Source organism: Typha angustifolia, chromosome 15, assembly GCF_048772165.1.
Source record: "Typha angustifolia cultivar Huaian chromosome 15, ASM4877216v1, whole genome shotgun sequence".
In the NCBI taxonomy this organism is placed as follows: Eukaryota; Viridiplantae; Streptophyta; class Magnoliopsida; order Poales; family Typhaceae; genus Typha; species Typha angustifolia.
Genome location: NC_133253.1, coordinates 22,464,394 through 22,525,341, shown reverse-complemented (window position 1 = coordinate 22,525,341; position 60,948 = coordinate 22,464,394). Strand labels below are relative to the sequence as shown.

Genomic DNA, 60,948 nt, shown 5'->3' with positions numbered 1-60,948 from the left:
TTATACAGTCATCTGAAAGCAAGACTAAAGTTTAAAATAAAAAAACCATAAATCTTGTCAGCAACGTGTGCCAGTTATCTAATAAAATCTTTCACCAATGGTCATATCTCCGGATTCAACCATTAGTCTCGTGTTGGTATCTACTAGAATGCCAACATTGACGAGGTACACAGGTATCTATTACGAAGTCTTTTTCACCTAAACTTTAGTTTAATACAAAGATTAGCCAGAACCAAGATAACCGGAGATTTTATATAATTTTAGCTTGAGGTCATTGATTAGGTTAACAATCCTCTCGAGATTTGATATATTTCCCTTCCGTCACTGGATGACAGCATCACATACAGTAAAAACAAAGAGCTCGTTTCGATGAGCAGACAAGGAGAGCAAGACACGAACTCGAGAACTACTAAATCCAAGTAGAAAAGCTAGTATAAGAAGTTCAAAAATGGCAGATCCAGCACTTGGTCTTTCTATTACGAAGCTGGGTCTTGCTACAGGAACAGAACTACTGAATTTAGCTACATGTCTGATATCAAAGAAAGCTTCATTATTGGAAGAGCTCCCAAGTCGTATGGGTCGAGTAAAGGCTGAACTGAAATTAATGCAGGACTTCTTAAAACAGCTAGACACGAGAGGCTCCAACAAAGGTATCCAAGAAGAATGGATACAACAAGTGAGGAAGGAGGCATATTATATTGAAGACATCTTAGATGAATATCTCTACATAGTAGGTGGGCAGGAAGTGAGTGGTTTCTGTGGTTATGTGAAGAATATGGTGAAGAAACCCAAAACTTTGTTCACCATGAGTGACATTGGCGCTAAGCTGAAAGTTGCAGAGGACAATCTTCAGCAACTAAAGGAAAGGAGAGAACGATGGGTCCAGACGCCAATAGGTGCCAGTTCTATCGAGCATGATAACTTGGATCGAGCAAGATTTTCTCATTTCGTGGACGGCGGAGATCTCGTCGGTTTCGAAAAAGAGAGAAAAAAGTTGACTGAATTGTTACTGTCTCTGGAGAAAGATCTATCTATACTCTCTGCGTGGGGTATGGGGGGCCTGGGGAAGACTGCTCTGGTCAGCAATGTGTTTGAGAAACAAAAAGGACATTTTGACTGTCATGCATGGATTTCTTTCTCTCAGTCGATTAAAAATGATGATGAAATCTTAAGAAAAATGATAACCGAGTTATATAAGAACGATCACGGAGCCCCACCTGACATTCCAAGCATGGATACTAGAGGATTAAAAGAGACGATACAGACATTTCTTCAAAAAAAGAGGTATCTGATTGTGTTGGATGATGTATGGAATCCGGCAGATTTTGGCAGCATACGTGAGTTATTCCTTGTTAAAGATTCTCATGAAGGAAGTAAAATAGTCATTATAACTCAAAATGAAGAGGTAGCTTCATTTGCTAGCGAGGAGAAAAGGATGAAGCTGGAGCATCTAGGCGAAAACGAAGCATGGACACTCTTCTGTAGGTGGGCCTTTCGGAGAGAAAAGGGTCATGATTGCCCAGCAGAGGTTACGGAATGGGCGAGGAAAATTGTAACCAAGTGTGAAGGACTGCCGCTGGCTATCGTGTCCATAGGAGACCTTTTGTCCTTGAAACCAAAAACAGAGTCAGAATGGAAGGGAGTTTTTAACCAGATTAATTGGCTGTTGGTTAATGATCCTGCGCTGAGTCATCTGAAGAACACTCTAAACCAGAGCTACAGCAACTTGCCCGACCATCTCAAGAACTGCTTTCTGTATTGCAGCATGTTTCCGGAGGACACCCTCATCTCAGCAGATAGGCTTGTAAGCCTATGGATAGCGGAGGGATTCATACAAGAAAAGGGGAAAAGCACATTGGAGGAAGTTGGGGAGGGCCATCTGTTAGAGCTAACCCGTCGGAGCATGCTGCAGCCTAGGAAGCATGGCCCCAGGGGTACAGTGGAACTCTGCCGGATGCACAACCTTGTACGCGAGTTTATTCTCTCTTTGTCGAGAAAGAAAAATTTTCATGAGGTTTACCGCACATACGGAAGAAGAAGAGGAAGTGGTAGTGGTGTTTCTAATCAACAAGAAAGAGAAACAAGTAAAATTAATGCCACTTCCCGTCGTCTGTCGGTAATCGAGTGCAGCAGCGACCTTTCGAACCTATCAAGCGAACATCTGCCATTCCTTCGGACTTTAATAGCGTTCGACACCAGTACGCCCTCGTCTCGGCAGCTCCCTTCTATTTCATCCAAATTCAAATATCTTGCGGTGCTAGATCTATCCGGCTTGCCGATCGAGACCCTACCTGATGCGGTCGGGAGCTTGTTCAATCTACGCTACCTGAGTCTCAAGTGTTCAAAGGTAAAAGCTCTCCCCAAATCTATCCGTAAGCTCACTAACCTGCAGACGCTGGACCTCTACTCAACTGAGATAAAGGAGTTGCCGCGTTGGATAGTGAAACTCAAGAAGCTGCGGCATCTGTACGCCGGCGAGGTGACCGATCAGACGTTCAGAGCATTCAACTCAATTACTGGCCCGAAAGCACCAGAAGGTCTGCGGAAACTGAAAGAACTGCAAACGCTGGTGGCGGTGGAGCCCTGCGGAGGGTTGGTGGGACGATTAGGAAGTTTGACCCAAATAAGAGACCTCGGATGCTACGGCTTGAGGGGCGAGCGCTGTGAACAACTGTGCGCCGCCGTGAGTTGCATGCGCCTCCTCTGGCGCTTGGTCTTGTCCGCAAGAGACGACGAAACGGAGGTCCTCCGATCGGACAGCTGGGAGGCCCCACCAAACCCACCCACGGAAAAGAAACTCGTCAGTCTAAATCTGAGAGGACGGCTGTCGCAAGGATCGTTGGACTCCTCGTTCTTACGAGCTCAAGAGGGCAACCTCAAGGAGTTGGCTCTAACGAGTTGCCATTTGGAGGTCGACCCAATCCCATCCCTCGCTCGGTTCTCGAGCCTGACAAGGCTCAGCCTTCGGAAGGCGTACGACGGGGAGCAGCTGGTGTTCACTGCTGGGTCGTTTCCCAACCTGCAGGATCTTTCGATCTCCGACATGCCGCGTGTCAAACAGGTGGAGATACAGGAAAGATCCATGGCGAGGTTGAAGACCCTCGAGCTCCGAGACATGAAGGAGCTTAGAGATGTCCCACGTGGCATTGAGCACCTCAAGTCCCTCCCAGATCTTCAAGTCCATGGATCTTCCCCGGAGTTGAAACAGCGAGCCGAAGAAATGAATAAGAGGCGCATGGCTCTCCAGATGATCACTATCCGTGTCGATTAAATGACAAACAAATATAAATAAAATAAATAAATAAATAAATAATAAAATAAATAAATCAACTAATGTATGCTTTCTTTCTGGAAAATAATCACTGGCCGTGGCTTGTACTTTATAGACATTGTTGGATTTGTATCTAATTAATTAAAAAAAGTAAATGTATTGATATACACCCTCGGGAACCTCATCTGATGCCTTATGTTTGGATTTTTACTTGGGTATTAAAACATTTCACCCTCGGGAACCTCATCTGATGGTTTATGTTTGGATTTTTACCTGGGTTTTAAACATTTGTGCCAACCATTTTTTATTTGGATCAAGACCCCTTGTTTGTTTTAAATTTTTATTTAATTTTATTTTTTATTTAATGAGAGAAAGCACGGAGGGTAAGACAATTCATTAAGTTTCAATAATTATAATGATAAAGATTTGAAACACAAAAAGTAAGAAAAATAGAGTGATCGACTTTTGAACGCAACTCGTTTGCTTTAAATTTTTATTTAATGAGAGAAAAGTCGTTGACTCAGATAATTCATTGAATTTTAATGATTATAATAATAAGATTTAAAACAAGATAGAGGGACAACTCCACACTTGATTTATAATAGATAATATTATAATATAATTCAGAGAATTTAGTTCAAGGGTACAAATATAAATAAAGTGAAAACCATTCAAGTGATTTTTAAGAGCAAAAAGCTTCAAGCTTAGTATTATTAACCTAATAATCGTTGTTTCTATCAATCCAATAGTCTAAGACACTGTTGGGTTTATTTAGCCAAGTTGGTTTGGGCTAGCCCCATGAGGTGACTCACTTGGTCAATAATTAGTTGAGTGAGACTTTTGTTAAGGGGTACTTTTTGCTCATACCACTTAGTGAAAAAGAAGACAAGAGAAAAAGAGGTTTTTCTCTACATACAACAAGGGTTTGCAACTAGAAGATTTCTTGGTTGGGATCAAAGGCACAAGGATTTTCTTCTTCACATCTACAAGGGTTTTTTTACTTCAAGAAGGTTTGGGTTTCTCTATTGGAGGTGTTATCTAAACTTGTTAACTTGAAGCTAGGGTTATTGGTTTCTTGTGGATGACATTCTTGTGACTTTAAGAGACTTGTTGTGGTGATCTTCTTTGTACCAATTCTCTTGATAGTGGGTTCAAATTCATGCTCTGTGAGTTTTCCCTTTGAGAAGGGTTTTACACATAAACATGGTGTTCTAGTTTTCTTTGGTGCTTGGTGTTGTTAATTGCATATGTTTCTTAATTGACATCAATTTTAGCTTTCATTGTTATAGATCTCTTGGGTGGGAAAGAGAGCTCCTTTCCAACAGACAATCTTTAGAATCCATAAAAGTAAGAGAATTAAAGATCACCCATCTATAACACAAATCGAAGAAAGAGAAAAAAAACCAATAATACCCTAATTCTGCTACAGGGCAGCAACGCACCCCGTATATTCTCAGCAATTGGTATTAGTAGTATGACAATCTTTGATTATGTCAAGCGATTTAGTACAACTAAATTAGTGGTCTGGTGTACATGCGAGCTCGATACAGTATGATAGTTGGTGGGTTTGAATTTGAGCAGATGATCCTTCTAAAGCACAGGGAATATTTCTTGCTTTGAGGGACATCAAATAGAAGATCAAGTTGCTGTCTCACTTTAAATCACAGGTTTCACACTCTACGTGTTACTTGACTGCCAAATGCGAACTTACTCCCTTATAATATAAGTATTGGGACCCTGAAATGCTAGTGGTAGTTATAAGTATTCTGGTCTCCTCCTAGGCAAGTCAAAAAGATCATTATTAAGATTAAAATTGCTTTTAGCTTAATTAATCACGAGAGATGCACTAACTAATGACCATCAAGAGAACCTTTGGTGTGAAAAAGTATGTAGCCGATTTAATTACGACTCTGTTGGTGCAACGTTACTTCACATCTTGGGCCATCAAATTTACGGGTAGTGAATTGTGCTTAGACTAATTAATGGCTTTGGATAACAAATCTATTTATACTCCAAAGTGATTAGGGACTTAGATGCATGCTAAGATAACAACATAACCGAGAAGAGTTAACGAGTTTACTTCAAAATAATTAAGTACCGTCTCTCCAAATCTCCCATTCACTCCGACGACTTGACTTTGGAGTTTGGTCACATAAACAGCTGTTCGTTGTCTTTTATATTGAAAAGAACTCTTCTTTCTTGGACCAAGTCATCGGTCATATTGTATTACATGGCTTGGTTCACACTTATTATAACGAACCTTCTCAAACTATTCCTAGTTTCTTTATAAGGAGGAGACTTCCCCCCCTTGGCTGTTATCAAGTTCGCTCATCACTTCTTCATCAGTTTAGCTCAAAAGTCTGGAGGCTCTCGTTTATCCATCGGAGATCTAAAAGAAATGAACGTGAGTTCCCATTCCTAGAAGTTCTGTTAATTTGCATATATCTTTAATTCTTCACTCCTCTCAGGGGATCGATCTTTAATTTGTCGCTCACTTAGATTGCAATTTTTGGTTTGCAGCTAAAGATTGCCATCAAGGTGCAGATGAACTGCGACAAGTGCCGGTCTAAAGCCATGAAGTTGGTGGCCTCAGCAGATGGTAAAGCTACAAGAACGGAGACGTTTATATATGATCAACAATATTATTTAGCTCTTGATCATGCACCTACTTTAATATACGTACTGATCACGTTAACTTCGTCACTTGGGTACAGGAGTTAATTCAATCGAGCTACAAGGCGAGGATCAGTTGGTAATTGTTGGAGATGGTGCAGATCCAGTTTATTTGACGACCATTTTGAGGAAAAAGTTCCGCCGTGCAGATATAACTAAAGTAGAGGAAGTGAAGAAAAGTGGCGAGAAGGAAAAAGAGAAACCAAAAGTTGAACTACTTCAGTGGTACCCAAATCAGTACTGCACAACTAGTCAGTGGTATCCAAATTACTCTTCATGCTCGCAGGTCGTTGCATATGATGACTCGGGAAGCTATTCAGACACGAGTTCTTGCTCCATCATGTAACTAACTATGCATCAACACACCGATGACACCAACCTATATATTTATTTGATGAGCATGTTGTGTATTTAGTTTATTTGTATGCTGATTGATTTTTGACAGTTAATACATATCAATTGAAGTTAAGCTCGTCCTTATTATCATATTGTTGGTTACTTTGTTATGTTGTGCACGCAACGGGCTCATAAGTCAATTATTTAAGAGAAATATGATTTGACATGAATTTGGAAATTGAATTTGACTCAAAAGTTGAAGCTACTAAGATGAGAATATAAAGAGTCTATATACGGAACTAAATTCGTTGAAGACTCACCTTGGAATTGACCATTGAATGACATCTTCCGAGTTTATTTGCAAATATGTCAAAAAAAAGAAAAAAGAAAGACTTTTTGCAATACATATCATGATATTTAAATGTTTAGTTTTGATTTAGTGGTGGAAAGTTGACGAGTGATAACGATTGTCAAGTCTATATTGACAATTAAGTTTGTCGAGGAAAAGAATTATGATGCAAACGGATTCAAAATTGAACGAAACTTGATAGCTACACATAAATGTGTTTGTGGTTCCCAAAACTAAATAAAATTACAAAAAAAAAAACTTGACTCTTGAGGATTAAGATATTTGGTTTGGGAAATGATCGAATTAATTTTTTTTCTTAAGCATCAAGTACTTTTAGTTTCTAATATCAAGAATGAGTTCCTACTGTGCTAATTTAACTCAATTAATTATATTTTTTAGCAAAATACCACATCTACAACTTAGCAAAAATCCTCTACCAATGAACTCTTAAGGAAAATAGATACCTAATTCTACCATAATTAATTGCCCAGATGCAGCATGAGCCACCCTCATCATCACTTTGCCCACAACCATAAGTTCGCAAAAACCCCCATGGATATATCTACTCTTGTGGGCGAGATCTGCAGGATTAGTTAGGTGGACAAGCGAAGCCTCCATTGTTTACCCAACAGTTAGGGTTCTGTCACATAATAGCTAAGTAACTATGCGTGGCTTGGCATAAAACTGGGAGATTCTTCAAAAGGATGGATATCCACTACGCCCTAAATGGTTAGTTTGGCAATGCGGCTTTTGTTCAACGAGATAGATAAGCTCATCGTCTTGTTCATATTGTTGGTTACTTTGTTATGTTCGTTTGATCTAAATAAAATTAACATCTCACAACCTGCAAATAAAGGGGAAAAATGCATGCATGCATATTTACTATCTACATAGGAGTAATTTGATCATATTGTTCGATCATATTTCTATCGATAAAAGTCTCTCGAATCTATCAAGCTCGATATGTACAAGAGTGCTTTGATTTGATTGATATTAATTATCTGGTGTGAAGGAAGTAGTCCGACATTGGAAAAGCTAACTTAATCGAAATGATACTGAACAAAGTCTACAGTTTGAGATTCTTGTGTCTAAAACTGGATGCTGTTATTGTTATCAAGTCCTAATGCGTTTTAACTGCTGCTCCACTATCATAAAACAAGATAAAAGGCCTAAACATGTCCAAGCTTTTCCTTCCTCATCTTTGATTTTGACCCTAAACAATATCCATTGACTTAATAATGAACAGTTAACTAAACTAACGAACCAGCACAAAGTTTCCGCCAATTAATTAAACCGATTGACTTGATAATAAACAGTTAACAACATTCTAAGTTTATTATTGTTATTATTGTTGTGAAAGTCCATAGACAGGGCGATTATTATATAATGCTATACAAGATCACCTTTAGCTATGGCCTATTGGATATCTCTTTGACGAAAAATTCCACTCTGATGGTACATGTATAAATAGTCGGGATAGCTACTAATCCAATTTGGATCATAATCCGGAAAGAGAAGCAGAAAGGATATCTCTCCATCCATCTACTAATCAGTCATTTGATCATTACTGCGTCAATTCTAAGAGGTATGACCAAATATAAGCACTGCCATTTGTTTTCCCACGTCCTATCATTCTTCAACTACTTCAAATGTTATCTGTAAACTAACTGTTCTCTTCAAAGATTAAACTGAAAGTCTGTCTTTTTGTTGAATTTCTTTTATTAATTTTTAGAAATATTCTGCTTACACTGTGAAGAAAAACAAATCAATTTCAAATAAATATTCAAAATTTATGCTCATTGCATAATAATTAAATAATAAAGGAATACAATACTATCACAATGAAAGATTTACGTAGTTCACCTAAATTCAGACTACATCTATGATTTAGATGTCAATAGAAAAAAGGTTTACAAAGAAGGCCTTTGGGATTATATTCTTAGAGATTACAATTAAATCTCTTAATACTGCTTTTTCCTTATGAGCATCCATCGTTGTACACCCGTTTGCATTTGCATGCCACTGGCTTCAGATCTTTGGGCTTAGACATAAGATCTCAAGTCTCATGCATTCTTCACAAGAGTTTTATTCTCTTCATCATCCATGCCCAGTTGCTTACTTTATCTAATAAATCTTGTTCCTCCAAAAGAAACAATGATCTTTTAACATCCTCTGGACTTGCAAAGAAAAATGAACATTCTTTGAACAGCTTGACTGTTCCAATATAAATTGCTCCGAGAGTGAATTTCTCGATATAAATAAATTTATCCAAAAATAAGTAGAAATAAAGATATTGACGGACATGGACATAGTGAAGAACACTAATTAGTTTTTTTTATTCTTATAGTAAAGTACTTTATGTGACAGCTCAAGTTAAGTTTATTTATGAAAGAGTCTAATAGAACTATTATTTTATGAGGTATGAGTTTTATTATAGACTTCCTTTGAAAATTTATCTAAGTGAGAACTGACATGATTTCGCGATCGGAAGATTTGAGCAAATTCATAATTATCAAGATTATTAAGACAAGCGCATAACTATAATAGCGTTAGACTATAAATAGCGCTGCCCCTCGCAATAACAAAGTAAGCCTCATACTTAGCATTAATATGTAGTATAAAAATATTTGATTTGATAATCTCATATATGTATAATATTTATTCTAATTATTTTTGTTTTTAAATTTCTTTATGAGGATTATTATTAATTTAAAATTTTAATCAATTTAAAATTAGTAATTAGAATTTAAAACTCAAAACATTGCAAGAATTTTATTGAATTTGTAACTGTCATAATGGTTAATTTATAATAGTTATTGAGCTGAAATATATTTATGAGTGATATTAATAGAGTTAGGTTTGATTGTATCATGAGGATATTGGGCTCAAGTTTATTTATCTTTTAATTGATTTATATTTATCTCTTAGATAAGCTCTTAAGACAAGTCTAATTAAATAATGTAAACCTCTGAAGCAAGTACAATTAAGTCATATAAAATTTCTAAAGTAAATCTAATAAAATCATGTAAGTTTGTAAGACAAGTCTTAGTTCGAATTGTGTTAGCTTTTAGGATTAGTTCTAGTATGACTCATTATACCCGATCTCTATATTTTGATGTGTTGAGCTCTTTTGTTGAATCATCAATCATTGAAAAATTATTGAGTTTAGCAATTTATTATCATCGTATTTACTATTTTATTATAGTCGTTAGATTATCTTTATTTTCGTAGGAATAGATCATAATAATAAAACTCTTTCGAGCTTCCAAACCATAGCCATGAGCCACCTACTATATGATCGTTCACTATCATTCTTGTCTGTTCAGTCACTCCTCTGACGGCACCGCAACGTCATATAATTACGATTTTATCCTATTTTAACTTTTTTCACTGTTTTAATTTTATGTTTTTATTTCCGACATCGAAATCATGTGAAACTAAAACCATTAGATCTTTGACTTCGGAGGTTGCTCTTAATAAAATATTATAATTTTTCATGTTCTAATCGATTCTAAATCTAGTGCATAACATATATTATACCGTTTGAACACTTTCAAACACCCTTCTAATGATTTAGGAGATACCCTTTTTGAACTCATTCTAGCTCTTGTAAAGCCGTGTGATATATGAAAATACAAAGTCTTTTAACAGTTATGCATATACAAAATATTATGAATACGTCGAGATAGTTCTGATTCTAATCTCTGAACTGCATATACGCGATCATAGGGAGGAATTAAAATGCATATCTGCTGGACAAGTTGCGTCTGAGCTTGTTCTGCGACCAGTAGGCAAAAAGAAGAACTAACTAAAAGCAGAGTAAATCTACAAAATAACTAACAATGGGAGAGTACGGAGTTGTTCTAGAAATTGCTAAATTGAGCATTTCAATAGGACAGGTATTACTGCAAGGAAAACAAGTACAACTAGCAAAAAGGGCAGCAAAAGAAGCAAAAGAAGGTAAAGACATTGCAAATCAAATGAGTCGCATACAGGGGGAACGTGTAGCAATACAGTGTTTCCTTAACCAGCAAGACATTAGAAAGGGCGACAATCCAGGTCTAGAAGCTTGGCTAGCAAAGGTACAAAAGCTGACACATCGTACTCAGGACTTGGTCGACGAATATATGCAGACTGTATCTCACCAGCAACAAGGGTATAGATTTGGTGATGTTACCAGAAAAATAGTACATCGAGACCCAACTTCGATTGCCTTGATTGGTATTTCTACGCATTTGAAAGTTATAGAGACAGATCTTACACACCTTAAACAAGTGAAAGAGCAATGGATCAACATGACAATTCATACTAGTGAAAGACTACTATATCAGGCTTCTCATGTCCTTGATGGAGAAGAGCTTGTGGGAATTGCGGAAAACATAGAGATACTGGTTAAATTTTTACAATCTGAGGAATCCGCTCTCTCTGTAGCCTCAGTATGGGGTATGGGGGGGCTAGGGAAAACCGCTCTAGTCACCAATGTTTATAAGAGAGAGTCTCAAAATTTTGGGTGCCATGCATGGATTTCTATCTCACAGTCGTACAAATTTGATGACATCTTAAGAGTATTGATAAAGAAACTATATGGGGAAGACAGAGTTCCAGATGGCATTCAAAGCATGAACATCGCAGAACTAAAAGAGATATTGAGAGTATTTTTGGAACACAAAAGATATCTGATTGTTTTGGATGATGTCTGGAATCCGAAAGCATTTCATGATCTATGTCATTGCCTTGTCGATAATCACCAAGGAAGCAGAATTATTATCACAACTAGAATCGATGGTGTAGCATCACTTGCGCATGATCGATGTAAGCTCCAACTCAAGCCTTTAGGTGACGAGGAGGCCTGGGATCTCTTTTGTAAACGGATGTTTCGTGATCACGTATGCCCGTCGGAGATTGAGAAATGTGCTAAGGAAATTGTGACTAAGTGTCAAGGACTGCCACTAGCTATTATGTCAGTAGGAAGACTCCTGTTATCATTAGGACAGCAAACAGAGTCGGAATGGAGCCGAGTCTACCATCGGTTTAATTGGGAGTTTGAACAGAATCCTAGCCTAGAAGATCTGAGAAACGTTTTATATCTAAGCTACAAGGATCTACCGGCATATCTCAAGAGTTGCTTCCTATATTGCAGCATGTTTCCAGAGGACTATTTGTTATCTAAGAAGAGGCTAATCAGGTTATGGATAGCAGAGGGGTTTGTACAAGAAAGGGGATCCAACACATTGGAGGAAGGTGCGGAGGACTATCTCAACGAGCTAATCAAGCGGAGCATGCTACAAGTTGTAGAAATGAATAATAAGAGGAGGTTTCGGATGCATCACCTTATGCGTGAGTTCGCTCTCTTCGTGTCTGCAGAGGCAACATTTCATGCAGTAGTCTACAACAACAGTGCAAAGTTAAAGGTAGACGGCGATGTCCGTCGTCTGGCAGTACACAATTGCAGCGAAGATGTGTTATCAAGCACATATATGCCGTTGCTTCGAACTTTCCTAGCATTGCACTGCAGTACACTCTCCTCCTCGTTTCTCTCATCCAATTTATCTAAATCTAAATATCTTGCAGTGCTAGATCTGGATGGAGCCGCGTTGAAGACCTTACCCGATGTGATTGTGGACTTGTTCAATCTTCGCTACTTAAGTCTCAGGAATTCAAAAGTGGAATCCCTCCCGAAATCTATCGAGAAGCTCTCCAACCTGGAGACGTTGGATCTCTATGGAAGTATGATAAAAGAATTGCCACATGGGATAGTGAAGCTCGAGAAGCTGAGATACCTGAACGTTATGGAGGTGAAAGATGGGTCCGGAACTTCTACACCCCCAGAAGCACCAAAAGGTTTGTGGAATATTAAAGTATTGCAGACTCTCAAGGGCGTGAAAGCTAGCAGGGATCTAGTAAAAGGATTGAAAAATCTGACTCAACTAAGAAGTTTGGCTATCTTCGAGTTAAAAGACTACCACTTTATGCATCTGTCTGCCTCTTTATCGCAAATGCGCCTTCTCTCTCGATTGGTTTTATTTATAAACGGTAGTAAATACGATAATCTGACCCTTGGACGGGAGTTGCTGTTTTGTGATGGATGGCTCCCAAATCTACAAAATCTTAGGAAGTTGCAACTCAAAGGGGCCATTATTCCAAAGGAAGGTTCCTCTCGTTTATCGGAAACGATGAAACATATCTTTCTAGATCTGTACGAGGGGGATCAGCAGCTGGTGTTTCGTGATGGATGGTTTCCCAATCTACAATCTCTTATTATTGAAAACATTAGTTGTGTCAATCGAGTGAAGATGGAGAAGGGAACCATGGTACACCTGCACACCCTTGTTCTAAAAGGTCTAGGAGAGCTAAAAGACGTACCGCAGGGCATTGAGTTCCTCACATCCCTCAAAATTCTAAAGTTCGTTGAGTCGCACTTTGACTTGCAAGCGAGGCTGCAAGAAAGCAAAGCACAGATCAAGCTTCAGCACATTGCCAATATCTATATCAACTGATTATTTATATATATATCTTCTATTAGTTTAAGATTGATTTAAATTAAATTTTAATAGATAGTGATAGAGAATTATATTTAAATTAAAGTTTATATCTAAATAATCAAATTTAAATTATTTAATATTAAATGATATCTCCTATAATTAAGGTATAATTATATTTAAGAGAGAAATTTTAACGGAATAAAAAAAGTTTAGAACGTTTTTTTCGTACCGTAAAATTAATTGTTTATTAATCACTTTGATGAAGATTTAATGGTTAAAATCTTTACGTATATAATAAGAAAATTGAAAAGTTAAATATACGTAATTAATCTTCCTAACTAATATATTTTTTTTGCTAATATGGTTTTGGAAGGGCGATTGTACACGAGAAGACATTTTCTTCGTTCGCCGGATTGACTTTGTCAACACGAGTAATTATATATATATATGACACCGGAGACTGCTTCTCAAGGAATTTTATAATGACCAACTTGCAATTTTCTTAGGAAGTCGATTCTCGTGCTGCATATCTAAATTAAATTAAAGGCGGACTACACTGATTTCCTCCTGTTTGACTATCTATAAAGATTGTAATTAACATTGATTAGTTCACCATCTTAGAAATTAACTAAAATAAGAACCATCGAGGATTGTTGAAACAATTAATGATACAACGCAGAGACGACGTCAGACACCATCACATCACGTCCCTGTGACCGACACCATGGACAGATAAAAATAAAAGCCTTCCTTGACTCTATTTCATTACCGAAACTCTCAGGGAGAAGAAAGGAGAAAGGAAGAAGAAATAAGAAAGAAGAAGAAAAAGAAAAAGAAGAGCAGGAGAAGAGGAAGAGAAGAAAGAGAGAAGGTGAGGGAGGGGTTGCGGACCCGGGCCGGCGGGGAGGACACTGGCCGCTGGTGGCCATCCAGCGGCCAGCCTCTCGCCGACGGCTCGGCTCCGGCGAGCCCGAGCCCGAGGCGAGAAACAGAGAGAGAGAGAGATAGAGATAGAGAGAGAAGAAGGAAAAGGAAGAAGGAGGAGGCTCACCTGCGGTAGCACGGCGACAACGGCGGCGGGTCGGCAGTGGGAGAGAGAGAAAGAGAGAAAGAGAGAGAGAGAGAGTACCGAAAGAGAGAAAGAGGAGAAGGAAAAGATAGAGAGAGAGAGAGAGGCGGTGGGGTCGTCGGCGCTGCGGCTGCGGCGCCGGCGGGCCCACCGGAGCTAGCTGGCCCGGCCTGGTTGGCCGGGCCAGCGGCTGGGAGTGCGTGGCACCCCCAGCCCGTGCCATGCAAAAAAAAAAAGAATTTTTTTAATTTTTAATTTTTTATGGGATTGGGTTGTTACACTGGAAGATCACAAGATTTTCTTCTCTTTCCATTTCTTCTCTTTAATATAATAAAATTTTTTCTCTTTATTTTTTATTTTTTTTCTCTCTAATTTCCCTTAAGAATAATATTTAGAAGAATTCTTTAGGAGAGAAATTAGGTGGTAATACCGAGAAAATCTTAAAATATAAAAAATAAAATAAAATTTTTCATTATCTAAACTTTATATTTCTATTTAAAAAAATTTGGATTGTTACAGAAACTGGCAAGGATTGCTGCAACAATGAGCTGGATCATGGATACTAGTGAAAAATATGGTGCAGAGACGTCAGACCCACCACGTGTTGGGGGCCATGCTTTTTTAGTCTTTCAAAAAAGTCAAAGATACTATGTGGACTTGCAGTATATACTTCGACAAATGTCTATTAATCGAACTACACATCTCCGTAGCCGGGGTGTTCTGAGTTTCATATTTCCGTTCGTCGTTCGTCTACCTATCTGCTCCTTATTATCTTTATCTCTATTCTCGACTACTTCAGCCACAGGGAGGTATATATACCCTCTTGAACTTGCTATGTTATGCATGAAGGAATTATAATTGTTTTTTAAGACCATTGATTACATTTCTGTACGTTGTATATATCTTGGAAGTTTTAATTACTTTTCTTTTATAGATTAATTTTTCTGAGCATCAATTATCTGTTTCTTTCCAGCGTATTTTAGTTTACGTCATTATACTTTCCTCCACTTTTTCCTCAAGATAGCTTTTGATACACTTTAGTTCATCAAGTCCTTGTACACCCGTTTGCATTTGCATGCGGCTGGCTTCGTATCTTTGGGCTTTCGGCATAAGATCTCAAGTCTCGTGCATTCTTCACAAGAGTTTTATTCTCTTCATCATCCATGGCCAGTTGCATGCATTATCTAATCAATCTTGTTCCACCAAAAGAAACAAGGCTCTTTTAACATTCTGGACTTGCAAATTAAAATGAACATTCATTCATTGGACGGCTTGACTGTTCTAATATAAATTGTTCCAAGGTGAATTCCTACAACACAGAGTAAGTAGATTTTTCTGAAAATAAAGTTGGGTAGAAACTAAGGTATCGACGGACATAGTGAATAGTACTAATTATTTTTTTTCTATTCTTATGGTAAGTGCTTTATGTGACGGCCCCATTAAGTTTATATGCAATTATTGTTTTCTTAGAGTGAGTTTTGTTATAGACATCTATTGAAGATTCACTTAAACGAGTGTTGTCGTGATGCTGTGACTATAGAACTCTAGCAAATTTTTAGTAACTCTTATGATAATTAAGACCAATGTATAGTTATAAATAGTGCTACCTCTACAAGAACAATATTTGATTTCATTGATATTAATTATCTAATACGAAGGAAGTAGTCCAACGTGAGACGATAATTGAAATGGATCTTCTTAGGATACTGAGTCAAAGTCTAAAGTCTGAGATTCTTTTATCTAAAACTGCATGTTGTCCATTTTACTAGCAGCTGCACCATCACAAAAGAAGATAAGGGCCTAAACATGTCCATGATTTTTCATCCTCATCTTTGAGTTTGGGCCTAAACAAATCCATTGTAAATTATGGAGAATAAGACTGAAATGTATATAATGATGTTAGAAAAGGGATTAAATATGCGTTCCTTTTGGATAGCTTCACATCCTGTTGTGTTTGCTTGTATTTAGTAAAAGATCCATTTGTTTTTTATTTTAATGTCCAAATGACACCCTAACAATACCATCAACTGAGTTAACTAAACTAACAAACCAACACAAAATTTCCGCCAATTGATTACATCGATTAGGGTGGCAATCGGGTTGGATTAAGCGGGTTGGGGTCGGGTCAATTTTATCTTGACACGAACATGACCCGATTAATAAACGGGTTGCATTTGGTAGAGATGAACACGACTCGAGTAATAAACGAGTAACATGACCCGACTCACCTAACCCGATTAATAAACGGGTTGGGTTAACGTTACACGCTAACACAATCCGTCTAACTTATTTAATATAAATTCTATATAAAATTTAATACTTTACTAACTTATCCTACGTAGATAATGTATTATACAAATAAATAACATATTTCTAACTTAAAACTTATACAATATCAAAATTATAATCATAATAATTCATCATAACAAAAATCTATACAATCGAGTTTGTTTTAACTCTTAAATGGTGTATCATACAAATAAAAATATATATTTTCAACTCAAAACTCATATAATATCAAAAATATAATTTCTGAAAAGATACTCTCAGCTCCTTTCAAAGTTCAATTATTAGACCTGCCTTATCCTTCTCCTAAAGAAATTAATGGAAGCCAACTTACAATTAACACTAGAAAAAAAATAAAATAAAAAGAATGTATAACAAAAGTATTTAGCTCAGATGAAGCGGGATGTATACCCAAGTAATGGCATATGGTTGAGCCTTAAATGCTCAAGAACAGAACTGTATGATTCTTGCTCAAGTCGATGGACTTGGATCTCCATATCATTCTGTACCCTGGGTATGAAATACCACCAACAATAGCTCTTGCATTTTCAGTTATATATCCTCCTCTTGTGCCCCTGTTTTGATGTGGTGGTGGAAAATCATTGATCAGTTCCTGCAGACAACATTGGGAAATAGAATAAACATCACAAAATTATAATCGCAAATTAGAAGATCCAAGATAAATTTAGCTGAAATTTGGTAAACTCCTTAAAACTTTTTGTAAAGTATTAGAGGGATTGAAACTTTCAGTGGTCACTATATTATGGCTTTAGTCAGTATGAGAATATAGGGTGTTGAGATAACAGAAAATGTAGGCAACATAAAAGCTCACACATCTGCTCATTGAAGGCCTCCTTAACTTCAATGGCATATGCTCCATCTTAACTTCAGTGGCGACGGTGAAGGCGGTAGACAAGCAGTAGCAATGGCAGCGACGATGGTGATAAAGGCTCGGCAGGCAACGGTGAGGGTTAGGGCAGATAGGCAGCAGTGGTCAGGGTTAGGGTAGATGAGGAAGAGATCCGACGAGGGTGAGGGGCTAAGCGCAAATGGTGAGGAGATCTGCCGACGAACTCTCGAGGTAGACGACAGACAGAGACGGAGGTGAGAGGCACCGCGGACGGAGGCGGTTGGAGAGATTCAACGGTCGGTAAGCACTACACAATACACTTGCTTGGGAGTCGGGGCAGACGGTAGGTGGAGACTAAACGAGAGACACCGCAGCAGGTGACAGACAACGACTAGAGAGATTGGAGAGAGAGAGGAGGCATGGCGAAATTATTTTGCCCTTTTGGAAATTTGGATGAGGCGGTTGTAAAGTGGAGAGAATGAGAGAGTAGAGTGATTTATGTTTTAGTTACTTTATATATATACGGGTTGGCGGGTTGGTGGGTTAGCGGGTTGGCGGGTTGGTAGTTTGACTCGACTCGACCCAACCCGTATACTTAAATGGGTCAAGCGGGTCAAAGCAGGTCAGCTATATAAACCCCACGACCCGATTATTAAACAGGTGACCCGTTTATGACCCGAACTTGATTATACTAAATCTAAACCCAATTAAGAGCTGAGTTATCGTGTAGAATTATCGGGTGGGGTCAAGATTTGTTGCCCCTAACACCGATTGACTTGATAATGAATAGTTAACAACGTGCTAAGTCTTTTGTTGGGTTCTTTTTATTGTTATTATTATTATTATGTTGTTGTTGTTGTTGTTGTTGTTGTTGTTGTTGTTGTTGTTGTTCTTGTTGTTGTTCTTCTTCTTCTTCTTATTATTATTCTTATTATGTTTTGATGAAAGTCAGTAAACAGTGCGATGCGATTATTATATACTGCTATACAAAGTCAACTTTAGTTATGGAATAACTCTTCACGAAAAATTCCAACTCTGATACATGCATAAATAGCGGGCCGAGCTACTCATCCAATTTTGGGTCATAATCGGGAACAAGAAGAAACAAGGAAATTTTTATCTATCCACTCGTCAGTCATTTGATCATTTCAGCGCCAATTTTGAAGAGGTATGACGAAATATAAGCACTGCTATTTGTTTGCCCAGATACTATTTTTCTTCAAGGACTTCAAATGCTAAGTGTAAACTGAATGTTCACTAGGTTCTAATTATCCACCGCCAGGTTTAATTTCTCCGGGCCAGTAGATCGGCGAGGAGAGCAAGAGAAAAGGATTACAAGACAAGTAAATCAAGTGAAGAACAAAATGTTGGAAACTCCTGCACTTGCTGTTTCTACTGCTAGTTTAGCTGTTGGACTGGCACAGCTAGCGCTGCAAGGAGAAGAATTTAAACAAGCAAAACAAGGTCCAGTAATGAAAGACATTGAAAATCGAATGAGTAGCATAAAGAATGAACTTTTGGTAATACAGTGTTTCCTTGACCAGCTTGACATGACAAAGGGCGACAATCCACCCCTAGAAGCTTGGATAGCACAGGTACGAAAGCTGGCATATGGTACTCAGGACTTGGTCGATGAATATATCCATATTCTATCTCACCAAGGATATAAATTTGGCGATATTACCAGAAAAATAAGACATGAAGATCGAACTTCCATTGCCTTGACTGGTATTGATACTCTCTTGAAAAATATAGAGGAGGAGCTTACAAAGCTATCAAATCGGAAAGACCGATGGGTCCAGATGCCACGTCAAGTGACAGATAACACTAGCGACAGAATATTGCACCAAACAATGGCTTGTCATTTCCTCGATGAAGAAGAGCTTGTGGGAATTGAGAAAAACAGAGAAATATTAGCTAGATTGTTACAATCTGAGGAATGTGCTCTGTCTATAGTCTCAGTATGGGGTATGGGAGGGCTAGGGAAAACAACTCTAGTCACCAATGTATATAAGAGCGAGTCTCAAAATTTTGGCTGCCATGCTTGGGTTTCTATCTCACAGTCGTACAAAATTGATGACATCTTAAGAATATTAGTAAAGAAACTATACGGGGAAGGAGACAGAGTTCCAGATGACATTCAAAGCATGGACGCCATAGAACTAAAAGAGATATTGAGAATATTTCTGGAACACAAAAGATATCTGATTATATTAGATGATGTCTGGAATCCGATAGCATTTCATGATCTATGTGATTGCTTTGTTGATAATCACCAAGGGAGCAGAATTATTATCACAACTAGAATTGATGGTGTAGCATCACTTGCACATGATAGATGTAAGTTCCAACTCAAGCCTTTAGGTGACGAGGAGGCATGGGATCTCTTCTGTAAGCGGGCGTTTCGGAAGGAAAAAGATCATGTATGCCCTTCGGAGATTGACAAGTGTGCTACGGAATTTGTGACCAAGTGTCAAGGACTGCCACTAGCTATTGTGTCAGTAGGAAGACTCCTGTCATCATTAGGACAACAAATAGAGTCGGAGTGGAGCCGAGTCTACCATCGGTTTAATTGGGAGTTGGAACAGAATTCTAGCCTAGAAGATCTTAGAAACGTTCTATATCTAAGCTACAAGGATCTACCGACATATCTCAAGAGTTGCTTCCTATATTGCAGCATGTTCCCAGAGGACTATTTGTTATCTAAGAAGAGGCTAATCAGGTTATGGATAGCAGAGAGGTTTGTACAAGAAAGGGGATCCAACACACTGGAGGAAGTTGCGGAGGACCATCTCAACGAGCTAATCAGGCGGAGCATGCTACAAGTTGTAGAAATGAATAATAAGAGGAGGTTTCGGATGCATCACCTTATGCGTGAGTTGGCTCTCGTCGTGTCTGCAAAGGCAACATTTCATGCAGTAGTCTACAACAACAGTGCAAAGTTAAAGGTAGACGGCGATGTCCGTCGTCTGGCAGTACACAATTGGAGCGAAGATGTGTTATCAAGCACATATATGCCGTTGCTTCGAACTTTCCTAGCATTGCACTGCAGTACACTCTCCTCCTCGTTTCTCTCATCCAATTTATCTAAATCTAAATATCTTGCAGTGCTAGATCTGGATGGAGCCGCGTTGAAGACCTTACCCGATGTGATTGTGGACTTGTTCAATCTTCGCTACTTAAGTCTCAGGAATTCAAAAGTGGAATCCCTCCCGAAATCTATCGAGAAGCTCTCCAACCTGGAGACGTTGGATCTCTATGGAAGTATGATAAAAGAATTGCCACATGGGATAGTGAAGCTCGAGAAGCTGAGATACCTGAACGTTATGGAGGTGAAAGATGGGTCCGGAACTTCTACACCCCTAGAAGCACCAAAAGGTTTGTGGAATATTAAAGTATTGCAGACTCTCAAGGGCGTGAAAGCTAGCAGGGATCTAGTAAAAGGATTGAAAAATCTGACTCAACTAAGAAGTTTGGCTATCTTCGAGTTAAAAGACTACCACTTTATGCATCTGTCTGCCTCTTTATCGCAAATGCGCCTCCTCTCTCGATTGGTTTTATTTATAAACGGTAATAAATACGATAATCTGACCCTTGGACGGGAGTTGCTGTTTTTTGATGGATGGCTCCCAAATCTACAATCTCTTAGGGAGTTACAACTAAAAGGGGGTAATACTCCAAAGGAAGATTCCTCTCGTTTATCGGAAAAGATGAAATATTTCTTTCTAGATCTGTACGAGGGGGAGCAGCAGTTGGTGTTTCGTGATGGATGGTTTCCCAATCTACAATCTCTTATTATTGAAGACATTGGTTGTGTCAGTCAAGTGAAGATGGAGAAGGGAACCATGGTACGCCTGCACACCCTTGTTCTCAAAGGCCTAGGAGAGCTCAAAGAAGTACCACAGGGCATTGAGTTCCTCACGTCTCTCCATTTTCTGAAATTCTCTGAGCCGCACTCTGAGTTGAAAGCAAGGCTGCAGGAAAGCGAAGTACAGGGCAAGCTTCAGCACATTGCCAATATCTATATTGACTAATTATTCGAAAAGGGTATGCTTATTCATCATAATCCGTATACTGCTGTTGATTTAAGTTGAAAATACTATATCCCAACCTGCCACTGTTTGATATTTGATCTTTGTTTTTCATTTTTCCTTTGATAAATTGTTATCCTCTGTTATTTCTGTTTATCTAGTATCTGTGAGGAAAAAAATAATTGCAAAGCAAACATCCTTGGCATGAATAATCTCCATCTATGTTAATTGTTATCATAGTAGGTTGGAATGGGAAACTATATAAATATGTATATATAGTGTGTGTCAGAAAAAATATCTGCCTAGTGAAGAAAAATATCTGTTTTTAACAACCGTTGTATGACTAATAATTACTGCACTTCTTTTTTCAGAATTACATTCAAATATTTCGTTCACCATTAATGCACTTTCGTTTTCCTACTGATGATTTTATTCTTCCCCACTAGATTATGTTTACTGAATTCATTTGATTGATATAGAACACAAGAGTTTACAAGTAGGTAATAGCGAAAATTGTACATCTTGATCTCTTTTCTGTTTTTAATAGCTGATAGGATGGCAATTATTTGGTTTGCAGGACCTCTCATCTCAAGGACCAGGGCGTCTGATGGTCAACATATCTTCAATCGTTCCTCTTTTATGTTTTTTTTTAAAAAAACCCAAAAAGAATATCAAAACAAAAAGGACCAAATTATCATTGGTGGCTCGTGTTTGATTGCTATTTCATTTTTCCCTTCTTTCCTGTTCTGCTTAGACGTCAATAAGTCACTCTGGTACTTGAGCCTACTTCACCTTTCATTGCCACCCAGTATGGTGCTGGAGAGCTTGAGTGCCTATGACAACATGTGTATCATCTATTACTTGTTCACTGTCGTGCTTCGCTCTTCAATGGGGGAAAACTCTATTGTTTTGGTCTTGCAAATTATTGAGAATATTAGCTTGTTTCTGAACATTGTTATTCTACTTTGCTGCTTGTGGCTTGTAACATGTACACATTGTTGGATTGTTCTAAGGCATTGTTCTTTAATTTCGTTGGTCATGGCTTAATATTTCTAGATTTTGCTGGCTTGTTTTTAGACATTGTTTCACAACTCCAAGGACATGGGCAGTTTTTTTTTTTATTTTAATTTTATTTTATATTTTGGGCATAGTAGTTTGTTTTACAAATTTATTCGACAAATAGATTAATTCGCTATCAAAGTAGACGAGTACTTCGAGTACTTACTTGGATATTCTGTTCGAACTATTATCTGTTATTGTCATGCTGTAATTATGTGTATAAACTGCTGACATTAAAGACGAATAGCTTTTACTAAAACTGGTTTGACCTTTAGAAAATTAGATAGCCTAGTTTAGGCTTGGGTTCCAGTCCGTTTTAAGTTCGGCTTAAAAATAAGCTCGAATTTAGGCTCGGCCTTATTTATATCTTTATATTTAAGTAAAAAAAGATTAGAATCCCAATCCTATCAGAACTCTTATACTTTGAAACAAAATTTGGAGATCTAAGTCATCTGAGAGACAGGGGAGAGAAAGAATTGAGAAAGAAGAAGAAAGAGAAAAATTATATAGTATATCAAGAGAGAGAATAGAGAGGAAAGAGAAAAAGAGAATAAACGAAAAGAGAAAGAAAATAGTGGAGCATATTGAAATATGTGCGGATCATGATTAAGATCTAAATATCAAATTAATTAGGAATGAATGATTAAGTAAAGTTTTCACCCGTATTTTCTTAACTTCTTATTATTCTAAATAATATAGAGTTGAAGAATTGAAAAGTAGTTCTTTCTATCTATTCTTATCATATCTAATTTTATGATATAAGAAATTTTGATATATAAGATATCAATTTTATTACATGCATAGGAATTTAAGAAATTTATTGGTTTAAAATTTTTTATTGAGGAATTAGAGATATCAAAATTAGTTACATTTTATAAAAAAAATTCAGATTTACTATATTTTAGGAATAAAAAGATATTATTATAATATATTTTTATAGATTTAGTAATATTTCAATTTAAAAGAATTCAGGATTAATAAAAATATTTAAAATTATATTTTTATTTCAAGAAAACAAGAGAGGAAATGTTTATTCTCATATATTTTATTTAGATGTTTATAAAAAGAAAGAATTTTTTTTGAGAGAATCTTCAATAAAAGATTATTTATGAGATGAATGAGATTAAATATTATATTATTATTTATTCATATTTCTCTATATATGACATTGAGAAGAGGACCATCAGAGTTTTCAACAACTATATGATACTTTCAGTGTAGCAGCTGAGTTTTGAAGTAGGTAATATGATATTTATTTTAATGGATCAGTTGAGTTTTCAAGTAGGTAAGATGGCATTTTCAATGGACCAACTGAGTTCAATTATGTTTTTCCTTGCTTACAAACAAGGTCTACGTGCTGCAATTGTATCTCGTATATGTCATTGCATATAAACAAAAAGTATGCATCACTTATAAAAATAGATGCATTGCACGCTAGGTGCGCATTGGCTTATACAAAGTGAACCACTGCACATAAAAGATATGCATTGGTTACAGAAAGATAAGCATTACATATAAAATATGCATACTACACAACCTAAAAGCAATTACCAAAACCTACTCGATCCTGTACACAGGGTGTTATTCTGAAAGAGAAAAAGCACCATAATCTCCTTTTGCCGAGCCATCTGCTGGTTATTATCTCAGCTTTATTCTCTTCTTCAGCCAGCAGAGGTATGCTAGTTTGAAATTGCCGTGTTAAGCATCAACGAAACGTATCATCATGTGTTTATCTGTATTTCTTTTCTATCTCATGACTTCTTGGAAGCAACATAATGTTTTTAAGGTTTTTATCCTTCTTCTTTCAGTTGTTATTGCTTCGTATGACATATCGCTGAGTTGGAAATTTATCTGGGTAGTGAAGTAGCAATAAAAATAAATAATTTTGAAATATCAGATCATACCTTTTGATCTATGAAATGAACGGTTCAACGGAAGATTTCTTTTTCCGTATTCTTTTAGCTTAGCTCTATTCGTTAATGTAGATACATCTAACAAAAAAATGTTCAAACCTATGGATGTGAAGCAAAAAAGCTGATTACTTTGATTTAGCAGAAGAAGAGAGCAAGAGCAAGAAAACAAGAACAAGAAAGTTTACAATATTAGTAGCAAGAATAGAAGACGCAGCAAATATGGCAGAGGCTGCAATTGTTCTGGCTGTTAAAAAGATTGGTCTTGCTTTGGGAGGAGAAGTGCTGAACTCGGCTACATCTTTACTAGCAACAGAGGTTTCCTTACTGGCAGAACTCCCAAGTAGTATGAGTCGCATACAGAGTGAACTTGCCGTCATGCAAAACTTCCTAATCCAAGTACGGGACTGCAACCATCAAGTCCTACATGTTTGGCTAGGACAGGTGCGAAAGCTGGCATATCGTATTGAGGATATCGTAGATGAGTACGTCTATGTGGTAGCTCGGCAACAAGGGAGTGAACCGGGTGGTTATGTGGAGAAAATGAGGAAGAGGCCGCGAACTTTGTCTGCATTTTATGGTATTGCCGACAAGCTAAAGGAAGTGGAAGCCAACCTGGTGAATCTCTCACAAATGAAAGATCGATGGATTAACATGGCACCAAATGGTGGACTCGGCAACATTTGTATTGGTGGTGCTAGCGAGAATCACTTAATAAATCAAGCAATCTCTGCTCATTTCATTGATGAAGAAGAGCTTGTGGGGATCGATGAAGACAGAAGAGTACTGACTCAATTGTTAGAATGTGAGGAGTCTGCTCTCTCTGTACTCTCGTTATGGGGTATGGGGGGGCTCGGCAAAACTACTCTGATCACCAATATATACAAAAGAGAGAAACAAAATTTTGACTGTCATACATGGATTTCCATTTCACAATCGTACAATATTGATGATATCTTAAGAAAAATGATAACAGAATTATATAGGAAAAAGAGGCTTCCCAGCGGCACTCAAAGCATGGACACCAGAAAATTGAAGGAGATACTGAGGGAATTTCTTAGAGAGAAAAGATACCTAATTGTACTGGATGATATATGGAGTCCAACAGCATTTTACAGCATAAGTGACACTTTTGTTGATAATGACAAACAAAGCAGAATAGTCATCACGACTAGAATTGAAGAGGTAGCCTCACTGGCACATGATGGATGTAAGCTGGAACTTAAACCTTTAGGTGAGGATGATGCCTGGGATCTGTTCTGTAGAAGGGCCTTTAGGAAAGGCAAGAAGGATCATATTAAATGTACTCCGGAGCTTGAAAAGTGGGGTAAAAAGATCATCACCAAGTGCCAAGGGCTGCCGCTAGCTATTGTGTCAATTGGAAGCCTACTGTCATTGAGACAACGAAGAGAGTCGGAATGGAGACGACTCTATGATCAACTTAGTTGGGAGTTGGAACACAATCGTAACCTCGATCATGTGAAGAACGTTCTAAACCTAAGCTACAATGATTTGCCAATATATCTCAAGAATTGCTTCTTATATTGTAGCATGTTCCCAGAAGACTATGTGCTCAAAAGGAAGAGACTTATCAAGCTATGGATAGCGGAGGGATTTGTAGAAGAAAGGGGAGCCACCACAATATTGGAGGAAGTTGCAGAGGACTATCTCAACGAACTAATCCATAGGAGCATGCTACAAGTTAACGAAAGGAACTCTTTTAGCAGGATAAAGAGTTGTTCAATGCATGACCTTGTCCGCGAGTTGGCTCTCTCTCTATCAACAAAGGAAAATTTCTATGTGGTGTACAACAATCATGAAGCATTAGTGATAGATGATGCCCGCCGTTTGTCAATAGTCAATTGTAGCACCAATGGGTTATCAAACATAGATCTGCCAATGCTTCGAACCTTAATGGTATTCGACACTGCTATGTCATCGTCCTGGTTACTCCCTTCTATGTCATCTAAATCTAGATATATTACAGTGCTAGATTTACCTGATTTATCAATTGAGATTATACCTGATTCAATTGGGGACTTGTTTAATCTGCGGTACTTAAATCTCAGGAACTCAAAAGTGAAATCACTTCCAGAATCTATCCAGAATCTATATGACCTTCAGACATTGGACCTCCATAAAACTGAGATGACGAAATTACCATTTGGGATAGTGAAACTGAAGAAGTTGCGACACTTTCATGCCACCAAGGTGATTGATAGCACATGTAGAATTTTTAAATGTGTTACCGCCGTGCAAGCACCGGAAGGTTTTTGGAGTCTCAAGGAATTGCAAACCCTCGTAGGAGTGGAAGCAAACGAGGACTTGGTGGGACAATTAAAAACCATGACTCAACTGAGATCCTTTTCCATTTATGGCTTGAAAGGCATCCACTGTGAGCAACTATGTTCCTCCATATCAAAAATGCAGTTCATCTCGTACTTATTTTTGATTGCAGACGATGAGAATGAGGTTCTCCAATTGGAGGGTTTGAACCCCCAATCTTTGTATCTCTACAGCCTTAATCTAAGAGGGCGTTTGTCAGAAGGAACGTTGAATTCCCCCTTATTCTGTGGTGATCAGCAAATCAACCACCTTAGAGAGTTAGGCCTAACATGGTGCCAACTAGAAGAAGATCCCATCTCATCACTTTCGCGGTTATCAAACCTAACAAGGCTTTTCCTTCGAAATGTGTCCAAAGCAAAGCAATTGCAGTTTCGTGCTGGATGGTTTCCCAATCTTGACTATCTTGCCATTTTAGACATGCCACATGTTAATTATGTGGAGATAGAGAATAAAGCTATGGTAAAGCTGAGAACCTTTGAACTCCACAACTTCAAAGAGCTAAGAGATGTTCCACTTGGCATTGAGTTCCTCACATCTCTCCACCGTCTGTGCTTCGGTGAGCTGCATCCTGAGTTGAGAATGAAGTTGGAAGAAACAAATAAGAAGTGCAAGTTTCAACACTTCAACAAGATTCATATCCGGTGAATATACCATACCCTACCATACAAGGTGAAAGTACTAAGAGTTTTTATTCATCTCGGAATCACGCCAAAAACACTTGCTTATCATAATATTAGTTTTCTTGATTATGGACCTCAATGCATTCATGTTACTTTACTTTATTTTCATTCAATTGCATGAGAAGACGGGGAAATGAACAGTTGTTTTTCCTTTTTTATTTTTGAGTAGGTTAGGTCCACACTATTAAACAAGCATTTTAAGGAAAAGAGACTGGCCTATTAAAGTCAGAGATTATTAATTTAAATCCTATTATGTTTATATTTACTTAAAATTTCACTCATTTAAATTAAATTTATTTTCTGAACCCCTTAAAATATCTCAGCGAAGGAATTTCTTTGCATTCAAAGTATCTGTGTCGACTGAATGAAATACAAATTAAAATTTACGGAGTTTAGTATTTTATGTATGCATTATTGAAAAAAATCAATTGGTCGTGTCTTGTACTACCCAAATCAGTACTACACAACTAGTCAGTGGTACCCAAATTACTCTTCAAGCTCGCAGGTAGTTTGCATATGACTCGGAAAGCTATTTCCGACACGAGTTTTTCGTTCCATCATGTAACTATACATCGACACCAATGACGCCGAGCTATTTATTTGATGAGCAGGTTGTGTATTTAGTTTAATTGTATGCCCATAGATCTTTGCGACTTAATATCAATTGAATATATATTTTTATAAAAGGACGTCCATCAGTTTGACTCTTGAAGATTAAGATATTAGGTTTGTGAAATGACGAATAAATTTGTTTTCTTAAATAAGAATTATTTTAATTTCCCATTGGCACCATGGACAAGTTTCAGCAGCAATAGCAACTGAGATTGGCAAAGACGATGAAGCAAAGCAAGCACCAGTCTCCTGTATAAAAGAGCTCTGAGTTGGGGCGCCTAGAAACTCTGAGAACTGAGTTGTGATATATAATATGTGGAGTGGGACAAGGCAAGAATTATCAGTGGGTATCTTTCTGTTCAGCAGCATCTTAATTCCAAATGAAAATTGTTGTATAAATAGCCCCTTAAACTACTCATACCTAAATAGCAAGCAGCAGGGCCTTTCCTCTTATCTCTAAATCAGCAGTTAGAAGTGGTATGCCTAACTTCTCAGCCATGTATTTATCCTTTGATCAGCACAAATTAGATCGTTCTTTTATTATCGTCATCAATTCATATCCTCTAAAAAGACTTACTTTGATACTAATATAGATTGTCTTGCTAGTTGGCACGATTGGTATTGGTTTCCTATATATTATTGTCAGTAGATTAAGCAATATATTACCTTTAATTGAATCTAATTTAGAATTTCTTTCATCCATTTTTTTATATCTTTTTATATTTTTGTGCTTTATATATATTAAATTATATTTTAAACTTTAGAAATCAAATTCGGATTTTGATTGTCCCTAAGTTATTTGCCCTGAGTTAAAAGATTTAAGAAAAATTATGAGATTGCAATCTAATCGCATATATTATACTAATATCTAGTGTTGAAGGGCTTTAATTTAGCTAAACCTATTTAAGGTCACATAAAGGTCTCAAAATTACTTTCCTAGCAATGTCAACTATGTAGTATGCCAACGACATAGTCTAGCCGTACTTACCGTGACAAGCTAAGTCGGCATTCATTAGATACATTAGTTACATAACTGATAGACCAAAATAAATTTGTTACTTTGGTTATTGGTTATCTAATAATTTTCTCTTTTTTATTGTTATAGATTTATATCTTTTTATACATTCATTATACAGGCACGATTTGTGCGGCTCTGAGCCCGTAGCAAGGTTATGTCTTTTGTGGGCTTGTAAGCCTGTGTATAAGGCAATTTATTTTTTAAATTCTTTAATATTGTAAACTTCAAGTTATTATGGGCTTGCGAGCTCAGAAGGTCAAAAGTCTGTGACTACCTTATAAGTTATTACAGACTTAGTAAATTTAATTTTTTGTTAAAAGAAATATGTTTCTTTTAGAGAAAAATTGATAATATATTAAAGGAGATTTGAAATATAGGTATCATTTCTTACTTTGATATGACATAAAAATAAAAAATAAAAAATAAATTTTTTAAAGAAATCAAGAATATATCATATAAATAGTACTAAAATATTATTATTAAATTTGTAAAATATAAATACAAATCATTTTAGGGGTAAATATATAATTTTAGATGAATTTAAACATAGACTCATTAAATTTTTTCTCTTTCCTCTCTCAAGTTTTGAAGTTGGTTAGAAAAAATTAAATAACATATTTCTTAAATTATCAAAATGCCTTTATTGAGATAGAAAGTTGGATACCCACTAGGATATGAATAATTTAAAATGAAAGAATGTAAAAATTAATATGAAGAATTAAAACACAAATTATATGATTGTAACTTGTGAAAGTAAAACCATGACATATAGGTCATTATGATTAATAAGTACAACTCAGAAATTTTAGAAATAACACTTTGAAAAATATGTTGGAAATTTTATGTGTTTTGACATGAATTTTTATTAACTTTGAACTAAATTTTAAATGGGGACCACATATTATTAATAATAGTTTAATGTAAAATTAATTTATCTCAAAGAGTATTTTATTGTCATATATTCACTTAGTCAAATTCGTGAAGAGAAGCAAATAAAAATTAGCTCTAAAGTGGGTATCATAGTAATGAAAAATAAAGATAAATAAGTTTAGTATCGTATTGAATATTCGAGAAATATTAGTATGATATATAAGTGATAAACTTTTTATGGACTTTAAACCTAAAAAAAGTATATATTTATAGATAAAGAGTACTATGCAACTTAACTCACACATGTGCACGTCGCTCAGCTTAGCTTGGTTCGCACATGTGGGTCAAATCTAATTTTAATTTTTGTCTGATACAGGTTCAAATCTAATCTAGTTTGTGTCAGTTAGTTGGTTGATTAAATCTGCCCAAAATTGAAGTGGTGTGTCCCTTCCAATTAGAAGTTGAATCTTAAGTGATGCATCCTTCACTTTGAAACTATTACTTAGTTAGATTCAAAATAATGCATCTATTTGTGACGAGTCCCATCGCCAGTTTAGGTCCTATAAATATGATTTCCTGTTATGTTTCAAATGAAATGGACCTCACAAACGTCCTGGCATATGTGTGATTGTTATTTAATCTTTCCTTCTTTCCTGTGCTGCTTAGACGCCAATAAGTCACTCTGGTATTTGAGCCTACTTCACCTTTCATTGCTACCCACTTTGGTGCTGGGGAGCTCAAGTGCTTACGAGAACATGTGTATCATCTGTCACTTGTTCACTGTCATGCTTCTCTCTTCAATGGGGGTAAATCTCTATTGCTTATTTGCTTTGGGCTTGCAATTTATGGAGAGTGTTTGCTTGTTTCTGAATTTGTTGCTTGTGGCTTGTTTAGTTTGTAACATGTACACACTGTTGGATTGTTCCAAGGCATTGTTCTTTAATTTCGTTGGTCATGGCTTAATATATCTAGATTCTGCTGGGTTGTTTTCAGATATTGTTTCACAATCCCAAAAACATGGGTAGAGTTATTATTATTATTATTATTATTATTATTATTTTTGCAAAGTAGTTTGTTTTACAAATTTATTGGAGAAATAGGTAAATTCTCTGTCAAAGTAGACGAGTAAGTATATCAGTACTATTATTTGTTATTGTCACGCTGTAATTATGTGTATAAACTGCTGACATTAAAGACGAAGCGCTTTTACTAAAACTGGTTTGACCTACTACTATATAAAGTTTAGAAAGTTAAGAAATCTTTTGATAAAGAACCCCCCAATGTTATGGATTTGTTTTAACCACCACTTTTTTTATAAAAAAAAAAAACCTCTGCCATTTACAGAAATTATCCAATACTATTATAGCACCATATGTTAGAATAATTATGGACTCATATATATTAATAGTTATTAATGATTAAGCTATATAATTATAATTTTTAATTAAGTGATTTGATGAATTAGTCATTAATAAATTATATCTATTAAGTATGGGCCACCTTATGTGTAGAGCCCAAGTCACCTGTGTCTTATATGATGGGCCTACGACGCATGTGACCCAATAACCCAATGGGTATGGTCCCTAAGGCATAGAGGAAGTTAATAAAAGAGAAAAAACTGATTTTGGTGAGTTGAGTTTTTCTCTTCTTTGGGTATACGAAACGTTCCCTCTGGGACTCCCATGAAGAGAGAGAAGACATAAGGAGGTGGTTTCCTCCTCCATTGCCTTAGAAAAACCGTATTCCTTCAAGATTAACAATGGATTCAGGTTTGTTTTCACTCTCTAATCGATAAGTAGGCATCTTATCTGATGGGTTTTAATTGTTGATAAACAATTGGTAATCAATAAAATTGTTCAAGTATCACCATAATGTTAAAGTGAGGTAGATTAAACCAAGACGTTAAACATATATATATATATATATATATATATATATATATATATATATATATATATATATATATATATATATATATGATTCAATAAATCTATAAGGTAGAACTACTTTTTTTTAATACAAATTTCCTTAAGAAAAAAATGAATATTTCTCTAATAATTTTAAAAAAAATAAGTCTATTTTACAAATAGAACTCAGATGGCAATGTGGGTATCGATGGCAGTTGGGCACGGGAAGGCATTTTCTTTTCGCCGGATAGACTTTGTCAACACGAGTAATTATATATGACACCGGAGACCGCTTCTCAAGGAAATTTTATAATGACCAACTTGCAATTTTCTTAAGAAGTCAATTCTCGTGCTGCATATCTAAATTTAATTAAATGCGGACTACACTGATTTCCTCCTGTTTGACTATCTATAAAGATTGTAATTAACATTGATTAGTTCACCATCTTATAAATTAAACTAAAATAAGAACCATCGAGGAATGTTGAAACAATTAATGATGCAATGCAGAGACGTCAGACACCATCACATCACGTCCCTGCCACCGACACCATGGACAGATAAAAATAAAACCCTTCCTTGGCTCTATTTCATTACCGAAACTATTCACATAAATCAGTATCAAACTCCAGCTCTGCATCTTCTCTTCAATCTGAATAATGTTTTCTTCGGCTTGAACCGTGAAGTACGTACGTTGCATCTTCGCTTGCATCCTCTTCTTTAATCCCTATTCAACGAGCGGATTCTTGATCGGTTTGGGTACTAGAATTTGACAACTTGATTTTGTTTACATAAGCACAGTAATGCCACGAGTAAACTATGACACAGAATCTCGTTGCTAACTAACTTAAATTTGATTCGCTTCACCAGCTTAGAAACCAGCGAGGATTGCTGCAACAATGAGCTGGATCATGGATCCTAGTGAAAAATGATGTAGTTCAGAGACGTGAGACCAACAACGTGTCGGGAGACATGTTTTTTTAGTCTTTAAAAAAGTCAACGATATTATATGGACTTGGAGTATATACTTCAACAAATGTCTATTAATCGAACTGCACATCTCCGTAGCCGGGGTGTTCTGAGTTTCATATTTCCGTTCGTCGTTCGTCGTTCGTCGTTCGTCTACCTATCTTCTCCTTATTATCTTTATCTCTATTCTCGACTACTTCAGCCACAGGAGGTATATATACCCTCTTGAACTTGCTATGTTATGCATGAAGGAATTATAATTGTTTTTTAAGACCATTGATTACATTTCTGTATATATCTTGGAAGTTTCAATTACTTATCTTTTATAAATAAATTTTTCTGAGCATCAATTATCTGTTTCTTTCCAGCGTATTTTAGTTTACGTCATTATACTTTCCTCGACTTTTTCCTCAAACATAACTTTTGATACACTTTAGCTCATCAAGTCCTTGTACACCCGTTTGCATTTGCATGCGGCTGGCTTCAGATCTTTGGGCTTCGACATAAGATCTCAAGTCTCGTGCATTCTTCACAAGAGTTTTATTCTCTTCATCATCCATGGCCAGTTGCATGCATTATCTAATCAATCTTGTTCCACCAAAAGAAACAAGGCTCTTTTAACATTCTGGACTTGCAAAGAAAACTGAACATTCATTCATTGGACGGCTTGACTGTTCTAATATAAATTGTTCCAGAGTAGATTTATCTAAAAATAAAGTTGGGTAGAAACCAAGGTATCCACAGACATAGTGAATAGTACTAATTATTTTTTCTATTCTTATGATGAAGTGATTTATGTGACGACCCCATTTGAGTTTACCTCTAAATAAGTCTGATGCAATTATTGTTTTGTTAGAGTGAGTTTTGTTATAGACATCTATTGAAGATTCACTTTAAACATGTATTGTCGTGACGTCGTGACTACAAAACTCTAGCAAGTTCTTAGTAACTCTTATGATAATTAAGACAAATGTATAACTTTAAATAGTGCTACAATATTTGATTTGATTGATATTAATTATCTAATACGAAGGAAGTAGCCCAACGTGGAGACGTTAATTGAAATGGATCTTCTTAGGATACTGAGTCAAAGTCTAAAGTCTGAGATTCTTTTATCTAAAACTGCATGCTGTTAATGTCATCAAGTCGTTGTCCATTTTACTAGCAGCTGCACTATCACAAAAGAAGATAAGGGCCTAAACATGTCCATGATTTTTCATCCTCATCTTTGAGTTTGGGCCTAAACATATCCATTGTAAATTATGGAGAATAAGACTGAAATGTATATAGTGATGTTAGAAAAGGGATTAAATATGCGTTCCTTTTGGATATGAAATACCACCAACAATAGCTCTTCCATTTCCAGTTATATGTCCTCCTCTTGTGCCCCTGTTTTGATGTGGTGGTGGAAAATCATCAATCAGTTCCTACAGACAACATTGAGAAATAGAATAAACATCACAAAATTATAATTGCAAATTATAAGATCCAAGACAAATTTAGCTGAAATATGGTAAAACTCCTTAAAACTTTTTGTAAAGTATTAGAGGGATTGAAACTTTCAGTGGTCACTATATGGCTTTAGTCAGTATGAGAATATAGGGTGCTGAGATAACAGAAAATGTAGGCAACATGGAAGCTCACACGTGTGCTCATTGAAGGCCTCCTTAACTTCAATGCATATGCTCCATCTTAACTTCGGCGGCGACGGTGAAGGCGGCAGGCAAGCAGTAGCAATGGCAACGGCGACGGTGATGAAGGCTTGGCAGGCAACGGTGAGGGTTAGGGTAGGCAGGCAGCAGTGGTCAGGGTTAGGGTAGATGGGGAAGAGATCTGACAAGGGTGAGGGGTTAAGCGCAAACGGTAAGGAGATCTGCTGACAAACTCTCGGGGTAGACGACAGGCAGAGACGGAGGTGAGAGGCACCGCGAACGGAGGGGGTTGGAGAGATTCAACGGCCGGTAAGCACTACACAATACACCTGCTTGGGAGTCGGGGCAGATGATAGGTGGAGACTAAACGAGAGACACCGTAGTAGGCGACATACAACGACCAGAGAGATTGGAGAGAGAGGAGGCGTGGCAAAAATTTTTTGCCCTTTTGAAAATTTGGATGAGGCGGCTGTAGAGTGGAGAGAATGAGAGAGTAGAGCGATATATGTTTTAGTTACTTTATATATATATGGTTGGCGGGTTGGTGGGTTAGCGGGTTGGTAATTTGACTCGACTCGACCCAACCCGTATACTTAAATAGGTCAAACGGGTCAAAACAGGTCAGCTATATAAACCCCATGACCCGATTATTAAACAGGTGATCTGTTTACGATCTGAACTTGATTATACTAAATCTAAACCCAATTAAGAGCTGGTTTATCGTATGAGATTATCGGGTGGCGTCAAGATTTGCTGCCCCTAACACCGATTGACTTGATAATGAACAGTTAATAGCGTGTTAAGTCTTTTGTTGGTTTTTTTATATTGTTATTATTATTATTATTATTATTATTATTATTATTATTATTATTATTATTATTATTATGTTTTGATTAAAGTCAGTAAACAGGGCGACGCGATTATTATATACTGCTATACAAAGTCAGCTTTAGCTATGGAATAACTCTTCACGAAAAATTCCACTCTGATACATGCATAAATAGCAGGCCGAGCTACTCATCCAATTTTGGGTCATAATCGGGAACAAGAAGAAACAAGGAAAATTTTTATTCATCCACTCGTCAGTCATTTGATCATTACAGCGCCAATTTTAAAGAGGTATGACGAAACATAAGCACTGCTATTTGTTTGCCCAGGTACTATTTTTCTTCAAGGACTTCAAATGCTAAGTGTAAACTGAATGTTCACTAGGTTCTAATTATCCACCGCCAGGTTTAATTTCTCCGGGCCAGTAGATCGACGAGGAGAGCAAGAGAAAAGGATTACAAAGCCAAGTAAATCAAGTGAAGAACAAAATGTTGGAAACTGCTGCACTTGCTGTTTCTACTGCTAGTTTAGCTGTTGGACTGGCACAGCTAGCGCTGCAAGCAGAAAAATTTAAACAAGCAAAACAAGGTCCAGTAATGAAAGACATTGAAAATCGAATGAGTAGCATAAAGAATGAACTTTTGGTAATACAGTGTTTCCTTGACCAGCTTGGCATGACAAAGGGCGACGATCCACCCCTAGAAGCTTGGATAGCACAGGTACGAAAGCTGGCATATGGTACTCAGGACTTGGTCGATGAATATATCCATATTCTATCTCACCAAGGATATAAATTTGGCGATATTACCAGAAAAATAAGACATAAAGATCGAACTACCATTGCCTTGACTGGTATTGATACTCTCTTGAAAAATATAGAGGAGGAGCTTACAAAGCTATCAAATCGGAAAGACCGATGGGTCCAGATGCCACGTCAAGTGACAGATAACACTAGCGACAGAATATTGCACCAAACAATGGCTTGTCATTTCCTCGATGAAGAAGAGCTTGTGGGAATTGAGAAAAACAGAGAAATATTGGCTAGATTGTTACAATCTGAGGAATGTGCTCTCTCTATAGTCTCAGTATGGGGTATGGGAGGGCTAGGGAAATCAACTCTAGTCACCAATGTATGTAAGACAGAGTCTCAAAATTTTGGCTGCCATGCTTGGGTTTCTATCTCACAGTCGTACAAAATTGATGACATCTTAAGAATATTAATAAAGAAACTATACGGGGAAGGAGACAGAGTTCCAGATGACATTCAAAGCATGGACGCCACAGAACTAAAAAAGATATTGAGAATATTTCTGGAACACAAAAGATATCTGATTATATTGGATGATGTCTGGAATCCGACAGCATTTCATGATCTATGTGATTGCTTTGTTGATAATCACCAAGGGAGCAGAATTATTATCACAACTAGAATTGATGGTGTAGCATCACTTGCACACGATAGATGTAAGCTCCAACTCAAGCCTTTAGGTGACGAGGAGGCATGGGATCTCTTCTGTAAGCGGGCGTTTCGGAAGGAAAAAGATCATGTATGCTCTTCGGAGATTGACAAGTGTGCTAAGGAATTTGTGACCAAGTGTCAAGGACTGCCACTAGCTATTGTGTCAGTAGGAAGACTCCTGTCATCATTAGGACAGCAAACAGAGTCGGAGTGGAGCCGAGTCTACCATCGGTTCAATTGGGAGTTGGAACAGAATTCTAGCCTAGAAGATCTTAGAAACGTTTTATATCTAAGCTACAAGGATCTACCGACATATCTCAAGAGTTGCTTCCTATATTGCAGCATGTTCCCACAGGACTATTTGTTATCTAAGAAGAGGCTAATCAGGTTATGGATAGCAGAGGGGTTTGTACAAGAAAGGGGATCCAACACACTGGAGGAAGTTGCGGAGGACCATCTCAACGAGCTAATCAAGCGGAGCATGCTACAAGTTGTAGAAATGAATAATAAGAGGAGGTTTCGGATGCATCACCTTATGCGTGAGTTGGCTCTCGTCGTGTCTGCAAAGGCAACATTTCATGCAGTAGTCTACAACAACAGTGCAAAGTTAAAGGTAGACGGCGATGTCCGTCGTCTGGCAGTACACAATTGCAGCGAAGATGTGTTATCAAGCACATATATGCCGTTGCTTCGAACTTTCCTAGCATTGCACTGCAGTACACTCTCCTCCTCGTTTCTCTCATCCAATTTATCTAAATCTAAATATCTTGCAGTGCTAGATCTGGATGGAGCCGCGTTGAAGACCTTACCCGATGTGATTGTGGACTTGTTCAATCTTCGCTACTTAAGTCTCAGGAATTCAAAAGTGGAATCCCTCCCGAAATCTATCGAGAAGCTCTCCAACCTGGAGACGTTGGATCTCTATGGAAGTATGATAAAAGAATTGCCACATGGGATAGTGAAGCTCGAGAAGCTGAGATACCTGAACGTTATGGAGGTGAAAGATGGGTCCGGAACTTCTACACCCCTAGAAGCACCAAAAGGTTTGTGGAATATTAAAGTATTGCAGACTCTCAAGGGCGTGAAAGCTAGCAGGGATCTAGTAAAAGGATTGAAAAATCTGACTCAACTAAGAAGTTTGGCTATCTTCGAGTTAAAAGACTACCACTTTATGCATCTGTCTGCCTCTTTATCGCAAATGCGCCTTCTCTCTCGATTGGTTTTATTTATAAACGGTAGTAAATACGATAATCTGACCCTTGGACGGGAGTTGCTGTTTTGTGATGGATGGCTCCCAAATCTACAATCTCTTAGGGAGTTACAACTAAAAGGGGGTAATACTCCAAAGGAAGATTCCTCTCGTTTATCGGAAAAGATGAAATATTTCTTTCTAGATCTGTACGAGGGGGAGCAGCAGTTGGTGTTTCGTGATGGATGGTTTCCCAATCTACAATCTCTTATTATTGAAGACATTGGTTGTGTCAGTCAAGTGAAGATGGAGAAGGGAACCATGGTACGCCTGCACACCCTTGTTCTCAAAGGCCTAGGAGAGGTCAAAGAAGTACCACAGGGCATTGAGTTCCTCACGTCTCTCCATTTTCTGAAATTCTCTGAGCCGCACTCTGAGTTGAAAGCAAGGCTGCAAGAAAGCGAAGTACGGGGCAAGCTTCAGCACATTGCCAATATCTATATCGACTAATTATTCGAAAAGGGTATGCTTATTCATCATAATCCGTATACTGCTGTTGATTTAAGTTGAAAATACTATATCCAACACCTGCCATTGTTTGATGTTTAATCTTTTTTTTTTTTCCTTTGATAAATTGTTATTCTCTGTTATTTCTGTTTATCTAGTATCTGTGAGGAAAAAAAAAATGCAAAGCAAACATCCTTGGCATGAATAATCTCCGTCTATGTTAATTGTTATCATAGTAGGTTGGAATGGGAAACTATATAAATATGTATATATAGTGTGTGTCAGAAAAAATATCTGGCTAGTGAAGAAAAATATCTGTTTTTAATAATCGTTGTATGACTAATAATTACTGTACTTCTTTTTTCAGAATTACATTCAAATATTTCGTTCACCATTAACGCACTTTCTTTTTCCTACTGATGATTTTATTCTTCCCCACTAGATTATGTTTACTGAATTCATTTGATTGATATAGAACACAAGAGTTTACAAGTAGGTAATAGCAAAAATTGTACATCTTGATCTCTTTTCTGCTTTTAATAGCTGATAGGATGGCAATTATTTGGTTTGCAGGACCTCTCATCTCAAGGACCAGGGCGTCTGTTGGTCAACATATCTTTAATCTTTTATATTTTTTTTTAAAATAAAACCCAAAAAGAATATCAAAACAAAAAGGACCAAATTATCATTGGTGGCTCGTGTTTGATTGCTATTTCATCTTTCCCTTCTTTCCTGTTCTGCTTAGACGTCAATAAGTCACTCTGGTACTTGAGCCTACTTCACCTTTCATTGCCACCCAGTATGGTGCTGGAGAGCTTGAGTGCCTATGACAACATGTGTATCATCTATTACTTGTTCACTGTCGTGCTTCTCTCTTCAATGGGGGAAAACTCTATTGCTTTAGGCTTGCAATTTATTGAGAATATTAGCTTGTGTCTGAACATTGTTATTCTACTTTGCTGCTTGTGGCTTGTAACATGTACACATTGTTGGATTGTTCTAAGGCATTGTTCTTTAATTTCGTTGGTCATGGCTTAATATTTCTAGATTTTGCTAGCTTGTTTTTAGACATTGTTTCACAATCCCAAGGACATGGACAGTTTTTTTTTTAATTTTATTTTTATTTTAGATTTTGGGCAATGTAGTTTGTTTTACAAATTTATTCGACAAATAGGTTAATTCGCTATCAAAGTAGACGAGTAAGTACTTGGATATTCTTTCAGTACTATTATTTGTTATTGTGACGCTGTAATTATGTGTATAAACTGCTGACATTAAAGACGAAACACTTTTTACTAAAACTGGTTTGAGATTAAAATATAAGTATTGCAGATACTCTAATATAAGTATTGGGACCCTGAAATGCTAGCGGTAGTAATAATAATTCTGGTCTCCTTCTAGGCAAGTCAAAAAGATCATTATTAAGATTAAAATTGCTTTTAGCTTAATTAATCACGAGAGATGCACTAACTAATGACCATCAAGAGAACCTTTGGTGTGAAAAAGTATGTAGCCAATTTCATTACGACTCTGTTGGTGCAACTTTACTTCACATCTTGGGCCATCAAATTTACGGGTAGTGAATCGTGTTTAGACTAATTAATGGCTTTGGATAACAAATCTATTTATACTCCAAAGTGATTAGGGACTTAGATGCATGCTAAGATAACAACATAACCGAGAAGAGTTAACGAGTTTACTTCAAAATAATTAAGTACCGTCTCTCCAAATCTCCCATTCACTCCGACGACTTGACTTTGGAGTTAAAGAACTCTCCCTTCTTGGATCAAGTCATCGGTCAGCGTGTATTACATTGCTTGGTTCACATTTATTATCGCGAACCTTCTCAAACTATTCCTAGTTTCTTTATAAGGAGGAGACTTCCCCCCTGGCTGTTATCAAGTTCAATCATCACTTCTTCCTCAGTTTAGCTCAAAAGTCTAGAGGCTCTCGTTTATCCATCGGAGATCTAAAAGAAATGAACGTGAGTCCCCATCCCTAGAAGTTCTGTTAATTTGCATATATCTTTAATTCTTCACTCCTCTCAGGGGATCGATCTTTAATTTGTCGCTCACTTAGATTGCAATTTTTAGTTTATTTGTATGCTGATTGATTTTTGACATTTAATATATATCAATTGAAGTTAAGCTCATCCTCTTGTTCATATTGTTGGTTACTTTGTTATGTTGTGTACGCAACGGTCTCATAATTTAATTATTAATATGATTTTGACATGAATTTTGAAATTAAATTTAACTCAAAAGTTTAAGCTACTAAGACGAGAATATAAAGAGTCTATTATATATGGAACTGAATGTAACTAAATTCATTGAAGGCTCACCTTGGAATTGACCATTGAATGACATCTTCCAAGTTTATTTGCAAATATGCCAAAAGAAAGAGACTTCTTGCAATAAATATCGTGATATTTAAATGTTTAGTTTTGATTTAGTGGTGGAAAGTAGATCCGTGATAACGTTGTCAAGTCTATATTGACAATTAAGTTTGACGAGGAAAAGAATTATGATGCAAACATATTTAAAACTGGACGAAACTTGATAGCTACACATAGAGGTATGACCAAATATAAGCACTGCCATTTGTTTTCCCACATCCTATCTTTCTTCAACTACTTCAAATGTTATCTGTAAAGTAAATGTTCTCTTCAAAGTCTGTCTTTTTGTTGAATTTTTTTATTAATTTTTATAAATATTCTGCTTACACTGTAAAGAAAAACAAATCAATTTCAAATAAATATTCAAAATTTACGTTCATTGCGTAATAATTAAATAAGAATAATAATAAAAAAGTACAATACCATCACAATGAAAGATTTACATAGTTCACCTAAATTCGGGCTACATCTATGATTTACTGTCAATAGAAAAAAGTTTACAAAGAAGGCATTTGGGATTATATTCTTAGAGATTACAAATAAATCTCTTAGTACTCCTTTTTCCCTTATGTGCATCGATCATTGTACACCCGGTTGCATTTGCATACCACTGGCTTTAGATCTTTGGGCCAAGATATTGTTGGCGGTAACAATTTGATTCTAAAATGTCAAAAAATTCAATCAAAATAAATAAACTAAATAAATTTATAGGTTATTATAATATAAAATTCTGAATAGTCGAGTCTAGTGTTGGACACTATTTCCTCAAGACCAATTCGTCCTCCACGACTGCCTTGCACTCGAAGGGAAGCAACTGTTCGAATGCGAACCGTATGCAGACCAACCTATTTATAGAATTAAACAGGCTCGACAAAAAGATGCAAATAGTCACTGAATGAATGCACCATTTCGGGTTGGGTTCAACCCAACTAACTGACTGATTAACTGTTCCGAATCGAACCGAGCCGAGCCGGGCGATGCGTGCGTGAGTTAAGTTGCATAGTAATCTTTACCAATAAAATAGGTACCCCTTTTGGGGCCCAAAGCCCATAAGAAGTTTGTTACTTATATACCATATTAACATTTCTCAAATATCCAATATGATACTAAACTCACTTTTTTTTAGTTTTTTTAGCCATGATACCCACTTTAGAGGTAATTCTTATTCACTTCTCTTCATAGATTTGACCAAGTGAATATATAACAATAAAATACTTTTTGAGCTAAATTAATTCCACCATTAAGTCATCATTAATAGTGTGGGCCCCCTTAAAACTTAGCTCAAAGTTAATAAAAAGTTTATGTCAAATACATGAAATTACTAACAATCCCCCACATGAATGAATTGGCTGAAAATGCATATGAAATGCAGACTTGATCGAGAGTACAACAAAAAATTACCGCATCAGGATAGGTAGTTTTTAGCTTTGAACCTTCCATAGTGAAGTATTATCGAATTTATTCGCTAACCAGTGAACATGATGTCTTGAACTGTTCAGTTTTTATATAAACCAAGACAATAATACCCACACAGCTCTTTTCAACACAGTCGGTTCTATATGTCGTGTCCATTTCGGCCCTAAATGTGCTCGGTAATTCTTTGAGTGCTCTAGAGATTTACCTAGTCATCCCATAGAAACGTCCTACTTTACACTCACATAGGTGACCTCTTATTAAGAGTAACCTGCATACTCCACTTAGATTTTCGAAGTATAAGAATCAATAAATTTGGAGCTCGGTTGAGCTCCAATGGGACTCTAAAGCTAGTTCTAAATTTGGAGCTAGCAATAGTGGGGCTCCAAATTTAGAGCCCCACAATGAAAATGGAGCCCCGCTCCATTTGTCATTTCAACCTTTTGAAATATTAAAATTATCTAATAATTATTACATTCAATCATTTTAATTCTATTTATATTTTTTATTAAATAATTTAATTAGTTAAACTAAGTATATAATTAGTTTTACTAATTAGTTTTTAACAAAAATAATACCATTGGAAAGGTCTCATCGAGACCTTTAAAATGAGTCTAATATTAAATTATTTTTGAGTTAATTTAAATTGAAATTTTTATTATTATTTATAACAATGAGTCTAATAAATTATATGTCATAAAATATAATTACTCAAAATTATTCCCAATGTAAATATTAAATATTAAAATACATTACATATGAAATACATCAAATATAAAATATATTAAAAATGAAACTAGAACTGGAGTCGGTGGCTATGGACGGAGATGACTTACCAAAATATTAAACATCTATTATTTTTATTATGTTCGGTTAATTTCTGCTTATTTTATGTAATGTAATTTTGATATTTTTAGTTAATACCATGTAATGCTTATTTGGATATTTATTTCGTGTAATGTAATTTTAATGTGTTTAATTAAAAAATTAGTAATTTAAAATTACTTCTAAAACTATTAAATATTAGTATTATTTTAAAGATCCCGATCTGAGTTTTCTAACCATATATTTTTTATTAAAAAATAATAACGCTAAGATAACCTATTAAATAATTTAAAATAGCTGATATAATAATATATATATTATATTATTATTTTAATATATATGGAGCCCAGTGCATTGGAGTGCACCGTGGCTCCAAATATGGAGCCACAGTTAGATGCTCTTAAAACAACTCTAATCGTGCTTCAAATTTAGAATTTGGAGCCTGGTTGAGCTCCAATGGGGCTCTAAAACTAGCTCCAAATTTGAAGCTAGGAATAGTGGGGCTCCAAATTTGGATCCCCACCGTGAAAATGGAGCCCAGCTCCATTTGTCATTTCGGCCTTTTGAAAATACCAAAATTGTCCAATAATTATTCTATTCAATAATTTAATTCCATTTGTATCCTTTATTAAATAATTTAGTTAGTTAAACTGAGTATATAATTAGTTTTACTTATCAGCTTTTAACAAAAATAATACCATTATAAAGGTCTCATCGAGACCTTTAAAATGAGTCTAATATTAATTTATTTTTGATTTAATTTAAATTTAAATTTTTTATTATTTCTAAAAATGAGTCTAAATATTAAATTATTTTTGAGTTAATTTAAATTTTAAATTTTAAATTTTTTATTATTTATAAAAATGAGTCTAATAAATTATGTGTCCTAAAATATAATTACTCAAAATTATTCCCAATATAAATATTAAAAATTAAAATACATTAGATATGAAATATATCAAACATGAAATACATTAAAAATGAAATACATCAAATAAAAATTACATTAAAATTTATATTTCTTTATTCCCGTGCCTCTACCATAAGTGTTCAATCAGTGTATTTCAAAGCTCAAAATAAGCCTCTCTATCTTGGATCTTCTTATGTCGAGCAAAGAATCATTGAAATCGTTCATCATCATTGGTTTCAAGCTCTTTAAAAACCAGTGGCTACGGAGATGACTTACCAGAATATTAAGCATCTATTGCTTTTATTACATTTGGTTAATTTCTACTTATTTATGTAATATAATTTTGATATTTTTAGTTAATGACATGTAATGCTTATTTTGATATTTATTTCGTGTAATGTAATTTCGATGCGTTTAATTAAAAAAATAGAAATTTAAAATTACTTCTGAAACTATTAAATATTAGTCTTATTTTAAAGATCTCGATGAGAGTTTTCTAACCATAATTTTTTTATTAAAAAATAATAACACTAAGATGACCTATTAAGTAATTTAAATAGCTAATATAATAATATGTATTATATTATTATTTTAATATATATGGAGCCGGGTGCGTTGGAGTGCATCGGGCTCATGCTCCATTTTTGGCTCCATATTTGGAGCCTTTAGAGCCTTTGGGCTCCAAATATGGAGCCATCGTTGGAGATGCTCTTAGTGATTTCAGATAACGCCCCGAGAACTTGGTTGTCACTTTGAACCTAGATCTTGGGATCTCCAATCAACTAGGTTGGGTTACCGTTGTGTCGTTACTATAGGTAGTAGGCTTCAAACCCATTCCCCTCGATGAACAATATACTTGATCTCTTGTTAAACCCTTAGTTAACGGATCCGCGATTTTATCGTTTGATTTCACATAATCAATGGATATTATACCATTTGAGATCCTTTGATTTGGTATCTTTTGTATCAGAAATCCAGTTTGCATCACTGTATCCTTCAAGTACTGCTGGATATCTTGAATAGTGTAATCCTTTAAGTACCCTAACTATCGCCTTTCAGTGATCACTGCTTGGATTACTTGTATATCTACTCAGTTTACTCATGGAGTACGTAATATTTGGACGAGTGCAATTCATGACGTACATCAAATTGCCTATTATTCGAGAATATTCTAACTAAGATATACATTCATCTGTATTCTTTGTGAGATGAAAATTCACATCTACAGGTGTTCTAGCTATATTGTTATTATCTTTATCAAATTTATCGAGTAATTTTTCAATATAATGTGATTGAGATATAACATACTCTTTAGTTGTCTTAATGATCTTTATACCAAGAATCACATATGCAATTCTCATATCTTTCATATCGAACTTTTTAGCCAACATATTCTTGGTAACTTTAATGACATTAATATTGCTAGCAGTTATTATCATGTCATCCATATTTATTTGAAGTCCATTTCACATAAACACATTTATTATATTCATTAATGTGAAAACCATTTGACATCATAACTAGATCAAATTTTTCATGCCAATGTTTAGGTGCTTGTTTAAGCTCATAAAAAGACTTAACTAATTTGCACACCTTTCTCTCTTGTCCTAGAGCCACAAACCCTTCGGGTTGTTCCATATAGATTTCTTTATTTAATTCACCATTCAAGAATGCAATGTTCGTATCCATCTAATATATTTCCATATTATATAAGGCCGCAAGAGCAATTATTAATCGGATAGACGTTATTCTTGTTACCATTCAAGAGCAATTTATTAAGGAGTAGACATTGCTTCCTTATAACTCTGAGAATCTTTTTCTAATAAATATGTTAGAAAATCATGACCAAAAGACGTAGATGTCCTTGACCTCTTACTTCGTCTAGGTTGATTATCATTTCCTTCTTGCATGGACTCTTGGTTCTGCTTATTTTCATAAGTTCTTTTGAAAGAACTTACTTCTGATGTAGATTTATATGGGAATATATTCTCAAAGAATGATGTATTCTTAGACTCAATAATTGTATTCTCGTGTTCCTCAGAATTATCTGATTTGTGAACCAGGAATCGATATGCACTACTATTATGAGCATAACCAATGAATATACAATCAATAGTTTTAGGTCTAATTTTTGTTCTTTTAAAAATCGGAATCGCAACCTTTGCTAGGCACTCCCACACTCTTAAGAATTTATAGATAGGTTCTCGATCTTTTTATAACTTATAAGGTGTTTTATCCAATTTCTTATGGGATAACCAGTTGAGAATGTGATTTGTAGAAACCAAAACTTTCCCCCACAAATTCTGGGGTAAACCGGAACTTATTAACACGACATTCATTATCTCTTTCAGAGTTCTATTCTTACATTTAGCAATACCATTTTACTGTGGAGCATAAGGAGCTGTTGTTTGATGAATAATTTCATTTTCTGCACATATTTGTGCAAATGGTGACTCATATTCACCAACTTTATCACTTCTTAGCATTTTAATCTTTCTGCTAAGTCGGTTCTCAACCTCAATTTTGAAATGTATAAATATTTCTAATGCCTCATCTTTGCTTCTTAGGAAATACACATAACAGTATCTTGTGCAATCGTCAATAAAAGAAATAAAATATTTTTTCCACCTTTAGTTTGAATAAATTTTAAATCACATACATCGGTATGTATAGGTTTTAGAGGTTCTGTACTTCATTCAATGGAATGAAATGAAGTCTTAGCCAATTTAGCTTCAACACATATTTCATATTTTTTATTTAAATCAATTGAGAAATTAGACAGCATATTAAGATTAATTAATCTACGAAATATGCTATAATTAACATGTCCTAATCTACCATGTCAAATTTCACAAGACTCAAGCAAGTAAGAATAATATTTCTCTTTATTTATTCTTGGAGTTACAGTCATTCCATTTATCTTAAAACGGCCATTTGACAAGTTGCCCATTCCAACATACATGCCATTTTTGATAAGTACAAACTTATCAGACTCAAAACCTTTCTTACTCAATAATGATCCCGAAACCAGATTATTTCGAATGTCGGGCACATGCATCACATCATTAAAAGTAAGTTCTTTTCCTGAAGTTAATTTTAACACGACCTTCCTTATTTCTTCCACCTTGGAAGTTGCTGAATTGTCCATTTAAAGTTTTTCATCTGTTGCAGTTTGATAAGATGAAAACATCCATCTGTTGGCACAAATGTGTCGAGTAGCTCCACTGTCTAATGGAGTAGCTCCACAATAAGTTCTTCAAATGTCATTGCCTTGCGTTTGTGTTTTAGGTAATTTTTGAAATCCCTCCAAGACGGTGACAGTTTTTCTATAATAGCTGTCACTTAAAATGATTCATTAATCACCATCCCTTCAGCATGAATCTTATGAATTACCACTTGAAGACCTTGTACCTGGTTAATCACTGGTTTAGTGTCAACCATCTTGTACTCAAGAAATTTACCGACTATAAATTTCTTTGTATCGGCATCTTTTGTCTTGTACTTCTTGTCTAAAATTTCCATAATTCCTTAGACGTTTTTATTAAACTATATACATTATACAACTTTAGCAAATTTTTAGTAACTATTATGATAATCAAGACAAATGTATAACTATAAATAGTGCTACCTCTAAGAGAACAATATTTGATTTCATTGATATTAATTATCTAATAATACCAAGGAAGTAGTCCAACGTGGAGGCCATAAATTGAAATTGATCTACTTAGGATACTGAGTCAAAGTCTAAAGTCTGAGATTCTTTTATCTAAAACTGCATCCTGTTAATGTCATCAAGTCGTTGTCCATTTTACTAGCAGCTGCACTATCACAAAAGAAGATAAGGGCCTAAACATGTCCATGATTTTTCTTCCTCATCTTTGAGTTTGGGCCTAAACAAATCCATTGTAAATTATGGAGAATAAGACTGAAATGTATATAGTGATGTTAGAAAAGGGATTAAATATGCGTTCCTTTTGGATATGAAATACCACCAACAATAGCTCTTCCATTTCCAGTTATATGTCCTCCTTTTGTGCCCCTGTTTTGATGTGGTGGTGGAAAATCATCAATCAGTTCCTGCAGACAACATTGAGAAATAGAATAAACATCACAAAATTATAATCGCAAATTATAAGATCCAAGACAAATTTAGCTGAAATATGGTAAAACTCCTTAAAACTTTTTGTAAAGTATTAGAGGGATTGAAACTATCAGTGGTCACTATATAGCTTTAGTCAGTATGAGAATATAGGGTGTTGAGATAACAGAAAATGTAGGCAACATGGAAGCTCACACGTGTGCTCATTGAAGGCCTCCTTAACTTCAATGCATATGCTCCATCTTAACTTCGGCGGTGGCGGTGAAGGCGGCAGGCGAGCAGTAGCAATGGCAGCGACGACGGTGATGAAGGCTTGGCAGGCAATGGTGAGGGTTAGGGTAGGCAGGCAGCAGTGGTCAGGGTTAGGATAGATGGGGAAGAGATCTGACAAGGGTGAGGGGTTAAGCGCAAATGGTAAGGAGATCTGCTGACGAACTCTCGGGGTAGACGACAGGCAGAGACGGAGGTGAGAGGCACCGCGGACAGAGGGGGTTGGAGAGATTCAACGGCCGATAAGCACTACACAATACACCTGCTTGGGAGTCGGGGCAGATGATAGGTGGAGACTAAACGAGAGACACCGCAGTAGGCAACAGACAACGACCAGAGAGATTGGAGAGAGAGAAGGCGTGGCAAAAAATTTTTGCCCTTTTGAAAATTTGGATGAGGCGGTTGTAGAGTGGAGAGAATGAGAGAGTAGAGCGATTTATGTTTTAGTTACTTTATATATATATATATATATATATATATATATATATATATATATATATATATATATATGGGTTGGGGGGTTTGGGGGTTAGCGGGTTGGCGGGTTGGTAGTTTGACTCGACTCGACTCAACTCGTATATTTAAATGGGTCAAACGGGTCAAAACAGGTCAGCTATATAAACCCCATGACCCGATTATTAAACAGGTCCCGTTTACGATCTGAACTTGATTATACTAAATCTAAACCCAATTAAGAGCTGATTTGTCGTATAAGATTATGGGGTGGGGTCAAGATTTGCTGCCCCTAACACCGATTGACTTGATAATGAACGGTTAATAGCGTGCTAAGTCTTTTGTTGGTTTTTTTATATTATTGTTATTATTATTATTATTATTATTATTATTATTATTATTATTATTATTATTATTATTATTATTATTATGTTTTGATTAAAGTCAGTAAACAGGGCGATGCGATTATTATATACTGCTGTACAAAGTCAGCTTTAGCTATGGAATAACTCTTGGTCATAATCGGGAACAAGAAGAAACAAGGAAATTTTTATCCATCCACTCGTCAGTCATTTGATCATTACAGCGCCAATTTTAAAGAGGTATGACGAAATATAAGCACTGCTATTTGTTTGCCCAAATACTATTTTTCTTCAAGGACTTCAAATGCTAAGTGTAAACTGAATGTTCACTAGGTTCTAAGTATCCACCGCCAGGTTTAATTTCTCCGGGCCAGTAGATCGACGAGAAGAGCAAGAGAAAAGGATTACAAAGCCGAGTAAATCAAGTGAAGAACAAAAAGATGGAAATTGCTGCAAGTTTAGTTGTTGGACTGGCACAGCTAGCGCTGCAAGCAGAAGAATTTAAACAAGCAAAACAAGGTCCAGTAATGAAAGACATTGAAAATCGAATGAGTAGCATAAAGAATGAACTTTTGGTAATACAGTGTTTCCTTGACCAGCTTGACATGACAAAGGGCGACAATCCACCCCTAGAAGCTTGGATAGCACAGGTACGAAAGCTGGCATATGGTACTCAGGACTTGGTCGATGAATATATCCATATTCTATCTCACCAAGGAAATAAATTTGGCGATATTACCAGAAAAATAAGACATGAAGATCGAACTTCCATTGACTTGACTGGTATTGATACTCTCTTGAAAAGTATAGAGGAGGAGCTTACAAAGCTATCAAATCGGAAAGACCGATGGGTCCAGATGCCACGTCAAGTGACAGATAACACTAGCGACAGAATATTGCACCAAACAATGGCTTGTCATCTCCTCGATGAAGAAGAGCTTGTGGGAATTGAGAAAAACAGAGAAATATTAGCTAGATTGTTACAATCTGAGGAATGTGCTCTCTCTATAGTCTCAGTATGGGGTATGGGAGGGCTAGGGAAAACAACTCTAGTCACCAATGTATATAAGACAGAGTCTCAAAATTTTGGCTGCCATGCTTGGGTTTCTATCTCACAGTCGTACAAAATTGATGACATCTTAAGAATATTAATAAAGAAACTATACGGGGAAGGAGACAGAGTTCCAGATGACATTCAAAGCATGGACGCCACAGAACTAAAAGAGATATTGAGAATATTTCTGGAACACAAAAGATATCTGATTATATTGGATGATGTCTGGAATCCGACAGCATTTCATGATCTATGTGATTGCTTTGTTGATAATCACCAAGGGAGCAGAATTATTATCACAACTAGAATTGATGGTGTAGCATCACTTGCACAAGATAGATGTAAGCTCCAACTCAAGCCTTTAGGTGACGAGGAGGCATGGGATCTCTTCTGTAAGCGGGCGTTTCGGAAGGAAAAAGATCATGTATGCCCTTCGGAGATTGACAAGTGTGCTAAGGAATTTGTGACCAAGTGTCAAGGACTGCCACTAGCTATTGTGTCAGTAGGAAAACTCCTGTCATCATTAGGACAGCAAACAGAGTCGGAGTGGAGCCGAGTCTACCATCGGTTCAATTGGGAGTTGGAACAGAACTCTAGCCTAGAAGATCTTAGAAACGTTCTATATCTAAGCTACAAGGATCTACCGACATATCTCAAGAGTTGCTTCCTATATTGCAGCATGTTCCCAGAGGACTATTTGTTATCTAAGAAGAGGCTAATCAGGTTATGGATAGCAGAGGGGTTTGTACAAGAAAGGGGATCCAACACACTGGAGGAAGTTGCGGAGGACCATCTCAACGAGCTAATCAAGCGGAGCATGCTACAAGTTGTAGAAATGAATAATAAGAGGAGGTTTCGGATGCATCACCTTATGCGTGAGTTGGCTCTCGTCGTGTCTGCAAAGGCAACATTTCATGCATTAGTCTACAACAACAGTGCAAAGTTAAAGGTAGACGGCGATGTCCGTCGTCTGGCAGTACACAATTGCAGCGAAGATGTGTTATCAAGAATAAATATGCCGTTGCTTCGAACTTTCCTAGCATTGCACTGCAGTACAACCTCCTCCTCGTTTCTCTCATCCAATTTATCTAAATCTAAATATCTTGCAGTGCTAGATCTGGATGGAGCCGCGTTGAAGACCTTACCCGATGTGATTATGGACTTGTTCAATCTTCGCTACTTAAGTCTCAGGAATTCAAAAGTGGAATCCCTCCCGAAATCTATCGAGAAGCTCTCCAACCTGGAGACGTTGGATCTCTATGGAAGTATGATAAAAGAATTGCCACATGGGATAGTGAAGCTCGAGAAGCTGAGATACCTGAACGTTATGGAGGTGAAAGATGGGTCCGGAACTTCTACACCCCTAGAAGCACCAAAAGGTTTGTGGAATATTAAAGTATTGCAGACTCTCAAGGGCGTGAAAGCTAGCAGGGATCTAGTAAAAGGATTGAAAAATCTGACTCAACTAAGAAGTTTGGCTATCTTCGAGTTAAAAGACTACCACTTTATGCATCTGTCTGCCTCTTTATCGCAAATGCGCCTCCTCTCTCGATTGGTTTTATTTATAAACGGTAATATATACGATAATCTGACCCTTGGACGGGAGTTGCTGTTTTGTGATGGATGGCTCCCAAATCTACATTCTCTTAGGGAGTTACAACTAAAAGGTGGTAATATTCCCAAGGAAGATTCCTCTCGTTTATCGGAAAAGATGAAATATATCTTTCTAGATCTTTACCAGGGGGACCAGCAGTTGGTGTTTCGTGATGGATGGTTCCCCAATCTACAATCTCTTATTATTGAAAACATTGGTTGTGTCAATCAAGTGAAGATGGAGAAGGGAACCATGGTATGCCTGCACACCCTTGTTTTAAAAGGCCTAGGAGAGCTAAAAGAGGTACCACAGGGCATTGAGTTCCTCACATCTCTCCAGTTTCTGAACTTCTCTGAGTCGCACTCTCAGTTGAAAGCAAGGCTGCAAGAAAGCGAAGTACGGGGCAAGCTTCAGCACATTGCCAATATCTATATCGACTGATTATTTGAAAGGGGTATGTTTATTAATCATAATCGGTATACTGCTTCAGATTTAACCTGCCACTGTTTGATATTTGATCTTTGTTTTTCATTTTTCCTTTGATAAATTGTTATCCTCTGTTATTTCTGTTTAGCTACTATCTCTGAAAAAAAAAATGCGAAACAAATATCCTTGGCATTAATTATTTCCATCTCTGTTAAGTGTTAACAGAGTAGGTTGGAATGGAAACTATATATATATATACACACATATATATATAGTGACGAAAAATAATTTTGTCTTAGTACTGCTGCTTATTTTCTGCCTCGAGTTCTCTATTTTTAACAACTGTTGTATGACTAATAAGTAATAATACCTGCACTTCTTTTTTTCAGAATTACATTCAAATATTTCGTTCACCATTCACGCACTTTCTTTTCCCTATGGATGAATTTACTCTTCCCCACTAGATTTTGTTTATTGAATTCATTTATTGATATAGAACACAAGAGTTTACAAGTAGGTAAAAGTGAAAATTGTACATTTTGATCTCATTTCTGCTCTTAATAGGTGATAGGATGGCAATTATTTGGTTTGCAGGACCTCTCATCTCAGGGACCAGGGCATCTGTTGGTCAATATATCTTCAATCATTTGAGTTAATAAGGTGGCTCTTTATGTTTTCAAGAAAGAAAAAACAAAAACAAAAACAAAAAAAGACCTCATCATCGTTGGTGGCTCGTGTGTGATTGTTGTTTCATCTTTCCCTTCTTTCATGTTCTGCTTAGACGCCAATAAGTCACTCTGGTACTTCAAGCCTACTTCACCTTTCGTTGCCACAGGCCAGTATGGTGCTGGAGAGCTCGAGTGCCTATGACAACATGTGTATCATCTTGTTACTTGTTCGCTGTCATGATTTTCTCTTCAACGGGGGAAATCCTGTTGCTTTGGGCTTGCTTTTCTTTCTGCATTTTCCTCTTTCAGATTGCAGGTTGCGAATAAATGATGTTGTTTGCTTTGTTTCTGGATTGTTTATGGCTTGTAATTTATGGAGAACGTTAGTTTAGCTTGTTTCTGCACATTGTTTTTAAACTTTTGTTGGTTGTGGCTTGTAATTTGTAAACGTCGTTGGATTGTTCCTAGACATTGTGAAATTAATGCGTTTGTCATGGCTTAATATTGCTAGACTTTGTTGGGTTGTTTCTAGACATTGTTTCTATGCATTGTCATCACTTCATAGTGATGTAACATGGTTGTGCGAGGAGATGATAGATATACTTAATTTGATTCATGCACGACTACCATTACCATACGTACCAAAAGAGAAAGTATAAAGGGTTTTCGTTAATCTTGGAATCACGCCAAAAAACTCTAGCATAGGATAAAATTAGTTTTCTTGATTATGAACATGAATGTATTCATGTTACTTCACTTACTTGATTCAATTGCATTAGAAGACGACCAAAAGAATTGTTTGGTGTTTTTTTTCTTAATTTGGAGTAGGTCTAGCTACAAATTCCAATTTTTTTTATAAAGATCTCTAGAATAGAATAGTTCATTAATATTATTTGGAGCCGATCCCCAAATTTTTGGACGAGGCTCCAAAGGTTGAGCCCCATAAGAGCATCTGTAAGGGAGGGCTAAGGCAAGAACTCCGTGCACTCCATATTTATATATTATATTTTAAATTACTTTATAAGTTATTTTAATATTATATATTTTTTAATTAAACGTAGTAAAATTATATTACACGAAATAAAAATAAAAAATAAAAAATAACTTAAATAATTTAATATTAGATTTATTTTAAAGATAGACATTTTTAATGGTACTATTTTTGTTAAAAATAAATTAACAAAACTAATTATATATTCAATTTAATTAATTAAATTATTTAATAAAGGATGTAGATGGAATTTAAATTTTTAGATTAAACTTTTATAATTTTATAAGGCAAAATTAGAATTTTTAAAAGTTAAATAATATTGGAGCTGCGCTCCAAATTTTTAGATGGGGCTCCAAATTTGGAGCTCAACTATAACTGACTCTACATTTGGAGCCCATTTGAAGCCCGGTTAGAGCTCTATCAGGCTCCAAATTTAGAGTTTCGAAATCCGGTTGAAAATGTTTTAAAGCTGGGTCCAAATTTAGACCCTATTTGGAGCACCATTGGAGCTTCACCGAGCTCCAAATTTAGAGATTTCGAGCCTAGTTAGAGATGCTAAACTATATATTTTTTTATTATTCAATGGGTCTATGTTAAAATTTTTTTTTTAAAAAGTGAGAAATAGTAATAGTTCACATGGTCTAAATAAAATTATCCCTATAATTAATAAAAAGAAACATTTCACAATCTGCAAATAAAGGAAAAACTAAACATAAATAAAATGCATCCATTTTTACTTTCTACACAGAAATAATTTGATCATATTATATTTCTATCAATAAAAGTCTCTCGAATCGATTAAGCTCGATATACACAAGAGTGCTTTGATTTGATTGATATTAATTATCTGGTATGAAGGAACAAGATGGAAAAGATAACTTAATTGAAATGGATTGATATTATATAAAAGATACTGATACAAATTCTACAGTTTGAGATTCTTGTGTCTAAAACTGGATGCTGTTATTGTTATAAGTCCTAATGCGTTTTAACTGCTGCTCCACTATCATAAAACAAGATAAAAGGCCTAAACATGTCCAAGCTTTTCCTTCCTCATCTTTGATATTGAGCATAAACAAATCCATTGACTTTATAATGAAAGTTAACTAACAAGCCAGCACAAAGTTTCCGCCAATTGATTACACCGATTGACTTGATAATAAACAGTTAACGACGTGCTAAGTGTTTTACTGGATTTATTATTATTATTAGTTTTTACTATTATTATGTTTTGATGAAAGTCCGTAGACAGGCGATTGTTATATAATGCTAATATGCTATACAATGTCAGCTTTAGCTATGGGATATCTATCTCTTCACTAAAAATTCCACTCCGATGATACATGTACAAATAGCGGCCGATATACTCATCTAATTTAGATCATAGTCCGGAACAAGAAGCAGAAAGGATATTTCTCCATCCATCTACTAGTCAGTCATTTGATCATTACTGCACCAATTTTAAGAGGTATGACGAAATATAAGCACTGCCATTTGTTTTCCCACAGCCAATCTTTCTTCAATTACTTCAAATGCTAAGTGTAAACTAAATGTTCTCTGTTGTCATATTATATTTATTTGGCTAATTTTCTTGAAAGCGCATTTATTTTTAAGAGGAACTATTAATTTTCGTTATATTTTCTTAGGAAATAAATCTAAATTACCATATAGTTTATTTTTGTTATCATTTACTATTTCCTAAGTTATGAGTATTTATTATCCAATCCTTATTTATTGAGTCTAATGCCTCAAAAAATACTCTGAGTTAAATTTAGCCCAAAAGCAGTAACACCCTTCATGAGTCATGCCATCATCTTCTTTACTCTACTTAATGTCCTATCTCTTCCCAAACCCCCACTAAACACATTTTCTATCTCTTATTTTTTGGCATCTCTTTTCTTCTTCTTTTTCTCAGCCATTTTAACTTATGAGCACCGAAATTCTTGCTATAGAGCACTATCACTATACTGGCTCAATTTCACCTTATAGTCTTTCTCGGACGAGGTTCTTAATACTCGCAAGTTTAGGTGAGGTGAGAGTAAAAATATAAGAAATGCTAAAAGGGAATGGCGAGTTAATAATGTGAGAGAGGGAGGAGGGAGGAGGGATGAGGGAAGAGAGTGTCAAAAAATGGGTAGGGTGGGGGTAGAGTTGGGGATAGATAGGAGGGAAGAAAGATTGGGTAGAGTTAAAAGAAAGAAGAAGAAGATGAGATGGCATTTGACTTGATATTGATGAATTATTTAGTCAGTGATATATATTATTTTTCATCTATAATTAATGTAATTTATCTCTATATTAAAAAATTAAAGTCATAGTATTTTACACGCATTAAATTTAAAATATAGGGGTTGAATGATAAATACTCATAAGGTATGATATAAATGATAACAAAAATAAAATATAGTATATATTTTAAATAATTTTCCTAATTTCTTTTATTTTATTTTCTTGACAACCTATTTTCTTTTGTTGTCTATTATTGCTAGACTTTTGGAAAGACAAATTGAAAGATTTAAGATAATTTTAGAGAAACTTACACCTATTGATAGGATGATAAGAGGTAACAATATCGCTAGCTACATTTGCTAATGTCCTGTAAAGAGAGCAATATTTCTGTCTTTTGCCACAATAGAGACTCTTTGGTAAGCTTCCATGCACATCTACCAAAGATGATCCATAGCTTTGTTATCCAAATATCCCAGTGAAATGAGATTAAGGCATAGGTCGGGAATATGATGATAAACACCTCGGTCTTCATCACAATATTAGTTTCTAAACACATATCTCTCCTAACTATTTGAGAGTAACCACTATTTTTCATTATTAAACCAAAGTGGCCGGATTTGTAAGATGTAAAGAAATGCTTATGTGATGTGGCATGACGGGCGGCACCGGTGTCTAAGATCTAATCAATATGAGATAACGTAGAGGCAATATTAATATATTCATCACCGCAACAATTCACAGCATCCATGTCATTGTTAAGTGTCATAATAACGACTTTTCCTTTTTAGGGTATTTTACAAATCGCACCTTATATTTTACCTATCTTATAATTCACACACCGTCTTTGTCAATTTTGTAACCCAACCCTTTATTTTTTTATATAATTTTCATTTAACATCCTGACATTATTTTGACTAACTGATATCGAACAAATTATTGAAATACCCTCACCGCTATTGTTTTCTCCTATCTTCCTCTCCTCTGAAAAAGACATGAGTAATTTAGATATCTATAAATTATTTCATACATTATAACAAAATATTCTTTTGCTGGTACCATTTAAATTAGCAGAGGATGTTAAATGAGAATTATAAGAAAAAAGTAGGGATCGAGTTATAAAAATCTTAAAGACGGGTGTGAATCATAAAATAGATAAAATATAGCATGTGATTTGTAAAATTCTCTTCTTTTTATTCTTGATCTTTTTTCAATCTTTGACATTCTCTTTTGAAATGAACTTTCAGGGGGCAATAATGGCAAATGAAAATTTTCCTTAGCCTAGACTCGCTTCTTAACTTATAACGATCGCCATGCTTATGAGACTTAGATCAACTTCTAGTCTCTGTGACTAGAACTTGCGAAGTAGATTTTGCATAAGTTTTTTCCTTCTTATATCTTCATTTAACAAGCTATTTGTAACTTGGCTCACGAATTGCTTAAAGAGACTACCAAAGTCTCCAAAGACTCCGGTAGGGAACTACCAATGACATATGCTTGGAAACACCATCTTCATAGAAGCAAGTTAATCCACAATGTTTCAGACCTCATTCAAATGGCCTATTATGGTTTCTCCCTCCATATATTTCAAATCTAAATAAGAAATGTCCTATTTTCCACATTCTCTCTCATATAAGCCATGCAGTATCTTTCACAAACACTTGATGAACGTCTTATTTACAATAAGATGAAATACAACATCATTTAACCATTGATGGATGTCAATGACCGCCTATCGATCTAACTTTTTCCACTTATCATCCAACATATCTTTAGGCTTGTGTTCACTCCCTTCTGTTCATTTGTACAAATCACAAACACTTGGTGGGCAAATCTTGTTTGAAGTTTGTTTGAACAACTTCAAACAGACTACTCAGCATTATTTTTCTGTAGCTCTCAAGAAAGTCTTGTTCGAATAAACTACTGAGCATTAATTTTCTAGAGCTCTCGAGAAAATCTTGTTCGAACAAACTTCAAACAAACTACTTAGCTTTATCTTCTGATCTTTTGGGTAAGTTTCGTTCGAACTTATTCGAACAAGCTTCGACTGAACTTCGAACAGGCCGAGGCTCAAGAGGCTATTCCGGGTCGCACTCGTTCGCCCACCTGGGACCTATCGAGGGAAGGGAAGTGGAAGGTTGACGTGAGGTGGACGGCCCTCAAGGTCTTCACCTAATTGTGGAAGAGGGGAGTATCAGCTCTCTCTCGCGCCTTTCTTCAAAAGCTTTGAATGAATTTCGAACAAGCTTCACACGAACTTCAATTTTTGTCGCACAGCTTCATTTATCTTCCAAACTCCATAAGACATTATGCCACAGTTCTTACAATAAAAATTAGAGAAAATACATTGTAACTAACTTTGCCTAGTAACCAATTTGCCAATTATAAAACCTAACAATGATACGATTCGGACTTCACCGACATCGTCTCGAGTTTGGATTGAGTTTTAGGATAAGATTGAGTTTTAGGATAAGATTGAGTTTTAGGATAAGATTGTGTTTTAGGATAAGATTGTGTTTTAGGATAAGATTGAGTTGTTGGTTAGCCTATAAAAGTATGTGTAGGGCAACCAAAATTATTATTGAATATTGAGAATTGAGTTTGCCTTGCCTCCTTCATCTTCTTCGCTCCCGTTCCCTCAATCTCCCCGGCGACGCCGCTTCTAATCTCCCTCGACAGGCCAATCACCCTAGTCCCTTAGGAGTGGCCCTCTTCTCCCCCTTCTTCCAATTTATCCATCGCTATCCCTAACCTTTCCATCATCCATAACCCTTCCACCATCACTTTTACACCGGTGCCACCCCATCAACACCGGCCCTCCACAATCCACCATTACCCAGGATTTCGTGCCTTCATCCACGGAATCCAAAAACAGAGTATCCTGATGTTCGTCCACGAAACGAACGATATCTCGAGATCCCCAACTCCGATTCGCCTCAAACTAGATCCGTTGGAAAGCTCTTTTCCGGGCCTACAACATATCAAAATTTCACAGCGATCCAACGGCGGGATATTTCGGGATCTGATCTTAAAGTTCCGTGCAAGATCGTATTAATCTTGAATCAGAGCCTATAGCCGAGGAAGGATCGTAACAATCTGGTATCAGAGCCTATAGCCGAGGAAGGATCGTAACAAGCTGGTATCAGAGCCATAGCACCAAAAGAGGGTTCGTATCAAGCTGGTATCAGAGCCACCGTTCCTCGAACAAGCGCTTCCAATGACGATCACTCGATCTAATAGGAATACGGAAGAACCTAGCGTTCTATCCATGTTGGGGTCTATTTCCAAACAGATTGCCATCAACAAGCAAATAATGATGGAGATGATGCAGGAAATACGGGCATGGACGAAACCTTTTTCAACAAGCAAGGCAATCACAAGACAGCATTGGGAACCCTCCACAACATACCCAACATCCTCCACGGCCTCCCCGTTCATCACAAAAATAGGGGAAAGTTCGGCTATCCGGCAAGATCGAGATTCTACACCTCGACCCATGGTCAGCCGCAACGAACTGCCACCGGCTACAATGAGATCCTCAACCATTGTAGCAGCCCTCGGAACCTCCACATCTTCCCATGCACCGGAGACCTCGTCGACAAACCGCGAAGTGCTGGCTACCCCACACCTGGTCGCTGGATATCCCTCATCAGGAATCCTCATCGGTGGTGAAGGAGATGATCCGAAATCGCGAATTTCGACACTTGGGCCGCCTTTCACTAGCTCCCTTTGCAACCATAGTGAGTCGGCAACTAAGAAGAAATCGCATATGGCCTCCAGCGATCTTCTACCATTCTCCTCGGTCAATCGACAGTCGACCACGACAGCTTCATCACCAGCGATGACGTTGCAGCTCCCTGCCAAGCTACCACTCAAAGGAGAAGGCCACGATCTTCCACCCATGGCAGCTGAAAGTGCAGATGTGGCTGGACATCGAGGAGAAGAAGTTGAGGAGCAACATCACGCGGAGGACACGATGGCCAAAATCTCCCTCCACGCCTATTCGGGGACAGCTGCGCCAAAGACATTGCGGGTGAACGGTGTAGTCAAGAAGACCACAGTGAGAATCTTGATTGACACCGGGTCCACCCACAACTTCATTGACAAGAGGCTCCTTAGGAAGATTGGGCTCGAGTCGGAACCCACGGAAGGGTTCGATGTGACGATTGGAGATGGCACAACTTTGCGAGCAGATTCTATTTGTAGAGGTGCAGAATTGAAGGTGCAAGGCCAAATTTTCACATTGGATCTTTATCCATTGGCCTTGCAAGGTGCCGATATTGTTTTAGGGACCCAATGGCTTCGGAGCTTGGGGCCCGTGACCTTTGATTTTATAAGCCTCACATTGACCTTTTGGAGAGATGATCAGAGAGTGTTGTTGGATGGAAGTAAACCGCTGCTTGAACTTTCAAAAGAAAGGGAGCTCGCTTCTTTCTCGGCACCCACTTTTCCTTTCTTTTCAGATCTACGAAGAGCCAGTGCAGAGGATAGTGATCTGGTCCGACTCATGGAGGAGTTGAGAGCGAACCCCTCAAGCAACCCCGAGCACGAGGAGCGCAATGGGTTAGTACTAGAGCACGGGCGAATCAAGGTACCCCGAAACGAAGAGCTACGGAGGCTATTGATGGCACACTTCCATGATACTCCTATAGCAGGTCATGAAGGGGTATTACGTACTTACAAGCGGCTGGCCCAAAACTGTACTTGGACTGGGATGAAGACGGACGTGAAGAAGTATGTGCGTGAATGTCAAATCTGCCAACGAGCCAAATCGGAGGCATTCAAGCCTAGCGGGCTACTGCAACCACTACCGATACCAGAGCGTATTTGGGAGGATATCTCCATGGACTTCATCGAGGGGCTGCCGGAAGTTCGAGGACAATCGGTGGTGTTTGTTGTGGTGGATAGA

At 36.5% G+C, this 60,948-nt stretch overlaps 5 protein-coding genes across 8 annotated transcripts; all 5 read left to right on the top strand.

Annotated features, from left to right (window-relative positions):
• Positions 1 to 335: 335 nt before the first annotated feature.
• LOC140777078 (disease resistance protein RPM1-like) lies at positions 336 to 6,510 on the top strand. The gene is made up of 4 exons (XM_073120979.1): positions 336 to 3,266; positions 5,563 to 5,675; positions 5,792 to 5,870; positions 5,986 to 6,510. Exons 1-4 carry the CDS (start codon positions 449 to 451, stop codon positions 6,288 to 6,290), a joined length of 3,315 nt encoding a protein of 1,104 aa, XP_072977080.1. The 5' UTR covers positions 336 to 448; the 3' UTR covers positions 6,291 to 6,510.
• Positions 6,511 to 10,533: 4,023 nt separating this feature from the next.
• Positions 10,534 to 13,126, top strand: LOC140777077 (disease resistance protein RPM1-like). Its single transcript, XM_073120978.1, has one exon. It carries the CDS (start codon positions 10,610 to 10,612, stop codon positions 13,124 to 13,126), a length of 2,517 nt encoding a protein of 838 aa, XP_072977079.1. The 5' UTR covers positions 10,534 to 10,609.
• Positions 13,127 to 13,895: 769 nt separating this feature from the next.
• On the top strand, positions 13,896 to 27,461 carry LOC140777076 (uncharacterized). The gene is made up of 4 exons (XM_073120977.1): positions 13,896 to 14,989; positions 18,265 to 18,484; positions 18,578 to 21,349; positions 24,433 to 27,461. The coding sequence occupies exons 3-4, from the start codon at positions 18,681 to 18,683 to the stop codon at positions 27,305 to 27,307; spliced, it is 5,544 nt and encodes a 1,847-aa protein (XP_072977078.1). The 5' UTR covers positions 13,896 to 14,989; positions 18,265 to 18,484; positions 18,578 to 18,680; the 3' UTR covers positions 27,308 to 27,461.
• Positions 27,462 to 32,835: 5,374 nt separating this feature from the next.
• Positions 32,836 to 39,381, top strand: LOC140777426 (disease resistance protein RPM1-like). 3 transcript variants are annotated; one of them, XM_073121524.1, is made up of 3 exons: positions 32,836 to 32,929; positions 35,378 to 38,369; positions 38,927 to 39,381. In XM_073121524.1, exon 2 carries the CDS (start codon positions 35,687 to 35,689, stop codon positions 38,354 to 38,356), a length of 2,670 nt encoding a protein of 889 aa, XP_072977625.1. In that variant the 5' UTR covers positions 32,836 to 32,929; positions 35,378 to 35,686; the 3' UTR covers positions 38,357 to 38,369; positions 38,927 to 39,381. The 3 variants fall into 3 exon arrangements, with proteins under 3 accessions (XP_072977625.1, XP_072977627.1, XP_072977626.1); XM_073121526.1 differs by lacking the exon at positions 32,836 to 32,929 and having other exon boundaries at positions 35,294 to 35,489; positions 35,604 to 38,369; XM_073121525.1 differs by lacking the exon at positions 32,836 to 32,929 and having other exon boundaries at positions 35,295 to 35,489; positions 35,583 to 38,369.
• Positions 39,382 to 40,199: 818 nt separating this feature from the next.
• LOC140778499 (disease resistance protein RPM1-like) lies at positions 40,200 to 53,334 on the top strand. Of its 2 annotated transcripts, none has more exons than XM_073123243.1 (4): positions 40,200 to 40,337; positions 49,174 to 49,320; positions 49,414 to 52,182; positions 52,749 to 53,334. In XM_073123243.1, exon 3 carries the CDS (start codon positions 49,521 to 49,523, stop codon positions 52,167 to 52,169), a length of 2,649 nt encoding a protein of 882 aa, XP_072979344.1. In that variant the 5' UTR covers positions 40,200 to 40,337; positions 49,174 to 49,320; positions 49,414 to 49,520; the 3' UTR covers positions 52,170 to 52,182; positions 52,749 to 53,334. The 2 variants fall into 2 exon arrangements, with proteins under 2 accessions (XP_072979344.1, XP_072979345.1); XM_073123244.1 differs by having other exon boundaries at positions 52,719 to 53,334.
• Positions 53,335 to 60,948: the final 7,614 nt, after the last annotated feature.

Coding starts and splice junctions, on each gene's coding strand:
- LOC140777078 (XM_073120979.1), top strand. CDS start 449: ATGGCAGATCCAGCACTTGGTCTTTCTATTACGAAGCTGGGTCTTGCT. Junction 3,267..5,562: donor GATGATCACTATCCGTGTCG/ATTAAATGACAA, acceptor TTTCTTTATAAG/GAGGAGACTTCCCCCCCTTG. Junction 5,676..5,791: donor GAGATCTAAAAGAAATGAAC/GTGAGTTCCCAT, acceptor TTTGGTTTGCAG/CTAAAGATTGCCATCAAGGT.
- LOC140777077 (XM_073120978.1), top strand. CDS start 10,610: ATGAGTCGCATACAGGGGGAACGTGTAGCAATACAGTGTTTCCTTAAC.
- LOC140777076 (XM_073120977.1), top strand. CDS start 18,681: ATGTTGGAAACTCCTGCACTTGCTGTTTCTACTGCTAGTTTAGCTGTT. Junction 21,350..24,432: donor GCCAATATCTATATTGACTA/ATTATTCGAAAA, acceptor ATGGATGTGAAG/CAAAAAAGCTGATTACTTTG.
- LOC140777426 (XM_073121524.1), top strand. CDS start 35,687: ATGTTGGAAACTGCTGCACTTGCTGTTTCTACTGCTAGTTTAGCTGTT.
- LOC140778499 (XM_073123243.1), top strand. CDS start 49,521: ATGGAAATTGCTGCAAGTTTAGTTGTTGGACTGGCACAGCTAGCGCTG.